The following is a 72,089-nucleotide window of genomic DNA, read 5'->3' as shown; positions in this document are numbered from 1 at the left end:
CAGGAAACACCCTGGATAGGTCGCCTGTTCATCACAGGAATGGTCTTTTACAATCACACTAATTTTTCAGATTCTTCAGACTAACAGTAGAGCTGCAGTACACTCAACACCTAACCTTAATCTCAGCAACCAACAGATAAACTTTGGGCTCTTACTTTTTCACACAAAAGTATAAAAAAAATTTAGACTAAAAAATATAAAAGGAAAATAAAAGTCCCCAATGTTCATGTTTTCCATCATCCTGGGGGCATGCGGTCCCCACAAAGATCTAAACACACACACTCACGGTTCACCAGTGCCTAAATCTTCTGTTCTCTTCCACTTTTCATTGTTTGGCACAGACTAAAACAGAGCACACATGCACATGAAAGCAAGGCAAAGCTAATGCAAAAGCTGCCTCGGGCCTGTTTCTCCAGAGGCTGATCTTGTACAGCATTCTGATGGAGAATGGCTCAGAATGGCCTCCAAAACTGAAGGCCGCTGAAATCCCTCAGCATCATGAAGAGGGCCTCTGAGAGGAAAAAAGAAAAACAGGGTCCAGCTGCATAAAAAATTGGCCAGTCATGTCCTGGGGGCAGCTATGGCAGTTAGGTCAGTCACACACACATACATATAATACATACACTACATTCACACAGTGTAATATGATGCTACAACTTCACACATTTCAAATCATTTGTTGGAAGCAAAACATGTTGATGTTTTTAAAGTTTTATTTTAGATTTGGTAAGAATGATGTACTGAGCTGTCCTATAATCTTTTATTATTTAGAAAGCTGTATAACATTGAGAATAAAGTTCTAAATGAATAAAATTAGCATCCAGAATGGCTTGTATTTGAAAGATGGTGATTCAATCTTAAAACACATAATGTGACCAAATTATTATAAACATGTAATTACAATATATTTATCATTTAATAACATTGTTGTTACCAAAAAGAGAATAAAACCTCTAAAAATACCTTCTGATGAATTATTCCATACATAATTCATGAGTTATTCCCCATACATGATATGTACATATCATGTACACAATTATTCCTTACATAATTCATGAGTTATTCCCTGTACATGATTTGGGCAACGTCAAATAACATATCCTCATTGCCCAAAGGGTAGTTGTGCAAATTGTGATGCAGGTTAGGTTCTAGTGTTTTTGTGTTTTGTTGTAGCCCATTAGGCAATTTAAAACAAGCATTTAAATATTTAACATTTGTACAAACCCAGTTTAAAACAAAAGGTGAAAAACAGAAAGCAGTGATTTGTAAACTGTCTTTTATTTAATTTAAAACAGAACAAAAAATAATGTAATATTCAATTTTGTCAACTTTATTGATTTTTGTAAATATAGGCTAATTCCAAATGTGTTGCCTGCAAATCATTCAAAAAATGATCAAAAACACTTGTATTGAAACTTTCCACAGATAAACAGGTGAATCAGTAACAGGTGATGCTATCATGTTTGGGCATAAAAGGAGCATTCGTAAAGGGCACTGTCACAAATGTTCAAAAAACTGTGTGAGCTAATAGTCCAACAGTTTAAGAACAATCTTTCTTAGCACATGATTGCCAGTAATTTAGGGATTTCACCATCTACGGCCTATAACGTTATGTCTGGAGAAATGTATGTGTGTAAAGAGCAAGGACGAAAAACAATATTGAACTCCTGTGATCTTCAATCCCTCGGAAGGCAATGCACTAAAAACCAACATGCTTCTACAATGATTATAACCACATGGACTCAGAAAACCCTCAGATGTAAACACAGTTTACAAATGCAAGTGGACACTCTACTATGCAAAGTAGAAGCCATACATCAACAACTCTGGGCTAACTTGCAAACCTGTGAAGTCAAATCTGGAGGGTACATAACACATTTTGGAGAAACGTATGTTGCCATCTTGACTATGTCTTTTTCAGTGACATCTCTGCTCATTTAAGCAAGACAATACCAAACAACGTTCTCCATGTGTTACAGCAAGAATGGGGAAAAATCTACTTTCACAATGACAACAATTGGTGTCCTCAGCTTTTCAGCTTTTCTGGACTAAAGCTCATCTTGGATAGAGTGTTGTAAAATAGAAACATGTGATGTCTGACTAGTCCACCTGGTAAATTGGTTTTTGAAATATGGACATCATGTTCTCTGGCCCAAAGAGGAAAAGGACGATCCCAATTGTTACCAATGTAAAGTTCAAAAGCCAGTGTCTGTCATGGCTGGGAGTGTGTGAGTGCATCATTAATGGTGTGTAGGCACCCTTAATGCTGAGAGGTACTTTTTCAGGGACATCCTTGCTTGTTTCAGCAACACAATGACAAGCCACATTCTGCACATGTTACAACAACATGACTTTGTAGTAAGAGAGTGCAGGTGTCAGACTGACCTGTCTGCAGTCCAAACCTGTCTCCCATTGAAAACATGTGGCACATCACGAAGCACAACATATAACAATGGAGATCCTGGAGCACTGAGCAGTTAAGTGTGATATCAAGCAAGAATGACAGTTGATTTCCTCTCTCTCTCTCTCTCTCTGTGTATATATATATATATATATATATACTTAATTAGTATCTTAATACTGCTCTCAACTGAATACAGGATTTGCATATCATTGCTGTCTGTTTTATTTACATGTTTTCTACTGTCCCAACATTTGTGGAATTGGTTTAAAAAAGGTTTTTCAAAGTACAGAATGTTCAAAAGTTATTTATTTTCGGGCTGTGACTCCTGTCTTTGATATCTTTAGCCTACGTCCTATTTTTAAAATTAGCTGATTATATGAAACACCATATGTTAAATAACTCTTTTAGGTAATCAGTTACTTCTAATTTTGAATTTAGTGCAACAATCTATATGTTGGTCATCTGCTGTTGTGGGTTTCCTCTCTTTCAACACACACTTGAATGCTAGTAGCAGCCCTTGGGGGGAATCTGGGGAGAAAATTAATTACCTGTGCATTTCACAGAATAAACATTAACATTCAAAGCTTTTTTGTGTTTTTTTGTTTTTCATAGTTAAAATAACCCATCTCATTCAGTGCCAGCTCTACCTAATAGGTGACCTAAGCTGCCAGGAGACCCCCCCTAACAACTTAGGGTTATGAATGTACTTTATTTTATTGTCTAAAAGTATGTGGAAAAAGCAGCTGGTTAATCATGTCTCAAATTAGAATGAACACATCTTGAGCCAAAAAAGGGAAAAGAACAAGAGAAAATGAGAAGCAAGATAAGATAGAAACATAGCTTAAAGATAAAAGCATGCTTTTGGGGTTTGTTTTTGTGATATTAACATTGTGCCCATTTTGGCTTGTAATTGGACAACAAGACATAGGTGATCTGGGATCTTCCTAACAAAGCAGTTTCAACGTACACAGGCTTTCATAGGTTTCACAACAAACACAGACAGAGTTAACTCATTTTACAACAGTAGTTAACCACATTCTCTGTTAATCCAGGTTTAGATAGTCAGGATGTAATTATTATGTAATTATTATTACATAATAAGGCTTATTATTCAGTAACTACATGGACTTCAGTGGAAACTGGTTAAGTTATTCTTAGGTTATAGAAGTGTGTGATAAAGCTTAGGGCCTGCTGGTGGGCCATGGCCATTTAAGGGGTTAATAAGCACAAGATTAATGTTCATTTTAATGCCTTTCCTAAATTCTGCATCTGAAGACAGCAAGGGACCCCGTTCAGTCATCCAGTGGAAGTTAGTTCCACTACCCAGGTGTAAGAGTAGAGTCTGAATGCTTGTCTTCCATGCGTCTTCAGGGATGGTGAGTCATCCTGAGCCATGCTGGAAGCTTGAAGGGAGCATGGTACTGATTCGGTTCTGACCATTGCTATCAGGTAGGAAGGGGCTGGTTTATTTTCTACACTGAATAAGTTATTATTGAAAAAAATAAGTCTGTAAGTATGACAAGTAATTCCAAATGATGCGAATGATGAGCAAATGGATGGTTTGCAAAACTAAACATTACTTGACATGGCCCACTGCATGCTGAAGGAGCAACAGGAAGCCTCATGCTGTGTGTTAAGTGGGTCAGGGTAGTTTGACAGCATGTGTGTGTGTGTGTACATGGCCTTATTGGTACCCACAGCAGCTCCATGACACTCATGCATAACACATCCCATGTGCTGTGGTCGGTAACGCAACAGGAGCTGTCAATTAAAAATGATAGTTGATGTGTCTTCCATTGTCCATCTGCTGAGAGTCATGACCAAAAGAGGTGGAAAGTAGAGGAGTGTACTTGAAAAAAGGTAGAGGGAGAAGAAAGGGCAGAGAAAATGGAAAAAGGTAACATTTTGTCCAATCTATCTTGCATGAAGGAGCAATTTAGTGCGATCAAACAATTAGTTTCTCCTGATGTTATATTTGGTTGCTTTGGCAAGCTCAAATTTCTCCTGGAATACCTACAATCTTTCTTGCACAAAAATGGCTCTTATTTATCCTCTCTCTCTCTCTCTCTCTCTTCACCCTCACAGAGTGAAGGAGACTGGCAAAGGTGCAGCAATCTAAAATAAGACCCTTCAGACTGCAGACACAATCTGCTATAAAGCACTGTTCCTCTAACCATCACTCGCTCCTCTCCAGCTAACAAATCTCAGGAGTACCACTCAGGATCCTGTAAAGCTACAAATTACAAAGATCTTCCTTGAATTCATTCAACTTTTCAGCCATTTTAGTGCAAGCCAAAGAGTACTTTTACAGTGATCACAGAACAAATAGAAGCAAACAAGCACATTCGTCACATTCTAATGAATCCGATTACATCTGTCAAAGCGCAGAACTTATTAAAATAGCCTTTTACTAAAACTAAAATTTAACAATTAGCTAGGAAAATCTCCATTAGTTATAGCTGTCCTATGTCAGGGCCTAGGTCAGAGTCTCATGCAATTTTGTTTTTATTTCATCGGTTAATTTCAATCATTTTCAATATCGTTCTATAGAAAAGGCCTTGACTGTAAAAGGTGACTTTTAGGGCTAGACCTTCAATTTGAGCTATACCTTTCAAAACTTGGTCAAAACATTGGAAAAAAGCCCATCCTCTATGATAATGCTAACTTCTGCATTCTAGTAGTTTGTTAGCACTAAGCTAATGGCATTTCGCATGAATACTTTTTGGCAATTCCAGTTTAATTTGAAGCCTCAAATATACATTGCATGTTTTACTTAAAGCTTGTGACATACACATTAGCATACATTCTATCTTGAGCTACCGCAGCTGTTCTCCATTTCTAAAAAAGGCTTTGATTAAGCTGCGGCTCCTATTCACAGCCAGTGATGTGTCTAAGACTTCCAAAAGATATAGCGTCATATTTGTTCTCATAAAATTGGTTCTGTTGGAAATCAAAACGTGATTAGTTGATTTCTCTGTCACTTCATACTTATGTTGGCTTTTAGTGTAACATGTCAGATGTGAGTTCAGCTCTTGATATCCTAACCAATAGAGGGGCTCCCTTAGATGTAATAACCAAGATACAATGGAGAAAAAAAACCCTTCCTGACTGGCGAATTTTCCACTGAGTGTTTCAAGAATTAGTAGTTCTGTACTACTTGCAGAGTTTAAATACAAGCATGATTCTATTGAATAAAAATAATCTAAACATTCCAGACATGTACTTTTTTAGTTCCCAGAAATCAATAGGCCGTCCCTGAAGGCCTAGAAGGCCTTAAGGATTCCCCTCCGCCAACAATGATATTTCACTCATACCAATTATGAGCCATTTCTTGCTCAACAGCGCTGTTTGTTCCTCCTAATGGACAAAACTGGAGTACATCAATATCATTTTTTCCGCAGTAATGAGATAAACTCAATCTTACACTGATATTATGTCTTCATCTCTCGAATGGCCGACAGCAGTAGCATGAGAGCGGAGTGAAGATCAAAGGAAACAAACCACAGCTGACCCCTGACCCTGGCACTCAGCATGGAGCCCTGTGGCTGTGTGTTATTAAACCACGGGAGATTGTGTTGCGGCTCCTCGTAGACCCGGACGAGCAGCAAAGCCGCTCCGCACAGCCCCAAACACACAGCCAACACATACAGCACTGGCATGAGAAACGAGTGGGAGGGAAAGATAGACAGAGCGGGAACAGAGAGAGAGAGACTGAGAGAGAAAGAGAAAAGGAGGACGAGGAAAGAGAGAAACACAAGGAAAAAGCAGGAGCTTATGATATATGTTGGAGGCAGATTTAGTGAAAACTGTTTATGTTCTTGACAGCTGTGGGAGAAAAGATGATCAGACCAGGCCTCAGAAAACAAAGACTGTTGACGAGAAGCAATTAGAAACGATAAAGAAGGCGCTGCTGTTTTCTATGCTGAATATGACAGTGATGAGTGTTAATAATGCTGGCAATATAGATACAGCCTCAACAAGACATTCACTCTTTATTCAAATATTCCTACTGTTTTCTCTCTTTCTCTCAACGTCTTGGTTTCCATCCACATTTTTCTACGTTCATTTTGGCACCCTCAATAAAAAGACTCACACAAAAGTTTCTATGCTCACTTCCGATGGATAAAGAAATGAGATAAATTATGATGGAAACACATTTACCCAATAAATACTGCAAGTGCCTCACCGGCTCTGGTACCTACTATGACCAGGCTTACGCAGATCATATACCAAGAGTGCGTTTCTCCCGTAAGGTTTACTGGTGTAATGACCCTAGGCTGACTACTTCCTCAAAGCATTCCACAAGGTTGTCTGTTTACCTTTATCTCCAGGAACAATGACAGAAAACAGTCATAAAACAATGTTTCTGCCCAGAACACCACTTAAAGAAGATCTTCCCCAGAGTGTGTGCCCCCCCCTCTTGGCCTATGATAAGGTTTACGATAGAAGAAGTCAAATGCACACGTGAATTTCACAGAACATTCATAATATCATGTAACATATAATATCTTTTTCGCGTAAAGATAACGTGCCATACAGGTGTGTAATTCACTCTTTTTTCCTGAATTTTACATAAAATATGCAGAACATACCATGTTTCATTTCAAATTAAATGTAAAATCATGCTTGAAACATTGGTGATTTTCAAGGTTCTGTGAGGCATTAGTTGCATGATTTGGACATGATATAAACTTTGTGTCCAGCATCACAGGATCAGCCTAGTGAAAATGCTGGAAACTGATTTATCATTCTGGGCACAGCCTATGCAGAAGGAGGACCCAACAGTAAGGAACATATGTGACAGGTAGTGGGAGACTTCCCATCCCTAAACTCCATAAAAGACACCTTAAATCCCTTTGAGTTGCAAACTGGGGACTTCCTGACTTACCATTACCAACTTCCAAGTTGGTGCTTCTGGATCCAGCTCTCTGACTGATCCCACTCGTCAGAATATGAGACAACGCATGCAAATTTCTGGGTCTTCAAATGGTGCACTGATTTTCGTCTGTGATTCCCAGAGAAAACCGATCAATGACTGATGCTAGTGGCCAAGCCTCTCAATGCCAAATCAAGGACCATCATTTCCTATAGAGATACATATGATGCGTGTGTATCTCGTATAACAGACGTTCTAATAGCTAAGAAAAGAACTCTACCAAGCTTGAGTTTTCAGATTTCTTTCTGTTGAGAAAATTATTACTATTCTTCTTGTTATTAACTGTCTCCATAGGGTTGACTATCAAGTATATCTCTTTCAGAGACTATTTTGTCCTATTGGACTAGTGCCCCAATTATTATTATTATTATTTTTGTATTATTATTATTATTTATTTTTTTTATTATTGTATTTATTTATTTTTTCATTTCTAATATCTTCATTAATGATAATCATTCATGCACATCTCCTCTGCAAAGACATTGTCGAAATACATGAACAACGTTTATCAAAATAAAATGCGGAACTGTCCAACCTTTCTGCAACTTGATTAGCTTTCAGAACTGAATCTTTGAAATTTAACTGGTCCTTCTTCTAATTAGTTAATGAGCTGAAACACATTTATTTTTACTCTGTAATGTTATTAATATTAAAGCAGTGAAGTAAAAGTACTTTATTAGAAAAGTACTATTAGTTAAATCTAAAGTACTGTAACAGGTAATGAAGTTTTTTTGCCATATTCATTAACATGTAGCAAGAATTTGCCACATTGAACATAATTTAAATTGATAACACAACTTGTATACATATATTGCACCTTCAATCAAATTACATTAATAATCACATTTCAAAGCTTAATCCAATGCATACATTTAAATAAGTGTTAAAAATACTAGCTGTGTGGCGTTAGACTTGTGCTAGCGTCAGACTATTTCTGTCTTTTTACATGATATTAATGGACCAGAAGGTACAGAAAGCCTTAAAATAAACCTATGACCTGCTCTCACTGTGCATGAAGCTAAAAGTGAGTGAGGAGACTCTCCAAACAAGGGAATTACCCACAGGTCAACAGCAAAATCTGGGAGGAACAGTGACTATGCCAAGTCTCTACAGGTCCTTCTCATTCTTTCCGGGTAAGAAAAACAGTGTTTGCTGAACTTTTGTTCAGGCTGTGTGATCTTTCAAAAATAAAGCTGGTGTTTACAAGAAGGCCAACTGCTTCCAGAATTAGAACCTCGTTCTCCATACAAGCACTCAGACAGAATCCTGTGTCAGGAGATGTTATCCTTGTTAATTAATGGGCATTTAGCAAAGCCTGTAATTGTGTGGTGAACCTTTAGAAGTCATTATTATCACCAGTGATAACAAAAGCATGGTGAAATTTGATCCTAATTATATCTCAATTGTTGTTTATTGAAATAAGCTGAAACAATTCTGTAGCAAGTGCGAACTGTAAACTTCCAATCAATACTACATTCATGTTCATAAGTAGAAGGAAATATTATATTATGATTTGATTAATATGATTTGAATTTAGTGAAAAGTCATTGTTATATGTCTTGTTTCGAAGGAAGATTTTTTTTTTTACATTTGTGTTATGTGTCATTTACTAACATTGGAACAAAGAAAAAAGGTGGATTAAAGACTTGAATGCAGCCTATAAATTGCAATTTATATAACTAACTACTTACCACCTCTGCATGGCACGTCAGAGCATTCACACAGGCTGCAGGAGCAAAATGGCTGTGTCCTAAACGTATATCAGATACAGCATGGATTTTAGAAAATCACCATTGGGCATATTTAAGCTAAAGCAATGAAAAAAGGAGGCCAAAAAACAACAAATGAAACCATCAAAACAAATTCTAAAAATAAAAGCTGTTATCAACCGAACTACTAGTTAAACATTTCGTGCTGCGTACACATTTTCTGGTAGAAAAGCTTGAAATTTTTACCGTAAGTCAGAAAACTGCTGAGGGTAAACAACTGCAACATGCTGTTTGACCTCCGCCCATGTAACCCATGCAATGAAACACCACATGCACACACACTAGTGAACGTATTGGCCCTGAGCAGTGGGCAGCCCTATCCATGGTGCCCAGGGAGCAGTTAGGGGTTAGTTGCCTTGCTCAAGGGCAATTCAGTCATGTCCTGTCGGCTCTTGGGATCAAACAGTCCAGTCACAAGGCTGGCCCTAACTTCCAGCCCACGATTTGCCCCAAAATTAATTAAATCCAATTCAACCCACTAGTTATGACTCCCCCAATCACAAGATACCATCAGAGCTGGGAGGGCGCTAGCACAGGCTTCCTCCAAGATCTGTAAAGCACCACTGCATCTTTTTGAATTGAATTCAGAACCATTAGCCAGTTGGGGGTTAGGTGCCTTGGTCAAGGGCACTTAAGTCACATACTGTCAGCCAAGGGGATCAAACTGGCAACCTTCTGGTCACAAGGCTGGTTCCCTTACCTCCAGCCCACGACTGCCAAACTGCTGCTGAATGCAATGTCATTGGACAGCTGAACACACTCAAAAGAAGAACAGTAACTGCCAGTTCTGTTATGTCAACTGACACCTACGCTGACTAGCACTGCACTGAGTGATAGGGGGAGACGGAGGGTCATCCTACCCTCCCAGAGAGAGCGAGGACAGCTCCCAGCCACAGATGGCTGCAGCATCACCCGATGACAGGGCCAACGCTTGGACGTTTGCACCAGTCAGGTGGGATACTCCCTTTTCACAGTGTGGACTTTGGAAACTGAAGGTTCTGGAGAGGTTCTGTATGGAGGAATGGTTTCAGATCCTTTGCCATGTGCTCTCCAGTCTCATTAAGCATTTCAGGAGAAGACTCAGAGCTTTTATCTTTTATTAAATTGAGGCTGCACAAAGTATTAAATGAAGAGATTCCAATGATTGTGACACACAGTGACAAATATTTCCTGATAAAATTTTGCTTGTTTTTCAATCATTGTACTTTAAAATAGGTTAGATTTTTGTAAATATTTTCAATGAAACATCAAAAGTATAAGCAATAAAAAATGTTTAAAGCCTGTTTTGCTCATGTTTACTGGAGTGCCAATATTTGTGAAGGGCACTGTATATATACACATATATAGATACACACTCTCTTTGCATTCTGCCATTGTCCTCTAAAGCTAAACGCTTTAGACATGACAAACCATGTTCACAATCACTGACTGCGAGGCAAATAAATAATAAATTAAAAGATGATTCGCAGATCAAAACTGAACATCTAATGAGGCAACGCAAACACTCGAAGGCAACCTCCCACTTTCAGCTTTACATTGTGCAGATATGAAAGAACGTGAGCGTACAGTGAAATCGACAGCAACCTTGAACGAGCAGTGGAGCAGCTCTGAGCTATTCATCAGGCTAATGGCAGCACTCTCAGTGATCTCTCAGCATGCTGGATAGAGTGTTTACTTTAATCATATGTCTTTCTCAGCCTGAATAGATGAACCATAATGAGCAAAATGTGACATTCAATTAAAGGCAAAAAAAAATGTTCTTTTTACTAAAAGATTGCTCTGCGATCATAACCTCCTTTGTAGGCAAAATGTTCATCGTGAAAATGAGCAAGTACACAAAAAAGAAAATGTTAAATTGCCATTTTTGGGCGAAGATAGTTTCAATGCAACATCAATGCAGAAAGAAAGAAATAAACATTCTTGCCTGCTGAAACTTTCTTTCTCTTAAAAATAGATGAAGTGACGGAGTGGAATATGATCTGTTTTCTCAACAGATTTGCAACACTCCCTGTCTTTAAAAAGCTCAGCATCAGTCATTAGGCAAGCAAGCCACAAACAGCTGACCTGACTGACCAGAGCGAGCCCCCCATCTACCCACGCCAGTCTGACAAATCTGATCTAGGGTCAGCTTTCCCAGCCTAGATTACATTTTTTAAACCTTTTTTTTCAGCTTCTATCTACATATGTTAAAAATATATTGTCGCTGTCCAAAGAAAAACAGATATCTGCAAAATAGTAACTTTACAGGAGAGTTCTTTACTTTCAATGTAGGTTAATGGAAAGATATTTTATTCTAAGCAATTTTGGAGCATTTCTATTGGTCCAATCATCATAAAATTTTCACACAATATAAAGCAAAGCTGAGCTCAAATGATGCAGAAAAGTAAAAATCACAAAAAATGGAGATACATGTTTTTCATTGGACAGTGACAAAATATTGGTGTATATTTTTTATATAGAAAGATGGAAACATTTTAAGAGAAACAACTGCTCAGCCACAAAGTGGTAGATGACACAAGCTCACAGAGAGGGGCTGCCAAGTGCTAAAGCGCATAAAAATCGCCATTCTCTGTTGCATCACTCACTACAGAGTTTTACACTGCCTCTGAAAGCAACATCAGCACAAGAACTGTGCGTCAGGAGCTTTATGAAATCTACAGCTAAGCAGCTGCACACAAGCCTAAGATCACTATGCACAATGCCAAGCATCCACTAGAGCAGTGTAAAGCATTCTGCTACCGGAGCCGTGAAAACATAATCTGTGAAGTGAGGAATCACGCCTGGCGAATGCCAGGAGAACAATACCTGCCTGACTGCATTGTGCCAAGTGTAAAGTTTGGTGGAGGAGGGATAATGCTGTGGGGTTGTTTTTCAGGGGTTGGCCTCAGCCATTTAGTTCCAGTGAAGGGAAACCTCAATGCTTCAGCAGACAGACATTTTGGACAATTGTATGCTTCTAACTTTGTCGAAATAGTTTAGGGGAGGCCTATTTCTGTTCCAGCATGACTGTGCCCCAGTGCATAAAGGTCCACAACCCCATCGAACATCTTTGGGATGAACTAGAACAGAGATTGCGAGCCAGGCCCTCTCGTCCAAAGTCAGTGTCTGACCTCACAAATGCTCTTCTGAATGAATGGGCAAAATTTTCCACAGACACACTCCAAAGTCTCGTAGAAAGCTTCCCAGAAGAGTGGAAGCTGTTAGAGCTGCAAAGGGGGGACAAACTCCATATTAATGCATATGGATTTAGAATGGGATGTCATAAAAGCTCCTGTGGGCGTAATGTGTAGGTGTCCCAGTACTTTTGTCCATATAGTGTAGGTATGATGGTCAAGTATCCACATAATTTTGGCCATATAGTGTATATAATAAAAGATAAAAGAAAAGTTTTATACAGGGAGATTCCCTCGAAAGAGGCCCTGAATATTCTGTAATAACTCTCTAGGACGAAGCAATGTGAACGAAACAATGTGCAATGTGCTCCTCAGTATATGGAGCTTCGAACAAGCCAGGATGCCCCTGCGTTGGAGCGATGAGGTAGGTGCTGGACAGCCATCGCAATGCTTAACCTCTGTTTGCAACTTCTGGGTGCATACCCCCGCACCCCTTCATGTGTCTGGCAGAAAACGGAGATCACTTCCAGCATTGCGTGTAAGGCAATCGATTACACATATGTCAAGGTATGTAGTGTATTTTTTTGGTTCAAATTGCTTCATCCTAACAGGAGTTACAACAGAATATTTGGGGCCTCTTTCGAGTGAATCTCCCTGTATATTTATTTATTTATTGTTTGTTTACCTATCTTTTCCCCAAATGAGTAATGTCCAATTCTGCCAAGCAGGTCTCCCCACATCTGATGATGATACCGATCTAGGAAGGTGCAGTCTTTCTAACTGCCACTAACAGAACATCAATGGACAGCTTAATGCACTTGGAGGAAAATCCTAACTGTCAATTCTGTTTCCTCAGTTTGTATGATAGCTCACATCACATTGAGTGGTGGGGTGAGAGTGAGGACCATCCTACCCACCCAAAGAGAGAGATAGAGGCCAATTATGTTCTTTCAGACTCCCGGTCACGGAGGGCTATGGCATCACCAGGGACGGAACTCATTATTCATAGTGTTCATGTAAAGCATTCATGTGGAAATGTACATTTTTCAATAAATTAAATCCAGTGCTTCACTTATTTCAGTGCAGCATTGTGACATATCATAGCACATAATAATATATAATATAATATATATAATTATAATATATATAATTATAATATAGAAAAAACACATTATGGTTACTGTCATACATTGCACTTTACATACATATTGTTTTCCATATGAGCAGCCCTGGAACAGCAGAGGATGGAAGCGATTACTGGAGCCTGCCGCTTTGTTTTCATCTGATAAGGCCGGACAGTGAAAGAGCACCCACTTATTTCTATTTCAGGTTCGGTGGGGGGAAAACAAACAGCGAGCGTGCGGAGGCCTGCTTTCCACTGGCCGGATCATTTACAGCAGAGGAGCTGGAGTTTAGCGGCCAAGGAAATGAGGGGTTACGGGAGCGCATGGACACAGCCAGGCATGACCCACTGTCACGACACCCACAGCCTGCACAAACAGCCCCGAATACAAACACACCACGGCTTCACCTCTTTCCAGGTTTTGCAGTAAAATATCCCTGATTTGTACCTCAAGACGATCAGCTAAAACATGTTTGATGTCCAAAGTTTACTTCTTTAATTTTGCTATCATAATTATTATAGTGTTATCTATAAAATGGACAAAGACATGGAGAGATTTAATATCAAACCACTCTGAATGACTTTTCATGATTTATTTCTTAGCCATTTAATAATGCAACATTTTTAGTGTAACACCTTGACATGGTTGTAGTAAGCATGTGACGATGTAGCCATGCAGCTTACAGGTGGCTGATTGGTTTAAAAAATGAATAAAATTAGTAAACCTAAAAACAGTAGTAGGCCATTCTCATGAAACCAGATCAAATTATACATATATATACCTGAGTGTCATAATCATCACACAGATAAAAAGATTCATATGATTTAGCAGACCAGCTGAAGCTTTATATGGTCCCTACAAATATTTTAATTATTCATTTTTCTATTTTCAAGTTTTTTGGTATTTTCTCCCCCAATTCTAATCAACATATCACATCCACATGCGTGTTTATCATTACCAAATATTTATTCACTGTTCCACTTTTTTAACTAGAAAAAAATGACTTTTGTATTATATTTAACTGCAGAGTCTCTTCACTTTGTGTTCTTTGCAAACTGTAAAGAAATGAATCAAGACAACAAAATGTTATGTGGCACAAGTTGAAAGAAAAACCTCAATGTATTGTGATAATAAGATAAAATTGCAAAATAATATATTTTGTATCAAATTGCTGCTGTCAGAACAAAACCTTGAATCTTCAAAATGAAAAACTTTACAGGAGAAGCAAAAAACATACTTTTCTTTTAATGTAAGTCAATGGAAGCAGACTTTTTTTCCAAGTCATTGTGGGCCATTTCTTTTTGTCCTTTCATCATGAAATTTACAAACAATGTAAAGAGTGGCAGGCACTTGAATTATGTCAAAAACTGAAAAACAACAAAAATATGAGGATTTGTTCTTATAGCAGCAATATATTTCATCATCATATTTAATAATCAGCTTTAAAATACACATAATAAAGAGATTATGAAAGGAAAAGTTGGGGAAAAAAACATTTATAGATTTTTATATTTTACGGTATTTTTTACCGTAAAATATAAATGCAATTGCAATGTTGTGGAGAATTTGGTCACTTAAATTGGAAAATCTTACTAAAGATTAACATAAAAATAATTAAACCATTCAGGTTCATTTTTGATTATTCCACCAGACATCATTGTTGGTATATCCCAAAAATGGGCTCAGTTCCCAGTCATGTTTGCGATCATTTTGAGGCCTGAATTTTTCTCCATACTATTGTTCAGTTTTAGAACAGTATAGTAACAAACGATGTTTTAGCTGATTTTCCACATTTGGGGAAAGTGGTACATGTGTATATTTGAATTTTCACAGAATCACTGCTTTAACGTGATTTCATCATTATGACTGCTGCTTCTTAAGAGATATTAACAATGTAAAGCTACTGCTGCATTAATGTTGCATCAGTAAACAATATACAAATACACATGAGCTAGAAACGTCTCCAAATAAGGCACGTTGTTGTAAGTGAGTAACTCTGGGAAAGCAATAATAATACTCATTATTAAGCACTCTTATAAAAGTGTGCTACAGCTGAGTGTTTCATAACGTACAAAACCAGACACAACACACACACACACACACACACACACACACACAGCCTGACTGGGCCATTAACTTTCTAATTAACATTTCATGTGTATGGTTTTTGAGTGAGAAGTTAATTGCAGTCGGAACTGTGCAGTTTTGAAGTGCTGGATGTTGAAAATCGGTTTTGTGTGCGATCTTATGTGTGTGTGTGTTCTTGGCCTACACATCCAGAGTGACAGGAGTAATCAGGCACCTCTCTTCCCCTCATTTTTTTTCACTCTCTCCCTCTCTCTTTCTCTCTCTTTCTCCAGACCGTTATATAACCTGTTTCTCTTCTCCTCCTGACTGCTTAACCTGCACATAGTGCAGCACTCAGCTTGAAATGGTGTTCAAGAGTGTGTCTGGATGCATGTGTGCTGCTGTGAGTCTTGAGTAGAAAGATCGAGGAAAGAAGTTCCACTGAAAATCCATGTTTCTTACCCAACACCATTAAAGTGCTAAACTTTAGAAAAATAACACTTTACTGTAAGGCAGTGTTCATAAGCCTACATGACACTTTTATAAGCTTATCATGACACCTGTCTTAAACCACAAACATTAATAAAGGCTTATTCCAACAGGTGTTGTGTGTCATTAAGACTGCTTTTGTCAACTTTGATGTCAAGTTGGCATCCTGTCAGATTTTTATTTTTTTTTTGCCACTTTTTAGGTGAAATGACATAGCACAATATAATGTTTATCACAGTGGCATAATGTTGATGTGATATAGTTTAAATCTTATGAAATTCCCTTTAACTCGCAAATTTCCCCGTTGTGGGATTAATAAAGGATTATCTTATCTTATCTAAAGACCACAGAATATGATTTCAGGTTGTGTTATGATATATAACACAGAGGTTATCTCAACTTGACATTGAAGTTGTAAAATGTTCCCTTTAGAACAACCACAAATGCCTCCTGGAATACGTTTATAGATGAATGTAAGTTGTCATGAAGGGCTTATGTAAGTGCCATGTAGCCTTGTGAACACCACCATACAGTAAAGTGTTACCCAATGAGCTACAACATGAACTACTATAGAATTTCTTCTGGGACAACTGGGACAGTTACTTTAATAGGTGTAGTGGTGGGTAATGATGGGCAGTATTGATAGCCTTTAATCACAGTATCCAATGATATTTAAGTCTGTATTAATTCATTTCATGAACTCCTGGCTCCTGATTGCTGGTCCACCATGGCAAATGAATGTCCTTCGTGATATACTCTTTTTGTTCTGTTTTGTTTCTCATACAGTTACACCAAAGATAACCTTATTCAGTACTGGAAACATCAACCAGAACCAGACAGAAAGCACATTTCAGGAAGAGAATCTATTTATTTCATTTTTATGGGTTTCCGTTCCTTCCAAACATGTGAAGTAAGTGAAATGAAGTAAATGGGTTTTTTTTTCCTTTAACTTGAAGCTCATACTGTGTGGGCTAAATGTGATCTGCATAGGCATGAAATTAAAGCCCAAACTCGATCTGTACCAGCAAATTTGAGACCCTGTCTGACACCGCCCAACTTGCACCGCTAAATGTGCAACCCAAATCTGACCTAAACAGATATGGATCATTGAATTTTACAACGTTTTGCTTTGCTTGTTTCTACAATGAACATGTCCCTGACTCAGCTGGAATTTTATTCAGTTTCCTTTTAGCAATGAAAATGAAATGAAATAAATGAAAAATCAATTTCCTATTCAAATAAAATGAATCAAATAAAGTGCTACATTGAGTCATGCATAATTCTGCTTTGATGTTTTGTTACAGGTGTAGCAGCAGCACTCGAATACAGCACGAGTGCGCTTACTTGACTCCTGTTATTTACACAAAACTTCAACACAGATTGACCAAAACTGACTGATTTCTGATTTCGTGTTTAGAACAAAAATCTGCCAATTCTGATTGTGCATCTTTACTAATTAACTGTCAGGTCCTGGATACCATGAGTAAAAAGCACAAAATAGAATATAATGCTAATTGTCAATCAAATCACAAAATATGAATATTACATATCAGTATAGACAATATACCACCCAGCACTACCACATGAGTATACACAGTATACAATAGCTATATTACTGTAAGGCTGTACTACCAGAATGTTACACAGAGGTAAAAGTATATAGTGTATGATATAACATGGATTATTATAGAAGTATTATACAGCACTATGGAAATCATAAAATTGTTTAGAGTTTCACTGCAGCTAAGAGGCCATTCAAACTGGGAAAATCCATAAACGCAGCACCTCCAGGCTCGCTCTGCTGCTTTACAACTGAACAGAATACATGCATTTCCCTAACACACACACACACCACCTGGATACCAGTCAGCAAATGATTTTAGAAACATTATTTTTAATTGCGCATGAAAAAAAGTGAAGGAGAACAGGATTATTACTCAAAAGGAGACAGCCGTGGCTGCGGAGTGATGAGGCCTGGAACAGAGAGAATATTGTGCTGTCCTCAGGCCAAACATGTGTTTCTGAGGCAGCAGAGGAGAATGCAGCAGCACAGAGCGAATAGAACCACAACCCAACACCAACCGTTTTATTTTTCCACAACAACTCAGTGTGCCACGGAAATTACTTTCCATGTGAAGACGACAACACGCAGGGCCATTTCTTTCTATAAGCTGTATATGCTTTAGTTTAGGGCCTCAGTGCCTCCTGGGGGCTCCATGAATATGTAGAATTTTTTGGTTGGTTTGTTTTTTCTTTCTTTGTGTTTTTTTTTTTTAAATCACTTGAAAAGAATGCAAAATGTAATTTGGACAGTAACCAGATTTAGAGATTTAGTGATGAAGAAATGTCAGAAGTTACATAAAGATCATGAAAATATCCAGAAGAAAGTGAAAGACAGAAGAAGAGAAACAGGCCCGAAACAACTTTAAGAAATGAATGCTAACTAATTTGATTTTTGACCATTTTCTTTCTCTAACAATGTTAAGGCTGTAATGGTTCAAACAAAACTGTTAGATTCAATCTCTCTGGCCTTGCTTAGACTTGCAGATTTGTGATGTATTACTGAGAGTGCACAGGGCTGTAGGACCCTCTATCTGACTCTGCCATTCATCTGCTTCACAAAGTGAAGCATGAGGGCTTTTTGTGAACTGCCAGAGAGTCTGCTTGTGAAATGACTCTAAATAAATAGTGAAACTGATGCAACAATTGAAAAAGACGAGTAAATGAAAGTGTTCAGATGTAAGTAATACACAGTTCATGTGCAGATTTTGATGTTGATGTCAAATATGGGCATGAACCATCTAAAGTCCCTTCTCTTTAGTGCTTTTTATATGGTTGCAGTCCTGAAGATCTAAATTAGGCATTAATATTACAGCTCTAATTGGGCCTGAAATTTTGGTCTGAAAACATCCAGTTTTGAGTCTGAACCCAGTCCAAGCAAGAGAAATTTTATCCAGACCCGACCTGAATCAGTTTTTGAGTTTGAAACCGACCCAATTCCAACAAAGTTCTGTCCAAAACTGTCCCAAACCAGCCTATCATTGTCCTCAGTGCAGATCAAAACCTGATAAGATAGGTCTGGTTAAATTATTGCATAGTAACAGTAAAAGCTGCCATAAAAAGCTGTTAACTCATAAAAGTCTATTTCTTTATGTAGAACATACTTGATACAGTCATGTGTAAAAGTCTTGGCACCCCAATCAAATGACATTTTCTTGATTTCTAAGTAAAAATAAGTTAAAACAACCTCTACAGAAAACACACTTCTGCACATTTTAATGCACAATCACGTTTGTTTTATGAATTTAACATATTGAGAAAATGTAACATATTGTTCCCTGTGAGAAACGTTATGGCAGATTTGATATTCAATGTTTTTTTTTGTTTTTTGTTTTTTTTAATATGTTAAACTTAGCAAATAAACATAAATTGTGCACTAAAATTTGAAGAAAAACAATATAATTAAGTTCCCTTTAGAGGATGTGTTCACTTTCACTTGTACAGTATTATTCACTTATTATACCTTTCGTGACTATATAAAATATTAAACATATTTAGAACAAACAAATGAAATATTAATATAATTTTGGCAGGATTAAAACAAAGTTTCATCATCAGTTTTGGTATTCAGATTTGGTACAATGCTCTTTTATTATGAAAGGGCTGTGTCAAAATGCTGAAGTAAATATCCTCTAAATAAATGTATCATGAACATTTTTCCCTCCAGCTGTGGCAGTATGCTTTAGCCTACAGTCCTTAGGTTTAGGTTCTTAATTTTGCTATGTTGTTTTTCATCATATGTCAGCTGACTGATTTTAACTTAGTCATACTGTCTTCCTAGGGTAAACGTGCCTGTGGTGAGCAGATGCATGCTTTATAGTAAAGGGTGCTGCAGTGTTGGTTGTATTTCCTATTGTTTTGGAATGTACTTTGAAATTATATCTACTATGTTGTCCTACTCACTTTTTATCACAGGCTTAACCAATATGTTATTTCTGCTTGCACCACTGTGTTGGGGTGACTGTTGATTTCCAGTGTTTGTTAGCAACATTAGCCTAGCAGCACCAGTTCTAATCAAAAGATCTGAAATTTTGACTCCAAACATGTTTTAGCTGATCGACTGCATTTAGGAAAACAAGAAAATCTTGTAAATTTGATTTATTTGCCAAACTATTCCTTTAAGGCACCCAACACAGAGAAAGAGAAGAAAAGCATTACTCACTGCTGTTTTGTTGAATAGGCCAAAATACAAAGCACGAAATGTCTCTTTAGCTGAATCATTTCTTCTCATATTGATTTTTTCCAAGAAAAGTTTAGGAAAGTTCAGCAATGTTGGGTTTGGTACTGCATTTCTTTAAACTGTGAACTTCAGCGTTATAGACCATCTTTCAGTCTTTCTCTGTTTGTTCAGTTTCTTTTTCTGTTGAAAAAAGGTGTACTTTGTCTTCAACAGCCTACAAGGGGATTCTGCAAAGGCCTTTTTAAGTTATTGCTGTGGGGGCAATTTAATCAGAAGAAGTAACACCCAGAGGAGAAATGTTCTGTAGAAGAATTGCACAAGAAATATTCTCTGCTTTTTTTCTGTCCAGAGACCAGCAACAGAGAGCGACATTTAACAAGGGCAGCTACCAAAAGGCACTTTATAGTCATCAGGCTTGATACTGAGGGCACTATTTGAACATTTTTGGTTCAACTGGCAACCAGGAATCTAATGATTTTGGACCTTTGAAAACTAATCTTGGTGAAAAAAGCACTCAAAAGCATTCTTCTCAAAACTCCACCATCGATCTGAAAAAGTTGCCTGACAAACTTTCTGCACATTCCAGTCTTAATTACATGCTCTATATTTAGCATGCTCTAGCTTACAGTTGATCTAACCTGTATACCCAAGGGTCAAATTCTTGACATGATCAGAGTTGGGCATGCAGTCAGTTAATTAAAAGGACGTTCTGTTGCTCACGCAGAAACCTGGCTAAGTCATTCATTATGTGAAACAGTGCATTTTTGTGCATCAGGGCAGCACGTACTGGCTCTTATGTAATTTAGATACTGGACTGAATAGAATATTCTCAAAGTCAAAAGAAAGAGCTGTAAACTATGCCTCTTTGAGGACACACATCTGAAAAGCCCGCTACAGTGTAGTTGGACACTGTAGCATAGGTGTGCATTGGGGGTTTGATCCTTGAACAGCAGGTTCAGCCATGATGTATTGGGCAGTGACGGTCGTAGCTGACAAATATTGGAAGCTTATACCGAAGCAGTTAGCACTGTGAAAACTGCATCACATTTGATTCAAACTGAGTAGAGTTAACTACGAACTACTTTCCAGCTGCATTAGCAGGGCTGTACAATGCGACAATATTGTCACATATGCTAGAAGAATGGCCGCCAAAAATGCAAGGGCGAGTGGGCATTTGACCCCCCACTTTTTTAAGTACTGGGTCGTTACCCCACCACTTTTTGAAGCTTACACTGAAACTAAAATCTCAGTATGACAACCCAGAGAGAGTGAAAATCAGTGGCAAAACCAATCAAAATCTCCATTTCAGCTAAGCGGTGGAACATTTGCCAAGCAATAAAACTACTAATCCATTATATATTTTATTTTCTGAACTAATGAATTCCATATTTTTTACTGATATCTATATTTCATTTTTTCCACAGATGTTGGTGCAAGTTCTAATAGATTTATGGCAGTTGTAGTCTATCAGGTAGGTACACTAGAAAATGAATCCTGATGTTTGCAAAGCACAAAATGCCCACAAGTTGTTTTATTTGGGGATTTAAGGTCATAAACCATGTAAAACTTGCTAAAGACCTGGATGTGGTTTGAGCGGGTTGAGATGCATTTTGAGGATGTGTTTGTAAATTTCATGATGAATGGACCAAAAGAAACGGCTCAAAATGACTTGGAAAAAAGTCTGATTACATTGACTTACATTAAAAGTAAAGTATGTTTTTTCCTTTTCCTGTAAAGTTATCATTTTGGAGATGCGAGGTTTTCTTCTGACAACAGTGATTTGTTAGCAATGTTAAGACAAATGGCAAAATTTGGGCACTAAACACATCTTGGCTGATGAACTACTTCTGGGGTAAGTGGACATCTGTGTAAATTTGAATTTTTGTTGAACCATTCTTTTTAGGTGTGTTTTTTATACTCTACACAGTTGAGCACAGGGAACTATATTAAATTGAAAAATGTAATGTGTGTCTTTTAAGTGGTTTCGAGGATGGATTTTCGGGAAGCATTGCAGAACTAAAATCATTGCAGGAGGGTAGACAGAGTGGTTCTTGCATACTCAGCATTAAAAGTGTCATATATTTAAGCAGTTCCTATTTGAAGGTATAGATTATGTTAAACCATGGTGCTTCTAAAATTAGAGTCAAACACTGAGGTCAATACATTGATTCAGAGTCAATTAGGTGTTTATGCGGAAAAAAGTGAGTGATGTTCATGAAGTCTTTTGCCTCCTGCAGTGGAAAGTGCTGAATGCACCTGACTGATGGGACCCGTGTGACCCCCCAACCTGAGAATCGAGCGACTGCCCTTTAGCGTATAGACTAACCCTACCAATTCTGTCAATTAAGGCTGTAGTGGTCCCTCTGAAACAGTTCATCAACGTTAAACTAACACACGGTCCTGCAGGCGGAGTGGGGCTGATTGGGTTGTTGCTGTGCCAGGTTGCTGTCAGCATGGATGACACACTCTGGAGCGTCTCACTCATTCATTAAGTTCAAAGCTCCATTAATGAGCTTCAGCTGCAGCCAGCTGCTGTCTCCAACCTGCATGTGCTCCTCAGTCTGAAGAGGTGTTCAGTAGTCATGTGCCTGATGTGATCAATACATTCTAGGTCACAACAACTGCTGTTTGGGGTTCAAAACCTTTAAGTTCCCTTCAACTCTGAATCTTTAGAGAGTATGCAGGTAAACTGATCTTGCAAGAACACAGTAATTCTTTATTTAGGTCCAAAATTTTTAATTCACAACAACAGGGTCCAAATCATGTAAAATGCACTAGATATGGGTGTATATGACTATTAGAGCTTGGGCCTCAAGGTCATACATGTCAAAACTCAGTCAAAAACTCTATGATAATGCTAATTAATGATAGCTCTCAAGGGATTCTAATGGCATGTTAGCCATTCTTTAATAAACACAGATATTTGAAACTTATAAAAGACAATCCATTATTTATTTAAAGCTTGAACAGATATTAACATATATTTTACCTTGTAGCAATTTTACAGTCATTCTCTCAGTAGAATTCTCAAACAGAGCTGTTCCAAATTTCGATTTCTAATATCTTAATGAAGCATTGGTCATTGGACTACCACGTAGTGACCAGTGATCAGTCAGCGAATTCCAGAAGGCCTACAGTGACTTTTTTTCTAAGAAGTTGGTCCCCCTCACTGACACATGATTGGTCAATTCCACTGCCAGTTCCTAATCATGTTAGTGGTGAATCTGACCCTTTAGGCCTTCAGTTTAGCTCCTGAAATCCTAACCAGTAAGAGAGCTTGCTTGGCTGTATCTATTTGAATTGGATAATTCTCTGTTGTTCTTTCCAAACAAAGCAATAAAAAGAGTATTACAACAATTAGTACAATACATGTAGAGTTTAAATGCAGTAATCATGACAATTTTGTTAAATAAAACAGAGCTAAAAATTACAGACGTGTACAGACATTTTTTTTTCACAGAAATCATTAGACTTTCTTTGAAGAGTTCCCTGATAGTTCTCACTGTGGTTATGGATAATGAAGTGACTATGCATGCAACAGGCACACAATATTACATTGCAGAGTTTTTTTTCTGGATAAATAAAGCATCTAGTTCATCCAAATGTGGTGTCATCCAGCATCCAATTATTTAAGACATGGTGCAATGTTTTGTGAGTTGTTTTGCTTTCTTTGTTTTTTAAATTAAGGGTTTGAAAACCCCTAAAAACCAATCTATGTACTAAAGCTTTCAGATGTAAATACAAGGAGAATACATTTGTAACCAAAAATATAGTGAAGTAAGGTTAGGTTTCTCCATACAGGAATCAAAAGAATGACCTCATGCCCCCACACCCTGACAAACATCAACACATGACATTGTATTATTTACCCACTAAATTTCCTAACTGACATGTTAGGACTTCACTTCAGCTCCTGAAGTCCTAACCAATTCGTCATGCAGTCCTGAAGAGCCAGCCTCCAGCAGCTTGCCATTTAACTGCTGAATTGAATCAGGTATGCTTAAGTAAAAAAATCACCAAAAAGTGCTGGACTCTGGCCCTTCAGGACTGGAATTTGCCACGCTTGACCTAAAGATGCCATAGAGAAAAAATGTTGATTGGATCATTTTCAACTGTGAATTTAACACTTTTGTTTCCAACCAAAACTTAACAATGAACTAAGAGTATTAGTGCAATGCTTGCAGAGTTTAAGTACAAGAAGCATGATGATGATTCTATTAAATGAAAATGAACGAAAAACTACAGATATGTGTTTTTTTTTTTTTATTTCACAAAAATCATTAGGCCTTCTCTGAAAGCATGGTTCCCCACTGCCAAATCACATATAGAAACCTTCAGTCCTAAAGAGCTGACTAATCAGCTGCCCTTGTCTAATCAATACAGAATCAGCATGTTGTCAGCTTGATGACTGCATATTTGATTTCCCTCATGTACTCCTACTGTATGGGTCTCACACATTGACACTGGTAACGTGATTATGAACTTGACTTTCATTTACCTTGAACATTTCATGAAATGCTCAATTAAAGAATGGCAGATGATCGCTAAATTGAACCCAGATATGCACCTTTAGCAGTGCAAGGCTAGAGATAGCCACTGCAGTCTTGTCTAAAATGGGTTTGTCTATTTCCCACACTGTACAAATACAAAATATGAAAAGAACACTTAATTGAGCAGAGCAGGCAGGCAGTTAGCAAAAGCATGTTTATTATTCCCCACAGAGATGAGCACCTTTCCTGTGTAACCCTGAAAATGTGTTGTTTAGAACACACAGTGTGAGTAATATTCAGTAAAGATGGGAAGATTTGGCTGGTAGATTATAGTATCAGCATCTGCATCAGCCCTGAACAATCTTGGAAATGTAGCATATTTGTTGAGAACAGAGCTTTATAACTATAAGTTATTTTGTTCATTGAACTGATCATGTTTACAGTTTATGAGTAGAACATCTTTTGTTCACAAACTGTTACTTAGATGCTGTATATTTTAGGCACATTAGATAGACCATTACTAATATATACTCAGCAAACACTTTATTAAGAACATCTGTACACCTATCTCTTCGTGCAGCTATCTAATCAGTCAATCAGGTAGCAGCAGTGCAGTGTATAAAATCATGCAGATACAGGCCAGCAGCTTCAGGAAAAGCTCACATCAACCATCAGAATGGGGAAAAAAATTCATCTCAGTGATTGTAGCATGATTGTTGGTGCTAGACGGGCTGGACTGAGTACTCCTGTAACTGCTAATTTCCTGGTATTTTCATGCACAACAGTCTCTAGAGTTTATGCAGAATGGTGCAATGAAGAAAAAAAACATCCAGTAAGTGGACAGAAACTTATTGATGAGAGAGGTCAATGGAGAATGGCCAGACTGGTTTGAGCTGGCAGAAAGGCTACAGTAACTCAGATAACCATTCTCTACAACTGTGGTGAGCAGAAAAGCATCTCAGAATGCACAACATGTGGAATCTTGAGGTGGATGGGCTACAACAGCAGGAGACCATGTTGAGTTCCAGATCTGTGAGCCAAGAACAGAAGGCTGAGATCTAGAAGGCCCTAGAAGTACTGCAGTATGTTATATAGGATGTACCAAAATTTTGGCCACCAAAACATTTCAGCCAAAATTAGTCACATTAGTGGCACTTTTAGCTCTCATCTGAAAGAGAAAAAAGGCCAAAATTTTTACCAGAATTAAATAGGTCTATGAACGATGTTTCAAAATCTGACACTCAACAGATCATTTGAATGATTTTGAAAATGAGAAATGTGATTAAAAACCCTGTGGACACATTCAAAGAGTTTGAGCAGGAGATCAACAGCGATAAAGATGTTGGCTGAGTGTAAAGTATAACTAAATAACATTCTCTGTTGTCAAAAACACTGGACTTCATAGAAAATACTGTAGCCTACATACTGTAATAACTTTAACAAGTTTCATTTAAGTAAATTGTATTCATATTTTTGTTTTTTAGATACTAAGCACTGTATGGCTCTGGCTTGCATCTCTCTTGCATCTCTTTAGCAGGATAGAAATTTTACACAAGGGGGCACCATGATCAGTCAAATAGCTTCATAAGAGCAGTGCTGTTCATAAACAACCATGTTTGTCCTTGCTGTTCTGAAAATGTGCAAACTAAAGCATGGTGGATGTGTAATGCTGAACTAATTTAACCGCAAACTCAATTTTCATTTGTAACTCATTCCAGGCAATATCTAAACTCGTAAGACATTAAGGGTAGAAACCATAGATGTCAATGATCAATCTAAATTATACTGCTTCTACAGTATACACCGACCAGCCACTTCATAAAGGTTACCTCATTATATCTACACTTTTGTCCATTTTATCAGCTGCACTTACCATACAAGTGAACTTTGTAGTTCTATAAGAACAAACTATAGTCTGTCTGTTTCTCTGTATACTTTGTTGCCCCCTTTCACTCTAGAGATTGTAATTGTAGAACTACTAAGTTACTTAGGGTATAGGGTAAAATGGACAGTGAGTGTAGATGGAAGGAGGCATACTTAATTAAGTAGCTGGTTGGTGTATGTGTTATGAAGCATGCAGAGGCAAACAATATGGGCGTGGAAAGATTTTGGCAAAATTAACAAAATTAATGTGACATATGTAACATAATATTGTAGCATATTATTATTATTTTGGGGAAAATATGGTTACTTTGTCTGAGCTTTCTTACATTTGCTTTCATTCAGGATGGTTAGATGATAACACGTAGGGCTCCTCCATGATTGAGGGATCGACATCAAGTGTAATTTTGGAAATCCATCCATTCAGCGCTGCTTTCATCCCCTTCAAAGAAATGATCAGTAGTCTAGCACATGATCCAGGTTTGAAGTGTGATATGGAATGTGAAAGCCATTCATTCATGACAAAAATAGTGGAACCAATCCTCCAATGCTCCAGAAACCAAATAAAAAAAGACTTACAAATGTTACCCTTTAAAAAGTAATATCAATAAGATTTGACATTTTCAATGCGTTTGTTGAGAGCCTTATATAACAAATGTCATACAAAACCAGCCGTGGAAGTCAGTATTAACTTTAATATGAAGCTCACAGCCTGCGCTGGTGTATGTTTTCATTGATGTTCCATACGGAAATAGCAATGAACAAAGGAATGTTTTTAAAGCAATAATCAGGAACTACTGAAAGACTGGCAAAACTGCCCTCTAACGTGGCCAATAGAAAACAAAACATTGCTGTATCACTGTCTTTTACCCTCTTTCACATGAAGGATTCTAAATGGCTCGTGGCTGGAATGTGTGGCTGTAAAAGCCTTTAACTCAGGCATCACCAATATTATCCACCAAAGGCCGGTCTGGCTGCAGTGTTTCATCCCAGTTGAACAGAAGCACATCTGATTCTACTTGTTTACATCAGTTGGTCTGAGTTTTCAAACAATTAATTAGTTATATAAGTTGACCTCCTGCTTGGTTGTAAAGAAAACCTGCACCCACACTGGCTTTTTGGTGGATAAGATTGGTGACCCCTGTTTTAGCTGATATAGAACCTTTACATTATGTGGAGATTCCTAAAGCATCTTTAAAAGGTTCTTCACCTTCACGTGTCAGTTCATCAACAAACCATCAGCTGAAATTTTTCAAGGAACCAAAAATTGATTTTTCATTATTCTCGGTAGGAATTACCTTTTGTCTTTTGACCAGAGAAAATGTTGACAAAAAATAACAATAACTAAAATAAGATTAAATAGGCCTACAGTGAATTAAAATTACAAATGATTAAGAACACTGTTTCCTTCACTTTCCTTCAACAGTCAGTTCAGACACGTTCAAACAGTTTGAGCAGCAGCAGATCAACAATGAAAGTGTTGGCCATGTGGAACTACTTTACATTTTCTATGAGAAACATCAGACAGCAATTTTTAATCTCTTTTTCTGTTCAGTTTCAAGAGGAGGTGGGACACCAAAGAACTTCTCCACCTCAGGTTTGCTACCATCTGAAAGCAGCATCCTGTTTAATATGCACAATGCAATAAAACATTTCTGTGTTGTTGAGGGCGCTGGATTTCATGGCACATATTGTAGCCTACGTACTGTAATGGTGTTAGCGTTTATTAGTGTATATGTATATTTCGTATATTTTAAGAAAAGGGTTTTAATTATTGTCAGATTTTTTCAATCTAGTCCTTGTCCTGAACTTCAGTTTATGTTTCGACCGAGAATTTTAACATTTCTAGAAATTTTTAGTTGCATCACTATTCTATAGCAGTGCTTCAAAGCAGGGCTTTTAAGAAATCACAGTTTCTGTTGTTCAATCCCAACATGAACATAACACTTCTAAACCATTTAGAACAAATGCAACAATAAGTTAGAGAGTAAAATGATACATTGCGTGAAAAAATGCCATACAAGCTGTTGATCTAAAGATCTTTGGGAGTGTGGAGGCAAGATATGTGAGCTTTGTGGGCTACACAGAAAAAAATAAATAAATAAACAGCAACAGATTACAATTTATGAGTTAAGAAATGTCAGTATTTTCAGTTATTCCAAGCAAAAAAACATGCATTTCTAGTTATCATTTGTGTTCCTCAAACCAGTTTTGAGCCCAGCTCTAAAAAATCTGTTTCATCACCTTATTTTCAAGAGTGCAGTGGCTGTTATTTGATAGTCTCTCTGGTTGGAGTAGCAGAAAGTGGCCCGCCAGCCTGATAGATTCTTATCTGAGCCTGTTGTACACGGTTTTAAACACCAGGCACGTAATCCTCCAGCCAGTTGTTCTTTGAACAGTGCAGGCTGAGCTTATTGATGCACAGTCGTTCCCACACTGCTGCTGCTGCTGAGGCAGCACCATTCTCTCAGCATTAATGATAATAAACACGCTCACACCAGGATAACTCGAGCACATTTAACACATAAATTATACCAAACCCAGCGTTCTTTGGCTACAGCTACAAGCACATATGAAGATACCTGCTTCAGTAAATTTAACCATTTCCTGACTCAGACGCTCCATAAAGGCACTTTAATACTACACATCTAGAAAAAAAAACCCTGCATATAACATATTCTAGTGTTTTAGCACACAAATAAGGTGATGGGATATTTTCAAAGGACTCTCACACTCAGAAAAGAACATGTAGACTGGAAGAATTTGTATTTTAATAGGTGGTTTGCTTTGCCAAAAAACATAGATTGGTTCAATAATGAATATCCATGCCATTCTTCTAGAAATGAAAAAGCTTTTATTATATCAGGGCTTACAGACAAAAGGGCAAAAGTCCTTCCCCAACACATTTCAGCATGGACCTTCATCAAAGCAGAGTTCGAGTCACATATTGACCACAGTGTTATTATAGGGGAACTCTAATTTTTCTAAATTTCCATCTAATTAAATGGTTAATGGTACAATCATTCCTAGTGCCCCATTCTAGAGAAGCTTACTGAGTCACAATTGTTCACAGTGGTGGTCTGAAGGAATTAATATATCTGAAACCCCCTAACACAGAAAGCTGTTACACAAAATGGTTACAAATACATTGCTTGATGTTCGAAACTTTGTTTTATAGTAGTTTTGATATAAGATTCTGATCTAAAACCTTTAGGTATTTAATAATAATTTCATGGAGGTATAAAGCAAAACAGTGCAAAAAAAAAACATTTTTCCTATTTATTATTATTTTACCATTGTCAACATTATATACAAAAATTATATACACTATATTTGTGTTGTAGACAAAGCAACCCCTGGTTCCTCTACCATTAACCATTTCACATCAAACTACCATCTTCATGACTGAATTACAGTATGCAGAGATTAAAAAAAACAATGGAATTCCCATTTTATGTCAACATCTAAGGCAAATCTCACAGGCATGGATTATATGAAGTCCAGACTTCCATTGGTTCTAGGAAACCAGCCTGAAGTAAGTCAAAGTCTAAGCTCAGTAATCACGTTAGTTTCACATAGCAAAATTACATACATTAGAAAAGTTAAACCAAAAAAAGTGTACAAATGTAAATAAAGTCTGAAATGTAACTATTAACAAAGTATCCCATTGAAAATGTACACAAGATGGTGCTAATGTAGTTTAAAAGGACTCATATAACGAAAAGCCTAATTTTTCTGACTTATTTTAGGAGAAGGAGTTTGCTGTAATATGTAAACATTCATAAAGTTTAACATTTAACCTCCTCAGTCTATGTGGTCCATATATGGAGATAACGTTGCATACTGAGCAGTTTAGCTCCTCCCATTCACGTTGTAAGGAAGATTTCAGCTCTGAGTGCTTTTTCAATGAGGCACAATACAGGGCAGCCAATCAGAACAGAGATCATTTACATATACCAATCTAAAAGGCACAGTAATAACAACAGTTTAATAGTCATGTAACAATTGATCATGACTGATTTAGACACATAAAACCACATAAATATTAGGAAAAATAAAATATAAAAAAGCAAAATATGGGCCCTTTAAAATTAAGGTCCAATTCAGAAAGTCTAAAATATGTCAAGGGTCAATTACTGTGGACCCTGAGAAGCAAAAAGAGTGGTCAGTTCAGTTCTACAAGGGCGTGCTATTGCAGCGTTCTAGCCCCTTCAGCTTGAAGACCCGTGGCTGTGGAGGCGACTCGTCCTGATAGGACAGTACAGGGTTGTCGAATGCTAGTTGAACTTTCCCCTGGAATATCACTGACGCTGACTTTACATTGGTGGTATCAGGGCTACCAGGGGCTTCTGGGTCAACAGTGGCCACTGTGGTGGACCGGGCAGAGCTGCAGCACATGGCTGTTGTATTGGTGATGAGCTTGTCCAGGGGTTTGAGGGAATGCATCCAGGGTGGCAGGAACTCCCAGCTGCGCAGTTTTTTGGGCAGATGGGCGGGGCTATGAGACTGCAGCAGGTTTACCAGGACTATAAAGGCCGCGACTCCGGCGAAAGGTGCCCCCACACCCACCATGGCCTGCCAGCCGGCCAGAGAGAGGCCGAAGACGAGCGAGGGCAGCAGCAGAAAGCACAGCAACAGGTAGAGCACGGCGAACCAGCGGTACTTAGCCGTGCGCTCACCCAGCGCAGCTGCCATGCGGATGGGCAATCGGCTGAAGGGCAGGGGATACCACAGCAAGATCCCAAACGCATTGAAGAAGAAGTGGCACAGTGCAATCTGAGGGCAAGAGTGAGGAAATGAATAAGTAAACATCTCTGCAGCGTCTACTGGGTGCTCTTTTTTTCATTTCATTGTTTTGTTTTTTTTGGTCTCTGAAAAATGAGAGAGACATGATAATGTTATTTCGTCCTGCATTTTTGATAAGCCGTCGTAATTTTAGCTCTCTGGATACAAAAGTGCAATTTCCAGCGCGCCGTCTCGAAAGACAGGAAAGAGAAAAGAACTTGCTGACTCATTTAGTGTTCTCTCCTTCTCTCTCTCTCTCTCTCTCTCTCTCTTCCCACGTTCTATCTCCCTCTGTGCTTCTTCTTCTCTCTCCACCCTCCTTTTCTCTCTCCCTCTCTCTTTCTCTCCACGCTTTACTTGCCTCTTCTCTCTCGTTCTTGCTCTATATTACCCTCTATCTCCTCTCAACATCTCTCTTTCTCCCTCTGGCTCTCTTGTCTCTCTCTCTCTAGCTTCACTCTTACTCTCTCTCTTACTTCTCTCTCTCTCTCTCTCTCTCTCTCTCTCTATCTCTATCTCTACTCACAGTAAATATGCTTCAGAGATAATAAGTATACATATTATCCTCCAGTTCTCTGTGTCATGGTCACAAATAACCATGCTTCTCTCACCATATTTAAGGTCTTTTCCACCTCTCTCTCTCTCTCTCTCTCTCTCTCTCTCTCTCTTTATCTGACTCCCTCTTTCTCTCTCTCTCTGTCTCTCCCTCTCTTTCTTTATCTATCTCTGACTTTCTTTCTTTGTCTCTCTCTTTCTCTTTCTCTTTCTGTCTCCCTCATTTTCATTGTCTCATTGTTTCATATTCTCTCTCTTTGTTTCTCTCTATCTGACTCTTATTTTCTTTCTCTTTCTTTTACTCTCTCTCTTACTCTCACTTTCTTTCTTCTCTCTCAATCTGTCTCTCACTTTCTTTTGTCTCTCTCTCTCCTTCTATGACTCTCACTTCACCTTTCTCTCTCTCTCTCTCATTGTCTTTGTCTCTCTCTCTTTCTCTTTTTCTTCCCTTCTCACTCACTTTGCCTCTTTTAATCCCTGTCTCACCCTTTTTCTTTTTATCCCTCTCTCTCACTTTCCTTCTCTTTCCCTCCCACCTTCTCTCCTTCTATTTCTCTCTTTCTCTCTTTCACCCCTCTCACTCTCTCTCCATCTTTCTCGTTCCTTCTCTTCTTCTCTCTCTCGTTCTCTCCATCTTCCTCTTTCCTTCTCTTCCTTTCCCTCTGTTTCCTCCCCTCTCTCAGCCTGTCTCCCTTCACCTTTCCCTCTCAATTTGCCTCCCTTTCTGTGTCTTTCATCCCGCCCTCTCTCTCCTCACCTCTCATTTCATCTCTCCACCCTGTCTCTCCTCTCCTCCTTTCTCTGTGCAGTTAATCCTCCATTTCCTGCCCTGTTAAAGCTGGGACTCTGCCCCTGCTCTCTCTGTAGCCATAAATTATAATACATAAAGGTCTTGTATAATCGGTTTGACCTCAGAATTACCACTTGGGTTTAGGAAGACTTTATAATTCATTCTTCAACACTTCTGTGAAGAGAATTCCACTAGAGACTTTGGCAGAGGGGTAAATTAATGTTTGATGAAGCAGTTATTCGCTGTATCTATTGGACCTCCTCTTCTGCCCAGCACTGTTTTCAGATAATAATCAAGATCTCAGCATGTTTTAACATCATATTCAGACTGAACCAGTAGAAGAGAAACGTGGGAAATGCATGGAGGGGACAGTAGGCTATAGGCTCCTCTATGAAAATGACATTGTTGTATGTTATCAGTATATGCCAAAATATAAGCATACTGTAATACAGTACTGGCAAAAGTCAGAGACCATTTCATTTCATTCAGACCTTTCATTTATGTAATTTTCAGTGAAAACATCCAAGTGTGAAGTTCACAAGTTCCTTCATTTCTTGCAGATATGTATAAGGAAGAGGAAAGTCAAAGGAAAATAAGTGAAAAGACAATATGAATTAAAAGATGATTAACTGAAATATTATTAACAGATACAGAGAAAATGGGACTCCTAAAACTGTGCAAGATCTGGCAGTCCACTAAAGCTGTCATCGTCAGATAAACAGCCCTTAAAGCTTTCATCTTTGAGAGAGAGGAGAAAATTAAACTGCTTCAGATCTGAAAACAACCACAGGAGTTTCTGTCCATCCTTAAACAGTGAGAAGACAACTTTACACTATGGGTCTGAAAGGGTGTGTAGCTGTTACTGAGAAAATGAGTCCAGACTTAAACATCATTGAATCAGGTCTGTCCAATGCAAAATGACAGTAGCATGTGCACATTCAAATATTTTCTTAAGTCCAAATGCTCACAGAAGTTGTAGTCAGTTCTCCATAGTCAGCTATGTGTCAGCTGTTTTTACTTTGTGGTACACTTGAAACATCTGTGCTAAATGCTCAAAAAGTTGGTACAGCCTTGACTGAATGTGTTTGGGTCTCCTTCAATCATGAGAAGCAAAAACCTCAACCAACTTCTAAGACTGAACTTCGGAGATGTGGAAAAATATCCCTGCAAACTTCTTAGAAAAACTGAAAGCGAGTCCCCTGAAAAGAATGGACTCTGTAATAAAGGAAATAAGTGGACACATTGAATACTGACAAAATATATTATATTTTATATAATTTTCTGTTAAATATATGTTTTTCCTGATGCTGAAAAATTAAAAAAAATCTAGTTAATAGCTACTTTGACTGGAATTTAAATTAATGGAAAATGTTGATTTTTCCACAGTACTGTACATTTCCAATATATTACTTTATTGTGCATTACTTTAATGAGACCAACAAAGTCTGTAGATCTGTAGATATTTTGTACAAAATCTTACAGTGATATTACTCCTTTTTTAGTCATTGGTGGGGCACTTCAGAAATAAACCACTGATGATGCTGGCTGTTCTGGAGTGCCTTTAAATGACTCATCCTGCTGGACATGAATCAAGTCTTGTCCTGGAGCAAAAATACCCACAGTGACTGTAATTGAATCCAAGTTAAAGTTGTGTCTGAGAAATAAGGCCAAAGTGTGCAGAATTCCCCAAACCCTAAGTCCCTCCTGCCCCAAACTCCACTCCAGTCTGCTCTTACCTGACAGGCAGCAGGCAGTTTGTCTCCTGGGCTGGCCAGAGCAGCTAAGATGGCCGTGGTGGTTGTGCCGATGTTGGAGCCCAAAGTCAAAGGGTACGCCCTCTCCAGAGTGATCACTCCAAGCCCTGCATCAGCCAGAGGAGTTATAATCAGTGACAGGTAAAAAGGAAATGATGTAGGCTTATAGGCTGAGTTCTCTTTGAATATTCTTGAAACAAGACCTCAATCCTCAGATTCAAGACCAGCTGACATTACAAAATATTGCTTTCCAACACATTTTGCATGTAGTTACACATTTCTACCAGAGAGGTCTCCAAATACCTAAAACATCCTTACTCATGGAAATGCGTAATTGAACACAAGGTGCATAAAAACATTCTGTAATGCCGGACACCTTCCCTGAGCGGATAAATAAGATGATTGCAAGTGTGTATAAAGTCTATTCTTGTCTTCCAACGCTGTAAGAGAATGATCTATTATGGTCTGTGTGTTTGTGACATTAATATCTAAAACATATAAGGTGATCCGAAAAACCTTGAAATCCCATATGACATCTTTGGCCTTTAAAGTACTATTTCAGCCTTTACAGGGTGACTCTCAGCAGAACAAGCAAACCATATTAGTGTGTTTTTTCTCCTGACTCAGTAATGCTAAATATAAATATAAATATATATCTTACATAGTGCAGCTTTAAGTAAATCTGAGTTTAAGCAAAAATGGTTTACTAATGCATCAATAATATTAATCTAACGCTTTAGTGAGAGTTTTACATAGTAGTGTAATGATTCTTGGTGGATGCTTTAGTTGGCTCACTTAAAATGTCAAAAAAGTACGATGTTGATTAACTTTGGTCATTATTTTGTTTTTTCTGCATTTTCAAGTTCAACTGACAGAAAGCACTGGAGACCTTGAAGAAGAACTTTAATTAATCCAGATTCACTCATCGTTCTGCTTCAATCATATTTGCATCTGTTGTACATGTAAATAAATCTGTGCATTTATAAATTAATTTTAGCACTCAGTGCCAGTCTTGTAGTTCACTTAATGAACACAGGCATAGTTTGTTCATATTTAATAAATAATGATCACAGTGCTATTTGAATAAATTTAGATTCAGTCTTATCATTAATATGTTTCAACTACTATGCCTTTTTCATATATATATATATATATATATATATATATATATATATATATATATATGTATATATACATGAAAAAGGCATATTCATTTTAGCACTTAGCATAATTCTGCCTGGCTCAGTGCCAGTCTTGTGGTTCCCTTGTTCCCTTAATGATTCTACATGAAATAGAGGTCCATGGGTTCAAGTCTTTCTGGCAGAGCAGATCGTCTCGTTAACAATTAAAATCTCAGAGTGCAATAACAGTTTGTTCAGATTTAATAAATAATGATCACGGCGGTAACCGTGAGCTGGAAGATGTGGTGGCCAATCTCACCGTCTTCAAAGTTAATCAGAGGCATCATTACACAGCAGTCAGCAAGTCAAGGCAGCGAGTAATGTAATAATTGAATGGCATAATAATAGAGTGAGACATCATTTGGGGTGCTCTGTCTTGCTACACAGATCTTAACTAAGTCAATATTTAACATCCATTAGCATGCCAGCATTTGAGGCCTTCTCCATCACTGTTCCTTGAACTTTGCTCGCTATCCTCGGGAAACACCAGTGCTTAAAGTTTAACTCCACTAGTTGATGGAATGAGTTCATTAATTCAAGCTTTCCAAACACTTTCATCATCAAATATTCACTCTTTACTGTTTGCTTTGGCTGACATTCCAGCTCATTTCTGATCTTTGGACTTGGGACACACTAAACATTCTGAAGCTATTTTTTCATTTTAACTCAAGATGTGCTCTACACAATAATTATATCCTGACTAATGGCCTGCATATGACAGTTATATCCCTTACTCTTTATTCTGTTCATGCTCTTAGAACCAGAAACACCAACAAAGAGTGTCCTGACTTTCATAAGGAGCAATGTTGTTATGTACCCAAGGCTAGTTCCTCTGCTTGTTTTAATTAAAGCCAGTGTTCCTGTAGCTCTGAAAAGGATTCTGTGGACCAGTGAACACTGGTAAGTTCAGAGTCTTTTTATCTGATACTGTGCAGTGCATTGAACAATATATCCTCATAAACTAATATGCCAAACTATGCACATTCACCGCATCCACTTTATTAAAGAAACACTTGGTTTGTGCTTTTACCAATGGGCTACTTTAGTAAAACACCTACTTTGTACACCCACTTACTGGCCACTTTATTAGAAACACCTACTTTTTACTTCCTCTCACTGGCCACTTTATTAGAAATGCCTACCCTCACTTCCACTTACTGGCCATTTTATTAGAAACACCTACTTTGAATGTCCACTCACTGGCCACTCTATTAGAAACACCTACTTTGTACTTCCACTCAGTGGCCACTTTATTAGAAACACCTACTTTGTACTTCCACTCATTGGCCACTTTATTGGAAACACCTACCTTGTACTTCCACTCAGTGGCCACTTTATTAGAAACACCTACTTTGTACTTCCACTCATTGGCCACTTTATTGGAAACACCTACCTTGTACTGCCACTTACTGGCCACTTTATTAGAAAGACCTACTTTGAATGGCCACTCAGGTTGCTAGGTTGAGAGCGATATACCACCCAAAAAACATCCAGCCAAAATCAGCTCTGTGGTCAGATACCGACCATTGATGAAGACCTAGAGGATGACTAACACAAACGGAGCATCAGCAGATGAGCTGCAGTCTCTAAGTGCACACCAACAATGTAGGGGTTTCTAAAGTGGGCAGTGACAGTATATGATGATATGAAGGGCCGCCTATAGATGAAAGCCATCCATATTACACTCAGCACTGAGAGAGATCAGACTTTTAGTGAACTCACCAATGAGAGGTGTCATCGCAGAGGTGAAAACTGAGCTGCTCTGAACTAAGAAAGTCATTCCTGCTCCGACGAACATAGCCACATATCCCGAGAGCCAGCTGAAAGGATAAGGGAAGTCTGCACAGAGGAAAAGCACACACATGAGGAGCAGTGATAGTGTCTGATAGGACAAAATCTTGTGTTTCCTTTTTGTTATATATTAAAATGAAAATTCCAGCTGCCGTTTACACTGTGTCAACATTTCATGATGCATAGACAAATAAAACTGGTCCAAAAGTATTAGGAATAAAAAGTAGTTACATTAAAAATGAATGTTTTTTCCTTCTTGTGTAATGTTACCAATTTGGAGAGTTTTTGTTGTGACAGCGATGATACATAAAGAATAGTTTTATATAGATAGATAGATAGATAGTTAGATAGACAGATAGATAGTTTGTGTAATGTGCAAATGTCCACATGTCTGCATCATTCCAGATCAGATAATGCCCAACAACAGTGTTTAACCCTTAGTCAAAGGCAATACAGTCAAAAATACGAGTGTGGTGTCATTTTAAATTATTATTCTATATTATTATTCTTCACTCATAGTTCACTAAAATTCTGTTTGAAGCACAGATTTGACAGTTTTATCCATACCATTTTTGTGGTTGAAGAAAATTCTGCAACAATTTGAATTTAATGAAGCCTTATTGTTTTAGGCAGAGTCTTGTTTTCATTTTGACAAAAAAAATTGACATAAAAAAAAACATGGGGAAAAAACTAGAAAACTAGAAACGCAGATGCAAACATGTTGATAAAAGAGTGTAAATCGAATCTGAATGTAATTAATTACATAACAATGTATTTACATAACAATGTAGTTATACAACAGTAAGTTTTGACAGCACAGTCTAATCACTGGTTGCTTAGTAATGACTGCTTTGCACTTTTTAGACAGTCTTTTAATGACTAACACATAGGTGATGTGCATTTCCAAATCACCATGATTCGCAAAATTTAATGACTTTTGAAATGTATTTGGTTGTAGTTTGTTCTGTGTCTTTCACAAAAGAGAAAATGTATTATTTTTCAACACTTATTTTCTTGAGAAATTGAGAACACATTTTGCAAAAGCAGTGAAACACTCGAGGTGGTGGTATCACAGCTCGTGCCTGTGACCAAATCACAGACAATAATAGTGTTCTAGTGCTCAATTAAGCAATTATGCAATTACACTTATGTAATGTAAGTTACACTAATTATGTAATGTAAATAAAATGTTCAGCAAAAAAAACATAAATAATACTTAATATTTAGTAAGTAATAAGTGCATAATAGTGTCATTCTCCTGAAACACAATCATTCACTGGTTTCTCCATAGAGACTCCACAGACTCGTACCTGTGTTGATAATGACTTGAATAACTTTGGCCACTTGTCCTTTAAGGACCGAGTTGAGGACTTTGACGATGAGGATGAGACAGGAGCACAGCACCAGCAGAGAGACAGCCAGCAGAATCAAACCCACAGTCAAGTCCGACAGGTTTGTGTTCACAAATAGATGATAGCCTGGGAGAATAGAGTACTGCGTTACTTTCCATCCATGCTGGACATTTATCACACTAAAATAGCAATCTCAACAAACAACAATATGTATATGATGAACATCATCAATACGTCTTCAGCATTTATTCTTTGGTTTATTCTGATAAGGACTCTTATTGTGAAGGTGCGGCTTGTCTGCTGGGGGTTATGTGTGAGAGTAGGAAGAAATGAGAGTCTGTGAGCTGAGTAGTGAGCAAACTGTTAGAGAAAAGCTGAGACTATGTACAGCATAGCTGTGGCCAATAACAGCTGGTTAATAAAGCACCGTGACTTGTGTGAAAGCCGTGCCTCTTTTAATAGCGGTGAGCGGTTATTTCAAATTTATCACTGTGAATTTTCAGCCATTTTAGTTTTTTAGCAAAGTGCTATTCACTAATTGTTACTGACTGTATACACATGAACATATTGTAAAATTATAGGATTTGATTTTTTTCTTTAATATTATTCATTATTATTTGCTGTAATATTAGTTCACTGGCAACAATGGTGCCATGTGATTTATCCAATAAACCTGCAGAAATAGCACTTATTCAAAAACTTTTGTCATAAATAGAAATGTGTTTGATGGACTAACTGTCATTTGTAAACTCTAAGAATGAAATAATATATAACCCTGTTTAATTTTCAACGATGTTGGGGAAATACAGTTTTATATATGAGCTTTGTAAGTAACGTGGAAAAGCAAACATAACGAGATTTAAGCAAATGACAGTTTCTTTACATTTTCACTGGCTGTTATATTACAGGGCAAATACAAATCTTCTGTATTTTCACCTGTATTTTCCTTGATTTGAAAAAACTGAAAAATTTTGTTTGTTTGCTTGTTTGCAGCCATTTTTAATGATCCTGCCATGTTCTCTATAGTCCTTGGCATTTAGTTTTACTAAACCGCTCCTGCTGATTTTACAGCCCAGTTTCTGTTTATTTGCCAAGTTTACAAATTGGAAAAAGAGTTGGGAAAAAGTTTGGGCACATTTTTCACTATATTAAATTCAGTAAATAAACAGCAATTGTGTAATAATATTTGCAGAAATGTGTTCTCTGTAAAACATGCCAAATTGTTCTCACTTAAAAAGTAACAAAACATGTCATTTGACCAAGGCTGGTCTTTCCATAAGACTGCAGGTCTTAAACTAACAACATGCAGGACACCAACATGAAGATTAATAAAGCAAATTGGAGATGTTGTTCAGCCAACAGTCAAAATACTGCAGAAACACCATTAAAGTAAATAGCATCTCTTAGCAAACACATATTTGTCAGGACTAGATTTTGAAAAAAGGTAACCTCTTACACAGCCAAGACCTGCTGGCAGGTCCAGACTTTTTTTTTTTATATTGTTTATTACATTATTTTCCATGTAGTTATTGAATACTATGGCTTGGGATGTAATAGGTCTGGTATTATAAGGGGTTAATGCTAAATACCTCATGTTAGTCTCAAAAACATTCAAGGCTGCCTTTGCACTGTAAATGTTTAGGTGCAGTACCTACTCATTGATAGCCTGTTCTAAAATACATGTAATAAAAACGATGAACATAATTAAAAAATGAGCTGAAGGCAATGACTGAATGAAAGCCATTACAATGTAAATGTACACTAATTGGATTCTTAAAATACAGTTACTGCATACAATACTCATTCAGCTCATAGAGACTGCACATACATCTCTCTGCAGTGCCTTGTGAGGTGAGAGCCGTCTTGCAATCAAACACAGAGGAGCAATTCAGAGAATCATTTGCCGATGGCTGCAGAAAGACAGTTAGTGAGAGAGAGAGAGAAAGAGAGAGAGAGAACATAAATGTAAAACATTATTACTGTTATTAATAATGTTATTATGACTGTCATTTCAATATGCATTTACCTCAAGAAAAATCTCAAATAAACTTCTGAAGTTCATCAAATAGTTATTTGAAAAAAAATGCATTATTATCTCCTCCGGAAAAGTAACCAGTTAAATTAAACTTCATACAGAGTTCCAAGAGTTCCTTTTGGAGAAAAAATGAAGTCTGTAGGACACAATTACCTCTGTGGGAATTTCTATGGGGGAAGTTAACCTGTGTGCATGCATTACTTCCACCTGCTAACACTTCTTGAAATACTTTAAACCAATTTTTCTCCCAAAGTCAGACACAGCCATTTCTCCATCTAAGCCTCCATTGTTGCATTGTAGCTATCAACCTGTGAACGTGAGGTCTAACATCAGAACCTACTGTGTTATGGTATAGCACTGTTCATCATAGTCCACAGGGCTCGATTTGAGGGGGGCTGAGAGAGGACAGCACCCCCCCCCGTTAATATTATGTAAAATAATCACCCTGCACTTTCCACCTCTTTTGAATTAATGTGATGTCATGTAAGTTCTTTACTATTGATATTTTAACACCATCCATATGTGAGATTTTCACACTATTGAAGTTCTCCATGTAAAATACGTCCAGGCCAGTGCACACACACCTACAGAAGAGGTGGTTATGTAAAATCATTGGTTATGCTGTGGAGTGTTTGGTACAGCAAACGTACCCAATGTCAGTTGCCAGGTTTGTGAATTTCCCACCAAATCGGGCTAGTTTGAAAATGCAGTCACAGGAGAACTGAATAAAGCTCAAGATCCCGGTAGACGCTTTGTATGCAAACTTTGTGTTGGAGATTTTTGCAACCCTACGTGTCATACAGAACACTACAGCAAGACCTGTGGTCTATCTTTAAAAAAGAAAAACAGGTACAATAACCAGCACTAACTAGGAAATGGTTGAGGTTAGTGAAACTGAAATACTTCTTGACTGCTTCTTGACCCCCCCCCCATCCACCTCTGGACCGCTAATCACGTTTGTAGAAGAGCACTAGTTTAGGAAACAAATTCAGTGTGCATTTATTGACTAAGATACTTGGGAGCTTTAAAATGCTCATTAAAAGATTAGAAATGGGAAAGATAATCTCATTCATTGAAGATGTTATAATACTGTCACCTACAACTTTGCTATAAATCCCAACCCTGTACCTCCACCTTTCTGGAGTACAGTTAGAGAGTGTAGCCCCTCTGTTGATATACAGTTTGTCCATCCTCTAGCCCTTCACCAGTGGTCAGTTTCTGTTGTGCCTGATGTACTTGTACCAACACCACTACCTTTATTATGTCAGTGTCACTGTCACAGTGTCACAGAACTGACCAATTGGTAACAAGTTGCTCATGACAACAGGCTACATACAGTCTGTAACTGTACATCTATAGTGGACCTATAAGGTAGCTGGAGCTCATAAAGAGGACAGAATGTGGAAATACAAGCTAGGTGTTTCTAATAAAGTGGCCACTGAGTGTGGATACAGTATATTTATCATATTAGTTTTGTAGTGATTGTAGATGACAAGCATAATTATGATTGGCACAGCATCACTTTGGGAGAGTTTTTTGTTCTCTATTGTCCCTCGCTCTCAGAATTACTGCTGAGAAAACATTTGAGAACAAGGAGTATCATTTAAATAACAAAGCTGCTCCAAACAGATTCTGAAGTATCCTCCCTCTTACATAACCTCAGACTGGGGACCGCATGTACTGGACATTGTTGTAGATTCCGTTCTCAGTCTCACATGACTCAGCTAATAATAGGCTTGATGATTACCTGAAGCTTTGAATCAGAGGTATTAGAGTGGGAAAAGTACAAACGTGCAGTATACTGGGAATGGAGGACTGGAGCTGAGACCTACTGCTTTGATTATGTTAAGGTAAAAGTCTTCTCATTCACTGAAAAATGTACTATTAGAGCTAAATTAGTTTTTCCAGAGAGTTTATAATGTAATTTACAGGGGATTTGATTAATTGAGTAGTACACAATAAAGTATCTGTGTAATTTGCACTGAAAAGGCATAGCAGATGTTCATGTAGGCACTGCATGATAGGCACCAAACTCAATAACAATACAATAACAGCACACTGCACTGCCATGTCTATTAACAGGTATAGTTATTCCATTAGTGTGGGGTCAGTTTGACAAGCTACTATTACTCACAGAAGGCCAATTACTCTGGTTTATCACTCTTAGACTTCTAAACACTGAGGTCATTATCGATTCATACTGGATTAAAATCCATAATCACATAAATTCATAAGTATTTTGAAGGTTGATTCCTTAAAAATGCTTTTTAAAAATGAAATGTAACTCCTGTTGCTTTTATGGGCTCTGTGACTGGTCTACACTCAATTTTCTTCATGACTAGAATATGTTCTGCCTGCATGTTCCATAACTGGAATATATAATGCCCACATAGACCAAGACTAATACAGAGGCAGACTAACTTCAAGACAGGCTGAAGTATTCACTGTGTATTCACTGTGAAAGTATAGTAATCAAATTAAACAATATGTTACCCAATGGCTGTTTCATGTTTTTTCAAATGTCCTTTAAGCCATAAATCCGAATAAATTCCATAAAATGTGAATATTTACCACTGTTAGCTTGGCGCTAACATAACATAGGAAAATCCATTGCATCGCTAGTGAAAATTACAAACTGAATTTCAATGTTTCTGCATTAAACATTGTTATTTAATGACATGCATGGCTGGCACATGTTCATGATAACTGATTCATGATTAATGTGTCTGATTCTCAGCGTAACCAAAATTAAAGAAAAAAAAAAACACTGATTTGTTGCTGAGCAGCTGGCAAAAAAGACATTTTAGCATGTAGCCCATCTTTTCTCAAACATTAATTAAAACTATGCATATTTTTAGGAAAAAACAGGCAGTTTGGTGGGCTCAATATAAAAGAGATAAAACCAGATTAATCCACTATCTGTAACCTACAGGCAGGATTAAGATTAAGACAAAAACTTAACCTTAACCCTTACACTGGTTCTAATCTTAATCCTAATCATAACCATTATTACTGTCTAAAACCTATGTGGAACTGTCAAAATAAAACGGCACAGATAATCTCAGATCAGACTTTGAGGACAACCATGCCACATAAAACAGAGGTCTTGCATAAGTGAGGAAAAAGTGGAATAAATAAGTAATTGAGCAGTAGAAGAAGAGAATAGAGAATCAATACCGTGTGAACGCTGCTCCCACACCACACTTTCACCAGACTGCGATTCCTCATGTGCTCAGCTCCCAAAGCGATGCCCGTTATCACAGATTTATCCAGCTAGACAGGACAGATGTCAGCAAGAGTTTACATCACATTCAGAACAGACACTGAATACCTCAAATGATGCAATGAGTGCTAATGTGGGTGAACACACAAGGGTTTTGCATGTCACACTGAACTATTTAAGTAGTGTGATAATGACAGTGTGATGCTGATAATGAGCCAGTGCTGACCAAGAACCTGAATCACCAGCACTGTAATCAAACCGTAATCAGACAACCATGCGCACACACACACACACACACACACACGCACACACACACACACACACACACACACACGCACACACGCACACACGCACACACACGCACACATACACACACAGACACAAGGTACACTGCTTGTAACCATATTTAACTATTTTTAAGCTTGGTCTAAAAAGACATGCACACACACACACATAATTGTTTGTTCATATACAGGATGTGAAGCCATACATCTGTCACATATGTATTTCGCTGCTGTTGGAACAAAACCTTGTATCTCCATTTTTTGTCGTTTTTCAGTTTTTGACATAATTTGAAAGTATCCATTGTCCTTTATATTGTATGTAAATTTTATAATAAATAGACCAACAGAAATGACCCAAAATTACTTGGAAAAAGTCTGATTCCATTGACTTACATTAAAAGTAGAGTATGTTTTTTTTCCTTTTCCTGTAAAGTTATCACTTTGGAGATACAAAGTTTTTGTTTCAACAACAGTGATATATATGTAAGTAGCTATATGTAATAACATGCCCTATGTGTATTGTATACAGCACTATGCAAAAGTCAGAGACGACCCTTTAATTTAATTTCCAGTCAAAACAAACATTAAGTTATTCTTTTTTCAGCAAAAAGGCAGAAAAGTAGAATAGATATAACAGAAAATTACGCAGAAGCATTAACACTTAAATATAATATTGATTTTTCAATATTTAGTGTGTCCACTCTTTGCCTTTATTGCAGCTTCTATTCTTTTCAGGAGATTTACTGTAAACCCAGAAATCTGCTGGGATATTTTTTCCAAATCTCCAAAGTTCAGTCATAGAAGTTGGTTGTAATTTCTGCTTCTTACATTCCGAATAACCCCAAAAACATTTAAAGATGTTGTGGTCTGGACTCTGGGGTGGTCAGACCATGATTCTGAGAACACCAGCAGCTTCTTTGTTTGATTATCTGATGTCTAATATCTGCAGAAATATCCACTGAAAAGTGAATAACTTATTTATGGTTTATGGTTATTTATGGTTTATGGTTCTTCAGTCTAGAAATTAAATAAATAAAGGTATATGACTTTTGTGTAGTACTATATATGTAAGAACCTATGTTATATAACCTATGATATGCCCCATATGTAGTACACATAGATAACGACCTATATATGTACCTGTATGTAACACACATACACACACATTTACACACTTGTTTGCTTCCACATACACCCTCTGCGCACCTGTATGATGAGTTTAGTGACAGGGTCAGTGATGACCTTCAGCAGCTCCGGGGCTTCCTCTCCGCTCTGCAGTTGGAAGCTGCTGACCACAGCCCGGGCCAGAAAGCTGAGCAGTCCAGTGGCCACCTCCAGAGGCAGCAGCACCAGCACTGACAGCCAGTTAAAGCAGTCGTGGATGGTAGCTCCCGCAAACGCCCTGCACACAGACACAGCAAGAGACGAGTAAATGAACAGAGAGCATACTGAACAGTCTGGAGCAAAGTGACAGAGAGAGTGTGGGGCTTAAATTTGATCCTTTTCCTCTTACCCCAAACACAGGCAATCAGCCAAGACATGTCTGATGTCTGAATGTGTTTCTTTAGTTTTCTTTGAGCACAGTGTAACACAGGGGGGAAGTAGAATGTGGTTATCACTGTCAAGCTGAACGTGGTTCTGATCATCCTCTCATATAGCAATGCTGGCTGTGAATTTTGAAAGCAAATAAAAAAGACAATTCTCAAGATTCACCTTGAAGAATGTTTTTGTTGCATAAAAGTAACGTTTTTTATGATATGTGTTTCTGACTACTGTATTGTATGTGTAATTCACACCTATATCATTGTAATTACCTTCTTATTGGCTATTTTATCATGCTCATATTGGCTACTTTGCAGTATTAAATAAACTAGCCATGTTTGACAAAGTTTCACAATTCATATTTTTTAATCTGGATTTTTTAAATGTATTTAGGTTGGAAGGCCTGTCTGGTTCAAACAACATAGAACTATATTGCATAAATTGTGTTTCCATCCATTTGCCAGACTTTTAATGAGTGGATGTAACAACCTGTTCAAATGAACAATGAATGGTAGGTACTGGAGACAAAGTTTATGTTTTGATTTATAGCAGAGATGTGTGGTTTGCTTATATACCAAAATAATCTTGCTTAAAAAATAAAAATGCGTTAGGTTGTACGTTGCTCTTCCTTTACTACACTTACGCTGCACCAATTAGCATCATGCAAACAGCACACTTAAATCATCAAACTAGCCTTTTTAAGTAATCCCAAGTAGACTTGCTTATGTGGTTTCTGACACTATGAAATATAGTTATCTGTAAAAATGGCCAAAAACATGGACAAAATTCAGACTTGGCTGTGACTACTGTTTGTTGCTATGCAATGTGTTTTGTCTGAATAAGCAAACTAATAAGATGCTCTTATGAACTAACGGGCTCCCTCCAATCTAATGTCCTACCATTTTCTGTGACAAAGTTTTGACACCCACTACCCCATATCCTCCTCCATATTTCTCAGTCCTGCTCCTGTTCATCAAGTTGGGTCTAGTTTAAATGTGAAGAAGGCCAGAAATATCATATGCAAGTTCTCAGAGTTCTCTCTTCCAGTACAGTCATACTATCTCTTCCCAAACTACAAGCATATGCTGAAGGTCCAATCTCATTATACGAGTCTTGGCTGATTTGAGGTAAGAGAGGAACTAGTGTAAATGAGATTTCTTGCTGAACTATTCTTTCAATCTGCATCCAAATGGAAAAAAAAAATAGTGTTAATACATCTATAGCCACTGAAGATGAAGTCTTTTAGTGATAAGGGACACAGTCAGGGATGGATCACGGCTGAGTCATATTCAGAATTACACACTTTTGATTAGGCTTTCTTCTTCTTCTCTATTATAATCAACTGTGGGTGATTATGGTGACGTTGGTGGTGGTGATGGCGGTGATGACGTTGGTGAGATGAAGAACTGATGCCTGATGACGTTGTATTGAGATAGAGCCGCCTGTATCTCCTTACCGCTTAAATTCGCTCCTCTCTCCAGCCTGCATCAGAGCTACAATGGTGTTGGTGACGGATGTGCCAATGTTTGAGCCCATGATTATGGGAACAGCAGACTTCACTTCCAACACTGAAACACACACACACGCACATACACACACATACACACACAGACACACACAGACACACACACACGCATACATGCTCATAAATGAATGTATTCATGAGCTGACTGCATTTACCCAATTGAAAAATGAATGTAAATCAGTGGTCCATAATACACAGAGTGATAATAGCCTCTGGACTGAATAATAACATAAAATCTCCAGAATCATTTCAAAGCCTAGCAATTCAGGGACTCATGCATTTTCAGCCTAAATCTCATTCCTGCCATTCCTGGCAGAGGTGATAGTGAATTGGGGGCTGATGATTTTCATTCTATGCCAATGACCCACAAGACTAAATGGAAGCAGTAATACGTCAAAGACTATACCTGCCCTAAACACACCTACTTTTAGTATCAGTAAATTGCTGGTAATTACTCTCTGCTGTGTGCTGAAATCACTGAACAAGACACAACGTCTGCATTTCAAGCCAGTGCAGTGGTCCACCATGTGAAAACACTGTGTGCTCAACTGTGACACCCATTAGCTTCTGTTCACAGCCTCAGTGAACCAGAGGAAAGAGAGAAAAAATACAGAATAAACCTGATCAAACTCGCTTGGCATTTCAGGTTCAAATACTGCACGCAGAAGGACTTATATTATGGAAAAACGAATTGTTGAAATAAAAGAGTTTGATGTAGAATGTAAATACTGTTAAAGTTTCAAAATGTATCATTCACTGTTCAGTCCATATTATTGGAAAATAGGCCGAAAACACACCTCGTTTTGTGTTTTGTGATGTCCAGCACATTTATATCCATGCTTCCAGTCTACAGCAATTTAGCTCTGCCCATTCTTGTCATATACAAAATGTGTAGAATGACAGCTATATAGCTTTTTGAACAAAGCACCATGCAGGGCATTCAGAACAAATGTCATTTACATGTATCAGTCTTAAAGGCACAGTATCAAAACAGTCAGATTGATTATAAAGAATAAAGAGGTCCACAAAGCGGACTGAACAGGAAAAAAAGTAAAATATACGAAAAGTCTATTGGCCTTTTAAAGCATTTTGACACCCTGTGGAGCTAACGTGATGCTGCTTCCCTGCTAAAACTACCTAAAACACATATTTGCAAACATCACTTTGACACTTTTGGGCAGATGCTCTACTCACACATTCAGGTGACAACCAGTGCATTAAAATGTAACTTTCCATCAAGCATGACAAGCATTTCTTTAATTTCAAAAGCTACTTGTAATGGACTTGAATCCCCTGTTGTACTCCAACCTCTTTGTGGAATTTTGGGCCTGAACACCATCTGCTCTGAGGAATGAGCTAATTGGAGAAGCATGATTGTAAATAGAGTAACAAAGCACAGATTTTAAACAAGACCTCTTAATCAAACATGATGATGATTTGTGCTGTTTAAAAAACAAAATCCAGGAGAAGAAATTTATTTGACTAAATGTTGTACCTACAAAAGAAAATGAGGATTTATAAAGTTAGATTAGATTAAAGGGCCCATGTTAAACCAAATTTTCCTCTCTTTTTTTAAATTAGCAAGCTTGATTTGTTGTAATTTGTATCTTCTAACCCTAACCTTAGTTCATAGAGAAATTAAGCTGCAAAAATACCCCATTCTGAATGAAAACTAATGCAGCCTAACTAAACAGCCTGTTTAAAAAGGATAAAGAACAGTTGGGAGAAATGGTCACGTACAAATGAGCTATGATATGTTTTTGTTACATAAATATGCCTTGTAAGTTGACCACAGGGAAAATTATGAAATACAAGAAAAATGTAGGAAATGGGCCCCTTAAGTCTTTTGGTAGTTTTAATTTTTGTTGATTTGTCAGAAAGCAGGATACGAATGATAAGCACTTATCTTTCAGAATAAGGATTTACTGAGAGAGAGTTAAAGGAACTGGTGTAAGTGTGGTCTCTGTAATACTCACGTCCAGAGGAGACGAGGCTGACGATGATGGATGTGGATGTGCTGGAACTCTGAACCAGCACAGTGACCAGAATTCCAACCACCAGCCCAGCCACTGGATTCGACAGAATGGCGTTGTCCTGGAAGATATCTCCTGCCACCTTACCTGCACATATATGAGGGGGTTTTCTTATGGTCCTGCACATAGTTGGGCAATTAATGAAGAATTGAAAATGCTTCAGTTTGCTAATAGGCTAAAATCAGTGTCTGGAATACCAGCCATGAGTGATCAGTGTTATACCCCAGGACTACTTTGTTAAGGTATGGGTCTTAAAAGGAAGACCTGAGTGATAGTTTCAGTGTGTTTTCCTGTACTTAGAAAAGAATACAGAACGTGTTGTATTAGAATAGACTTCTAATACAAGCCAGTGGACAAGCACCTGCCCACTGACCTCTATTACAAGCATGTTTTGTAGGTCTGGCATAGGTGTGCAAATTTTGAGGGGAATAATGTCAGGAGGCTATAGCTTACGTACAGCAATCCACATGTAAAAATGGCTAAACTACCATTACATGTACCATATTGATACCTCCGGCTTTAATATTAACACAAAAAAACAAATAATAGTAATATCAAACATATTCAGCATAGAGATACAATTTTGTAACCTGTTATGGTGGCTCTTTTTCTTTCCACTGTGTCACTAAAATTCTTAATTTGATTTGCATGTTGTCATAAATATTTATGCAAAAAAACAATAATAATAAACATGATAATTAATAAGAAAAAGAAAGAACTGCTAATAACTGTTATGGCATAAGCCAGTAAACAATCATAGTACCGTAAAGAAGTGTTCAAAAAGTGATTCCAGGGCAGATTAAGGCTGACTGCTCTTATGAAACTCGAATATGTACATTTATCAACAATCAATCTGCAACCCAAAAATGTATCTCTCATAATTACAAAATTTGGAAGGGACATGTCCACGTCCAACCACCCTCTGAATGTGCACTAGTGGGCTTGTGGGCCAGAGTAGCATTTTACAGCCATCGAGTACTCGGTATTTCAAAAAGAGTGCCTGAACACTCATTCTCAACTGTAATTTGGAGTACGTTCATTACTACAGTTTAAAATATATCCAGTAGGGGCAACAATGTATTAATAGCATATACCTGTTATACTGTAAATTAACTGAAATAAGCATGTATCCAAGCGATATTTTTCTTAGCGTCTGATAATTTAAAGTGCGTCCACATGTGTGATTTCTGAAGCATCTCTGCTCTTCTGGCTTCAGTGGCAAGCGGTGTAGTTTGCCATGCTTGAGGTAAAGTGACATGGATCAATGTATGATGTGTTCAACAAAAACAGCTGTTGTATTATTTGTTTTTACTATTTTCATATTTTTTTTTATTTTTACTGTTATATAATGACAATAATTATTCTATGTAAAGGCTTTTGCTGATTAAATGTATTGTAGTTTAGCCTACAATATTTGAGTATTCAGGCCAGTCCTGTTGTGTGTAGAGTCAACAGCTTTTCTGTTCTTTTCTAAGCACAAAGAAATGCATTAGAATTGTTGTCTATGTTAATAGACCATATGCTACAGATGTGTTGGATAGAGATTAGGCCTCTAAACGTGTACTAGATGAAAGCTGCTCTGCTACAGATGAGCGCATCCACAGAAGCTGAGTAACTGCCCTCATGAGGGATGGTTAAAGGGTCATATTTACCGCCAGCCAGCTGAAAGGCAGAGCTCAAGGTGTCCAGGGAGCAGACGAAGCAGTAGAGGAGGAAAAAGAGGAGTGGAATTTTCATCACGCTGATGAAGAGTGACTTCATTCTTGTCTTTTCTCTATGAGGAGCCTCAGGCAGCACTGAAGAGAGAGAAAAATCACACAATGATGAAGGAGACAAGGCAAAAGTCATATTAAGAGCACTCATTGGTTCCACAGTGCAGAGGGAAGTGCAGCCTTTGACCAAATGATTACAAATGTTTTACAGTTTCCCAGAATACATTCAAATTACTGTGAGAGGCAAAGATATTTTGAGCACTCTGTGATAGATAGGGTGGTTAGTCACATTTCAGAAATTAGAAAACATTAACAAATAACATATTAAAAAAGTAAAAAATCTTTAATATGATGTAGTTAATTCTTATAAGTCTACTAATTGATTTTATATTAATACTATTTTTTTTACTTTTTGCATAATTTGGAAACTCAAGTTACCAACAGAATGGCACAGAATTATGTGGGGAAACAATAGTCATTTTATACATATATATATATATATATATATATATATATATATATATATATATATATATATATATATATATAACAACTATTGTTTCCCTAAAAACATGGAGGGTTAAGGGTTCTTATGCAGATATTCTTTAAACTACATTATTAATTCTTTAAGCTACATTATTAATGCCACAGATTTTTTAATGCTGTTATCACATTTTCATAGTCTGACCCTTCAAACCACCCTTAGTTCCAGGCTAAAACCCAGCTGCTTGTGTGCTGTTGCTTTGGCTCTGACATTGTAGGCCTCTCATTCCAATGTAGCTGTTAAATGGCAAGTTTCATTGATGGCATGAAGTTATTTCCAGCTACTGCCATACTGAAGCTGTTTAGCACTGAAGGACCTTGAGTCTTAAGTAAGTAACTCACCACTGATGCCAGCACTATCAGTAACATCAGTAATGCTAGCACCAGAGGACGCCTTAAGCAGACTACACTGGACAATGGATAACTCAACAAGCAACTAAATAAGAAAAATGCAACAGCAAAGTGGAAAGCTCCAGTTCCCCTCGAAACAAGATGTAATGTAGTGGTGAAAGAGAGAGAGGATCACTAGAGCCACTTGACTGTAAATGTGATATATGTGATACACATTTGCGTGCAAACGTTTGGCCATGTCGAACTGATTTTCTAAGTGAAATTAAATTAACACATCCTCTACAGAGAGCACACTTCTGCACATTTGAATGCACAATTACTGTTTATTTGCTGAATTTAATATATCAGAAAAAAAGTAAAACTGCCCTGTGCAAAATGCATAAGATATGACATCATATTTTTTATTCATGTTTTAGTTTTTTGTTTGTTGAACGAAGCAAATAAACAGAAACTGAGCACTTAAATCTGCAGAAAATGTCATGTTAAAGTTTCTAATAGAGGATGTGATTTGACTCAGAAAATCAACAAATCAAGTCAGTAATTTGACGAGGGGTGTTCAAACCTTTGCACATGACTGTATATAACTATTGCAATGGTAAATATCATGACTACAGTCAACACACACAGAAAGCACACCTTGGATTTTTGGAAGTCTTCCGCTGTCCCAGGCTTCGTGGGATGGAGATCCAGGACCACTGGAGTGTAAGTGGGAACAGCTGCTGATGAGGTCCACGGTAGAGCCCATGTCGCACTCCGCACACTCTGACGCTCTGGAGCTGTGCAGGTTGATCCCTAAAACACCATGTGCGTAGGAGGAAAAGGAAGACAGACAAATCAAAAAGTAACAAATTAACAATGATTTCATTCACAGATACCTAACAGAGAGGTCACTACGCACTGCAGTTCCGCATTTTCTCTCAAATCACTTCACCTCTTTGTGAAAGTTTTACTTTATTATGTGGTGAGCAGGGCATAGGCCTGCGTGGTCAATGGAAACTAGTAGTGGTAATGAATTTAAAGGCGGGGGCAGTCGTGGCATCCTTCCGATGAAACCACGTCATCTCGGTCATAGAAATGTTTAATGACATTTGAGGTAAGTTAAGGCATCTGTGGTCCTGCTGTAAAAATAATAAAGTAAAAAACCAATTACATTTCAGATCTTAGAGATTTACACTGAATATGTTATGTATGCATGAACTGAAAAATTGCTAAGCTTTCAAATTTTTGAAAAAAAGATTTTTTGACTTAGATTTATCATGAGTTTAATTTTTAAATAAAAAAGAAAAAACTTCAAGAAATCAAAAAAATGTTGTTCCACATTGTTCCACAGAGAGTTTTAGTTGGTAGGTGGAGCCTTATTTTAGCCACACCCCTGCATTTTACAGCAGGAAGTGATACTTCATCCCTGTCTCTCAGGGCCACATGATGAGCAGTTAGATCCCATTGTTTTGAAGTGTCCCAAAGTCTGGAAATCAGTGTGTAACATTAAGAATTGTCATTACTGAAACACATTTTTTTCCCACAATTAAGTAACCTTTTTCATATTTCTTTAAAAAATATTATGATTTTATGTAGCAGAACTGTTCAAAACTTTTTGCTGGTCATGCTACTCATGCCAGTATTTTTGAGTTATGATGTTTTTTTAATGACAAAATGGAATGTTCAACATTTTATTATGTTTTAATAAAATAAACATAACTAAGATATAGGGACATTCAAAGTGAAAAGATTTTAGTCTGAGTGAGTTAAAAGTCTGAAATGTGTTTTAAACTCTGACTTTGAACCTCTTTGGTACAATGATCCATATAGTAAACATTGAAGGACATAATATTGATCCTTGCGGGACACCTTTAGCAACCAAAATGGGGACAGAGAGAGATCATTTTCTGTCATTGCAGCTTTATCCACTGTGATCTTAGAGAGAGAATGGGCTGTAAACCCTTTGCTGCCCAGTCTATTTATTAAAATGGAATGATTGATATCATCAAAGGCCTTGACCAGGTCAGTGGTTTTGCAGCAAAATGTTATGCATTACAGCAGTGTTATCTACTAGGCTACACCAACCACTATATTAGCATTGCCCATTATAGTAGTATTACAATGGTAAATATCATGACAACAAATAACACATGATACATTGTACACACATACAAATCAACAACAATGATTTTATTTCCAGACACCTAACAGACAGGTTACTACACACTGTAATTCTACATTGTTTTTCCCTAAATCACTTCACCTCTTTGTGAAAGTTTTACCTTATTATAGAGTCAGCAGTGCGTAGGCCTGCATGGTCAATGGAAACTACTAATCTGTGAAAGTTTCCATCCTTTGATGCCAAGTGCTCTTTGATTTCCCGACAATACAATGGATTTCATTACATAATTTCTTACAAGCAAGTACAATTAGTTTTGTTTCAAATGCATAAAATAACCCTACTAACAATATGACACAATATGATGCTTACTACAGTTGTATTCAAATGTTTGGGCATTTTGACTCATGTCAGAAAACATGTTTTGTGGATTAGTTACACATCCTCTACAGAGAACACACTTCTGCATATTTTAAGGCACAATTACTGTGTTTTTGCTGACTTTAACATACTGGGGAAAAATACATTAAATGTGGTTAAACGGATCAAATTTAAATTAAATAAACATTATGATTAAAGAGATAGTAACACAAATATTCTTGTAAATGTCTAAGATCTAAAACAATATATATATATATATATATATATATATATATATATATATATGTACATACAGTATATACAGGAAAAAATTGTAATATATAAATATATATAATATATATATATATATATATATATATATATATATATATATATATATATATATTACAATTTTTTACTGTGGGAGCACAGTTTATACTGAATATGTGGAATGATCCACATACAGTCAATGTCATATTATAACCTTGTAACTCTGTATTTATTCTTTTACCAGATTTATAATGTATGAACATTTCATCAAGAATATATAAATATATGTACGGAAATATCATATATATTATGTCCATATATATATATATATAAACACTAAGGAGCCTCGTGGCCCTGGAACCAAACATAAATGGTCCAATATTGAAATAAAACAACATTTTCTCCTGTAAAGTTTCCGTTTCAGAAATTTTCAGAAAACAAGGTTTTGTTATGACAGTCATAATGCATAAATACAATTTTTCAATGCAATATGAATGCATTCTAAATGGAATAAAGAAAAGAAAAAATATAACATTCTATATTATTTGGTGAATAAATTTCTATACTCTGCTTACCATTGAAGCTGCCCATTTGTCCAGTTCCAGTTGAAATGATTCTGATTGGCCGGGAGGACATGATGTCTGGATAAATACCTGCAGGGGGGGGTGAGTATGAACACAGGTGGTCAGAGTGTCAGCTGCTGTCACATGACCTTGTTTGACTTGAGAATGCTAAGATATACATTGCGCTACGCTGAGTGGATCAGCAGTGTTTGCTGAAGCTGTAGCTTTCTGTCGTTCACAAGGGATCAATTGTCCAACACTTAATTTGTCTCTTTCTTCAGCGCTTGTTCATGACCTTTCGAATAAATGACAGCTTGTCTAAGATGTTGTAAGCGACAAAGAAGGCATTTGCAATCCCCAGATGGCCATCGGAGATGCAAAGTCCTCCTGGTTAATTGCGTGAGCTACCTTCAGCTGCCATTATGTTCATTTCAAATGCTTCTTATCTTAAGATAAATCCATTTCTCACATCAGGGCTGTGGAAAACCTCTCTTGTAGGAGCAATGGCAAATGGGTTTTTGAAAGCAATGGCTCCGATTGACGAAATTAATGACGACTGACAGTCACTCAAACCTCTCAAACCTGTTGGCATCTTGTGGGCTCTACACAGTCCAAAGTGCTGTTCACTCTATAATCAATCTGTAAGAGCAGTTATTGGGGGTGCACAGCTGAGCTGGACTGTAAAGACAGTGGCCGACTTTTACAAGGAAAGAGGTTTGAAAATTTTACCAACGTCTTCTTACTTTAGCTTTACAGAAGTGCGTTTATGTGTATGGACAAAGTGAATTAGAGGACTTCCATGGCTTTTTCAAAATATTGTATATATGACATTGCTTAATACAATTCTATGAACATTCTGTATCTCAAGACAAATAGAGAAACGTATTGGTTTCCCATTAAAAAATACATATTTAAAAATACAAAATTATATTTGAAAAAAATCATTTCAAGTAGTAAACATACGGAAACTGACAGCAAATAAACAGGGAGAAAACTGGGAGGGCTTACTACTATTATGAGTTCTACTACTACACCTTCTAATACTTCTACTATCTTCACTATTATCACTACAGAATGCAATTGATTTGCAAATCTCATAGCCCCATATTTTATTCACAATAGAACATAGAACATATATCAGATGTTGAATGTGGGACATTTTACCATTTCATGAAAAACCTTACCTCATTTAGAACTTCATGGCAGCAACGCATCTCAAAAAAGTTGGGACAGGGCCATGTTCTTCTTTCACCAACAGTCTGTAAACGTCTGGGAAGTGAGGAGACCAATTGCTGAAGTTCTGGGATAATAATGTTGTCCCATTCTTGTCTGATGTAGGATTATAGCTACTCAACAGTCCTGGGTCTTCTTTGCCAGATTTTTCATTTCATGATGTGCCAAATGTTTTCTATTAGTGAAAGGTCTGGACTGCAGGAGGGCCAGTTCAGCACCCGGACTCTTCTTCTGCAAAGCTATGCTGTTGTGATGGATGCAGTATTGTTTTAGCATTGTTTTGCTGAAATATGCAAGGCCTTCCCTGAAGGAGATGTTGTCTGGATGGGAGCACATGTTGTTCTAAAACCTCTATATACTGTTCAGCATTGATAGTGCCTTTCCAGATGTGTAAGCTGGGCCCGCCATAGGCACTAATGCAACCCCATACCATCAGAGATGCAGGCTTTTGAACTGTGCGCTGATAACAAGCTGGAAGGCCCCTCTCCTCTTGAATTCGCAGGACACAGCGTCCGTGGTTTCCAAAAAGAATTTCAAATTTTGGTTCATCTGACCACAGAACAGTTTTCCATTTTGCCTCAGTCCAGTTTAAAAGAGCTTTGGCCCAGAGAAGACAGCGGCGTTTCTGGATCGTTTTGACATATGGCTTCTTCTTTGCATGATACAGCTTTACCTTGTATTTGTGGATTGCACGGCGAGCTGTGTTCATAGACAATGATTTCTGGAAGTGTTCTTGAGCCCATGCAGTCATTTCCAGTACAGAATCATGCCTGTTTTCAGCCTGAGGGCCCGAAGATCATGAGCATCCAATATTGACCGTCAGTCTTGGCCCTTGTGTACAGGGATTTCTCCAGATTCTCTGAATCTTTTGATGATATAATGTATTGTAGATGGTGGGATATCCCAGGTCTTCGCAAATTTATGTTGAGAAACATTTTTCTGAAATTGTTCCACAATTTTTAGGCACAATTGGTGAACCTCTGCCCATCTTTGCTTCTGAGAGACTCTGCCTCTCTAAAATGCACGTTTTATACCCAGTCATGTGAGTTAGTTACGATAACTCACTGCAATTGCCATCAAATTCTAAACGAGTTAATGTTTTTCATGAAATGGTTAAATGTCTCACTTTCAACATCTGGTATGTGTTCTATGTTTGATTGTGAATAAAATATGGGTCTATGAGATTTGCAAATGATTGCGTTCTGTTTTTATTTACATTTATTTACAATTTACACAGCGTCACACAACCTTCTTGGAATAGGGGTTGTATTACTTCTATTGCTACTTCTGCTTCTACTTCTATTATTTTTCTACCACTACTACTACTACTACTACTTCTATCACCATGTTTACTACTATTATTACTTACTAATACCACTACTACTTCTACTACTATTACTACTACTACTACTACCAAAACTAATATTATTATTATTATTATTATTATTATTATTAATAATAATACTAATACTAATACTAATAATAATAATACTAATACTAATAATAATAATAATAATAATAATAATAATAACAACAATAATAAAACTGCTAGCCATGAAAAAAACATTCATGTAAGTAAGTGTACAGTATCTTTGGCATTCAGAACACATGTGAAGCTCAAAACTGAATGTTCAATAACGCTTGTTTACATTCAATATGCTGCACAGTGTGTGGTCAAGGTGACCAGCCACATAATGGAACTGCATACTGCAACAACTCTAACTATTTTTTTAAAAAACACTGTCCGAGACGGCAAAAACAGCATGACAAAAATGTCAAGAAGGCCAGTGGGTGATGCCACTCGTCCTCCATGTGGAATCTACGCTGAGCTCTGCTTTAAGATTCTGTGGGACACTCAGTGCACCATGCGTTCATATCTGCATGTCTACTGCATTACCACTCGCAATGTATTCAGCAGAACATGGCATGGGAGAATAGAGCCCCCGAGAGAAATCACACACATCTGAAGAAATTCACATATAAATATTTAACAACCTTGTTAAACCAGACTTACTCTAGCCAAGCATAACACACAGAAGAATGTCAACAAGTATCAAATGATGTCACCAAAGCAATATAAAAATTAGCCTGTTGTCCTCCTCATTTGATGAGTCATTTCTTTCACTTAAGTAATCCATTCTCTCCACTGTAATGATTTAAAGACAGGTATTACAGTTATACAGATACAATAAGATGCTTACTTCTGCATGCAGCATCTAAAACACATAATAATAATAATAATAATAATAATAATAATAATAATAATAATAATAATAATATAAAAACACAAAATTCACTCCAAAGCAGTCATAGTTTTTCAGAAAGCTCCTTCCAGCCTTGAGACAATAAGATAATTTGGTTTTCCTAGTGTTTAATCTGGCAAAACTCACTTTAAAGACTACTGCGACACTAATGTAAGATGCTAATAGGCATGTTTACAACAGATGCAGCAATGGTTAAGTTTTTTTATTTTGGCAGGACTGCCCCTTTAAGCACACTCCATTATGCCAAACCATTTAAAATAAATATTTAAAATAAAATCAAATATAATGTTTGATCCAAATGTAACCACTTTTGCTTGCCTCTAAAACGTATTGTGATTTCTGTTTATATCACTGTTCAAACAGCAGGTGGGGGAAAAATAACATTAACCAATAAAAACATGTTTTGATCCCCCTTTCCACCATTCCCACCAATCATCATATGAAACAACCAGCTAGCACAGAGACCCTCCCCTATGCCAAGCCACAATATGGAAGTAAGTGCAGTGTGATTTAATACTGTAGTACTTAATGTAGATACTTTGAGAAAAACTAAATGGAACATTACAATTTATTATCAGGTTGAATAGGATTTTAATGCTAATGTTCTGTAAAGCTTGTTCAACCTCAGAACGGTTTCTGTGAAAGAATGTATTTATGGATAGGTCAATTGTTAAGCATCTTACCTGATTAAAAGGTCGAGGTTTAATTCTCCTCTCCAGGTGAGAAGTGTTCAGGGATGGCAGTCCTGACTGCCAAGGGAATTCCACGTTTATATAGGAACCACTATCCATGTGAACTGTGTATAATATCATTCTCTCACTCATTAACCGAGATGCCCTTTCAGTGCCCACTCAGCAACTAAATAACTGATGGCCCAAATAGTGCAGCAATGAGGTATGAAAATGAAAGCGTGGAATTGTTTCACACAATAACACACTTGGATTCCTTTTCTGTAAAAATGACTGAAAATCATTCTACAGAATTCATTCAAAGTCAGAGTTGAAAACACTGACCTGGACTAAAATCCTGTTGCTTTAAATGACCCTGTACCTTAATTATGATTGTTTTAATAAAATAAATACATGAATATTCCATTTTGTCACTACCAATAGAGTAATCATGCATCCAAAACATTATCAAATGCTTCAGTATACACTTAAAAAAATGGTTCTTCAAGGGTTCTTTAGTAAAGAAAATGGCTCTATATAACACTTTGCATAATTAAAAGGTTCTTTGCATGGGAAAGTGTTCTTCAGATTGATGGAGAATGTGCTGTAGATGGTTCTTTATAGAAGCTTTTTGAAAAGAGCTCTTTATAGCACCAAAAAGGGTTCTTCTATTGTTACCAACTTGACATTGTAACAATAGACGAACCCTTTTTGGTGCTATATAGAACCCTTTTCAAAGTGGTTCCACGTAGAACCATCTATAGCACATTCTCCACCAATTTAAAGAAAAGCCATTTACTGATGTAAAGAACCCGTTAATCATGCAAAGGGTTCTTTGTTCATGGTTCTATACAGAAGCATTTTCTTTACTAAAGAACCCTTGAAGAGTGTAGTGACTGTTTCAGTATTGATAGTTTAGTTCATTTTGAGCATAACTGAAAAAGTGCCAGCCAGTACAGGATGAGCAAACACAGCTTAGAACATCTCTACACAGATAAAATCATATTTTTAGTAAAACATGAAAAAGTTCACTTAATATCAGAAAATATCTGTTTCATTAGTGATGAGTCTTAAAGTTACACACTGATTACAGATGTTGGGACACATTTACTTTTAAACAGTTGGATCTAACTGCCAATGAGGGACAGGCATGCAATCTTACTTCCTGCTCTAAAATGCAGGGGTGTGACTAAAATAAGGCTCTGCCTATCAAATAAAACTTGTGTTTTGGTAGTGATGTGAAAAGGTGAGACAGCGTTTTTGAAATAAGGTTTTTATTTAAGGATTAAACTCATGAAAAATAAAAAGTTTTCAACTTTATTTTGAAAGAATTGGGGGGGGTGGTTCTGGGACTGCAGTTTAGACTAATTTGGTAGAACAGTCCAGTAAAATTTAGTTGATGTTCCAAGTGGATTCATCCTTGTGGTGTGACATTGTGAAAAGCTGACACCTTGTGGTGAAATGATGTAGAATTGCTGTTATCACCTGAACTCGTTCAACAGTTGAATGTGTTTGATTACACCACTATATCAGCCTCATCCTCTGTCCTTCCTCAGGTATGTAATAGAATAGTTATAACGTGCCATTCCATATGGTAAAGATATATGGTACTACTATAGGAGTTTCTGTAGGATTCCTACAATCTTCCTACAGTACATTCAGACAAGCACTAGATTACTATAAAACAATCGAACAGAAAAATATTTTTTAAAAAACCTATAGATTAACATACAAGTATAAGGGAAAATCATCTTAAAACCTTTCGGTTTTTGCTAAATCACTTTAAAATATTTGAGCAGAATTTATAATATTTTTGAACAAACAAGCTACACATCTCAGCTACAAATGAAAACATACACTTTGTTCTGAGAACAATCCAGATGAAAATGGTATGAGAGCAAATGTTAAAACTTACCCTATAGACAGGGTTAATTGTAACAGACTGAGGGACTATTAACATTTCCTAAGAAGTCTGTAAATCAATGCAAACACATTCAATTCAATAAAGTTCTGTTGTTCAGTGTCAGAGTGTGTAATTGGGAGAGTCTTGAGTTTGATGGGCCAGTAGTTTTGGGCTGGTTACTGTGAGCTAATGTATTAACCAGCACATATAAGCACACAAATGCACAGATAAACTATAAATGTTACATCACAGTGTATATTTATGGTAATGTTGTGGTTAAACCAGAGCCCCTGTACAGTGGATAGAGATTAGATGAAGCTGAAGTTAGCTTCTCATTCTCATTTCACATTCCACCTTAAATGATTCAGCAGTTATATTCAGACGCCTCGCTAGGCGCTAGCATGCAACTGCTGCACAGAAATCCGAGTAAGAAACTAACATCAGTCTCAAGAGATTAGCGAATCAAATTTAACTGTGTGAATCTCACAATATCATCCAGTCTGGTATTGGCTGACACAACAGGCAGTGCTCTGCATAGTTTATTACACTGGTTTCAAGCCACCAGTTTTCAAGCCGCCAGTTTTTCAATATGGAGCTCCAGTTGTGCTAAAAGCTGAAACTAATGATGTTTAAAAACATATCTGTCCCCTAAACTGACATTTTCTACACATCCAAAGCGGAAAACAAAAGTACAACAAAGTAATTGTTGACGGTTTTCAGTTAATTTAGCTACATGCAATGCTTTTTTACTGCAAAAGCTGGCATGGGCTTGGTGAAAGTGTCCAAGTAAACATCCAAAGCAACAGGTAAGATATAAATCAACCATAAACGTTTCATGTCCGCAGTAGCAATATGCTTGTACCTATGATAATAGGTTTAGGGTTTTTTTTAGGTAACATAGTTTGCTATGTTGTTTTTCCTCATCTTTGTGCATCTCAACTGTCTGATTTTGAATTAGGGTGCTTTCATACTTACCTTGTTTGGACTGGAACCTTCAGATATTTCAGTTTGGTCTGATCTAAAACAGCAGGCATGAAAGGCACCTCAGACCACAGTCCGGACCAAAGGACCAAAATTTGGTTCAATCAAAAGAGGTGGTCTCGGTCTGAATCTAACTGAATCATGATTCGGTTATTTTGTGAAAACACTTTTTTTGGGGTGGCTACCTTCACCCATTAAACAATAGAAGAAGAAAAACAACTGTAACACATGGGGAGAGGAGGAGACAAAATATTGAATTATAATTTGGTTCGATGAAAAAGTCAAAAGTCAAAACTTATACCTCATTTTCTGAGATGATCAGAAAGACTATGGCTGTGACAGGACGGGAGAGCAATGCCATCTGAAGATAGAGAAACTACGGCAGCAGTGTATAAATGTGCACAATGTCAGAAAAAGTGGTGCTTTGGCAAATGTAAAGGACAGCTTTCCTTTTTATGACTGACTATCTGGACAGCAAGTATAGGGAGACACAGCCCATGTGGGTGATAACCATGAAACGTGGGTGTGTCATGCGAAGTTCTTTAGTGCGCTCGCTAAACCGCAATGTGACACCAAAACTAACCGAATCAAATGTACACAATGCAATAAAAATATGTACCATGTGCACTAAAATTTGAGAAAAATTGCCATGTTTTGGTGTATTATTTTGCAGAAAACACACAATTTTTTGATTTTCACAAGAAAATCAACAAAACATGTAATCTAAATAGGGGTGTTTAAACTTTTGCATATGACTGTGTACACTCACACTAACTAAACTCAGTAACTAAAAACCCCTTCATGAAAAAAGTTATTTTTATGATCCAAAAATGGTGCAGAGAATTGAAATATATATGTCCAGTTGCTGTGTAAATTTGCATATGATGTTGCTACGGAAATATAAGATGATGACCAAAAGCACATCCTACTTGAGTCTGTTTAACTACATAAAATGTCTATGTTACCTTTTAGGCAGCAGAAGTTTGTGCCCTGCTCTCCCCAACCCTATAGAAATGTTATGGTTTCTTAAAGTATTACTGTAAATATGTTTTGCAGTGGATGTTGTGATAAACCTGTCTGTATGATCTCTCAGCTGAGCTCAGGAGGACATACTGAAGATCCCGCCGTTAGAGTCTGGATCCACAGCAAACAGAGAATTCTGACCTCCTGAAAAAGTCATGCAGTGTTAGTTTTCGGCGCCTTCTTGTTCTTTTGGCTGCAGCTTGACCTCCCAAACCAGCAGTCCCGAGGGTGAACTTTGGTTTCTGCCAGCTGGCATATGACACAGTGTCCCAAGCAAGCAAAACAAGGGATTTTCCTCAAGTAAGATAGATGGGAAAATTCATCTGGAACAAATATGCTTCGATTTCATGACTTTGAATGCTGTGTTATGCATATTTGTTCTCAAAATAGCTAGGCTGGAAGAAAAGCTTGCTTAATACCCGTTAAATAACCATTATTTGCTTCAGCTTGGTTCAGAGCTGAGTTCCAGGGGTTAATATGTAAGTTGGGAAGATTTTCAAGGCTTCATTAAAGTATAACTTGTACATTCTGGACTCTAACCAAAATGAGTAATTTTATTAAAGTCATCAGGAGCATCAGTTCATCAGGACTCAGAGGGGCTCAAATGTAATGAATACAGAGTCGGGCATTGGTTAATGACTGCTGATGGACGTGCAGAGTCAGCACCAACATGGACCACGGTGGACCTGTTAACCTCTGACAAACTATAACCTGACATAGCAAAACACACAGGCATAAGACCACTGTTTGGATCTAGACCCCACATACTTACCAGTGGGCTTTTGTGAAAGGTGTTATGGAATATAGAAAATCATACAGCAGCAGTTTACCCAGAATTGCTGTTTATGAAGAACTGGATATCTGCTTACTGTGCCTTTTTGTTTATGTGCCGGACAAATAAAAAAGGTGTAAACCTGAGTTCATTAAATACTAATAGAACAACTGGGCCAGTAGCATCAGCTGACCCACTTGAATGTTTAATTTGCTGCAAGTGTTAGTGTGTAAAGTGTTTGCAGTGAATCCTTAAGAACAGTCTTTCTACCAGCTTTTCAAACAATTAGTAGTTCAAAGACCTCCAGCAGAGCAATGTTTACAGAATGACAAGCAATTAAAATCTATTGATTTGAAAGATTTACATTAAAATTCCATTAAACTGATCCTAAATAGAATTAAATTGAATTTAAACTGAATCTGAACAGAACTAAAACTGAACTGTGTGAAGTGATTTGAATTGAACTGATTTTAACCAAATTTAATTGAACTGGTTTTAACTGAATTGAACTGAACTGAACCAAACTGAACTGAACCATGTTGAACTAATTTTAATAAAACTGAATTGTACTGAATTGCATTGACCTGTACTGACCAGATTGCAATTGATTTGAAAGCATTGCATTGAGTTGAACTGAAGTGAATTGTTGAACTCATTTTAATGGAAGTGAATTAAAATTGAACTAAACTGAATTGAGCAGGTTTTTACTGAATCAAGAGTATGAAGTTGAATTAAATTGAACTGAATTACATTGAGTGAAACTGAAGTGAACAGTGTTGAACTCATTTAAGTGGAGCAAAATTATACAAAATTACACAGAACTCAATGGATGGACGGATGGATGAATGGATGGATGGATGGATGGTCTGATTGATTGATTGATTGGTTGATTGATTAATTGATTGATTGATTGATTGATTGATTCAAATTATTTAAGAGCAGTGAATTGAGCTGAACTGAATTAAACTGCACACTAAAAAATTGTTGTATGAATTATTCAATTATGCCACACATTTCCATTCAATCAAACAGAGCAGAGTCAGTATACACAGACATTGTTATCTCAACAGAGAGTTAAATTGTTGAAAATTGAAATATTTCAGAGCAGTTTATTTAGATTTCATTAGAATGGAATTATCTTTGGATCAAATTAAACCGTTTTCATTCATTGAAATGTGCTTTCATAAAGTTTTGTCCGTTTTATGTAAACCAGTTACTTAAAGAAAACATTAAAAAAAACTGAATTTAACTAAATTGAATTAAATTAAATCAAATAGAAACTGAATCATGTAAATCTGTGATCCTGTGTGCAGATATAAATACTCAGTTCAAAATAGCTCATTTGACATCGAGTGCACTTTATCAGCTTATATCTTTTACAACCCTCTGTGTGTCTAACGGAAAGCTGCTTTTGCTGACTGAAGCACTTGTAAGATGAACGAGTGTGTACACTGAGGGATATCTGGCAAACACACTCTGTTCTTCCGCATAAATAAGCGCTCCCATCACAGGGTCCGAGTGGGATGGTAGCAAATTGAAGGAGTCAAGTGTTTACGGACTGCATGAAGAGTTCTGAAAGAGCTTCTGCAGGATTTGTGAGACACTTCTGACAGTGCGGTGCACTCATCATGAGAGGTTCTGAGGCAAAACACAGAGTGTTTTCACACTTAGGTGCTAAGGGGTTTTAACACAAGCTCAAATGCTGAGTCCTCTGAGGAAGCTGCTCCTTAAGATTGCATTTACAAACACTCTTGTTTAAAACAGGGCTTCAAGTAATTATTTTTTCCACTCAGTATCATTAAAAAGTGCTTCACATTTTCATAGTATGCATCCCCTGAAAAAGGCATGCATTGAATTAATTTGAATATAATGTATAAGGGAGAGCAGGAAACAACCTACACATTTTTTAGTAAATAATTTTTATAATATCTGAGCACGATTAATAATTGCTTTACATAAGCAGCATACACATGCTACAAATGAAAAGGTTTGTTTTGAACACTTACTGTTTATGAACAATTCAGCCAAAAAATGGCATGAGTGGAGACCATGCCAACAGTTTAAAAATTACTCTGCTCAGTGGGGGATTGCAAGAAGTTTAGGTATTTCATCCTCTACTATGCATAACATCAAAAGATTCAAAGAATCTTGAGAAATCTCTGTTTGTAAATGCAAAGTGTAAAACCACAACTGCATGCCCTTGGCCTTCAACCCCTAAGATGGCACTGCTTTAAAAACAGGCATGTCTTTGTGATGCATATCACCATATGGGCTTGGGAATACTTTGACAAACTGTTGTCAATAAAAGTCAATTGCTATACCCACAAATGAGAGTTAAGACGGCACTATGCACAGCTGAAGCCATAGGACAACAGTGTCCAGAAACGGCGTCCACTGAGCTTGAGCTTATCTGAAATGGACTGATGCACAGTAGAAACGTGTGTTGTGGTGTGACGAGTCAGCATTTTAGATTGTTTATAAAAGGAATGGATGTTGTACCTGTGTAGAGTTCAATAGCTACCGTATGTTATATGAGGGGTATTATTGGGTAACTTGCACATCTGCGACAGCACCAATAATGCTCAACCTATTTTGTAGGAACCTATTCTGCCATCTGGATGATGTCTTTTTCAGGGACATGTTAGCTTATTTCAACATAAAACCAAGAAACATTTTGAACATCTTACAACAGCATGGCTGGATACTCAGAAAGTGTGCCAGACTGGCCTGCCTGCAGTCCAGAACTGTCTCTCATAGAGAACGTGTGCCTTAACAAGCTGAAAATATAACAATGTAGGCCCTGTATGGTTGCACAGCTGAAGATTGTGATGTAATACGATGAAAAAACTTGCTTCATGGCTCTTCTGGAACATAACGTAGGTACCCAATTTGTAATGAGTGTATATTTACAAAAAAACAGTGATAAGGTATCATAAGGTAAAATGTCAAATATTGTGCTGTTGTACTGTTTTCATTTTAATGCATGTCTAACAGAATTTAATTAATTTAATAATCACTGCTTTCTGTTTTTATTAGCATTTCACAAACTGTCCCAACTTCTTTAGAATTGAGTTTGTATTATAAGAGTTTTTAATAAGAGTTTTTTATAAGAGTTTTTATAAGAGTGTTTTTTTTTCCTAAATGCAGGGAAATATAAACACTGTGAGTGGTAATGCACCATATGCTACAGATGCAGATAAAGATTAGGTAGAAAAACACTGGAGTATTTGTTTAAAGTCAGATGTCAGTGCTTTGAGTGCAGTCGTATGCAAAAGTTTGAGCACCCCGAAATTACATGTTCTGTTGTGAAAACTCGCCCTCTACAAACTTTAATATAAACCTAACTATAAAAACATACAATTTTCTATTTTCTATTATTTTCTACACATAACACATTGAAAAAAATAAAATCTACATATAAAAAAGTGTGCCATAACTTTTGCACAGGTCACATTTTGATTTATTCTTTCCAGTATGTTAAATTCAGCAAATAAACTGTAACTGTGCATTCAAATGAGCAGAAGTGTGTTCTCTGTGGAGGACGTGTTCACTCATTTTCACTTACTACAACACATTTAATTTGACCAGGGGTGCGCAAACTTTTGTGTACAACTGTATTATATTCTATACTATATTCTGTCCAAGGCCTTGAAAATGTGTTCCAGTGTCACATTAGAGAACTGCATTTCCACATGCTTTAAACATGTATTGCAAGCCTTAAATATGCTGCTCTGAATTTCTTTGGCACAGCGTGGAGCATCTTTTGAAAGTAACACCGCCTCTTCAAACCCGTGTATAGCAGCATATATAAAAATTATAAGGGTTATGATGGTATGGCGCTTATGTTGGCTAAAAATATATGTGACAAATAAAACCCATAAGGCAGTCAGAGAAGCTGCTAATGTGGCCATAGATGCTACTGGAAAAAGACCAGAATCTTTTTAAAGTCATTTTTAAAGCTCTTAATCGACTCCAGCTGTATGCTGGTATCTTCTCCACTTCTAAAGCTGCACAGAATGATAATAATCACTGCGACATTTGTGTGTACATGCATGTTTTAAATACCTTGTAGGCTCTCATTATCCACAACAACATTTGTCTGCACGTACATGTAAATAAAACCTCTCAAATGAGTCTTGAGCCAAATTATTGGTGTGTTCTACAGTCACCTATTAAGCGTCTGTTATGTGGACAGGCAAATTTAGGGTTCAGTTACATTGCCAATAGGGATTATCCACTGGAAATCCTTTTACGTCAGTTCAAAGATTAAACTGTGTCTGGGAAACTGACTTTTTAGAACATAAGCCAATAAGTATTCTCAAAAAGTAGATTTAGATTCAATTTTATAGTACTTTTCATTTTGGTAACAAAGCATCAAAGTGCTTTACACAGAAACACAAGCAAAACACTGAAGAGATAAAATACCAGTGTCCAGTCCTGGTCCTTCGAGATCTACCACGCTGGAGACTTTAGATCCAACATACCCGGGTCTAATGTTCAGATGCCCCTGAAGGCCTTCAGTACCTGGATGAGGTGGTAGATTAAGGATACCGTCCTAGATCTGCAGGATGGTAGATCTCTAGGACCAGGACTGAGGATCACGGGCCTAAAAGAAATGACGGCACAATTATAAACAATAGGGAAAAAAATGAGCCGCAGTACTGTAGGCATATGCCAGCCTAAACAAATATCACTCAAATCTGGTTATAAAACATTTTTGAGCTTACATTCGCAATATATTCAGAGTTTAGGAGCCATATAAGAAAATGATCTTCCTCTAACTGAGCTGCATGTGATCCTAGGCGTTTGCAGTAAGCCTGTCTAAGCTGAGTGAATTGGTCTGGACAGGCTATGACACTTCAAAAGATCAGTAAGAGTGCCGTCATTGAGAGTTTTACATGTCATAAGCAAGACATTGTAGTCAGAGTAGTCAATTTAAATCACCTTTTGGTGTTTATGCTGTAATTTTTCAATCTACAATATTGAAGTTATTAATTATTAGAAGAAAATAACAATTATTAATATGTCAAGTGATAAGCACCTAACCAAACTGTTTAACATAATTTATCTGGGCAATATCCATGTTTTTTTTTGTTTTTTTTTTGTGCAAATATATATTAACATTAGATAAATGCAGACAAGCATTAGTGCAGTAAAAATCAACAAGTCAAAGTAACAAAGTAGTTGATATCTTTTAAGCTGTTTAGAAGAACACAGGTTCTGGATTTCTCTCCCACTCTGTTAAACAACTTATTAAATATAATTTTCTCAGGTGACTAAGACTTTTGCACAGGATTGTACATACTATACACTGTACATACTGTATACACACTGTACACACTGTATATTTTATATACTGTATATACATAGTACATATTGAATACTGTATATACTCAAAACTGTATATACTGTACATACACTGTATACACTGTATACTTTATATACTGTATATCGCTGTTGTTGAAACAAAACCTCACCAATTTTGTCATTTGTGTTTTAGTTTTTGACGTAATTTGAAAATGCCTGCTGCCCTTTACATAGTGTGTAAATTTCATGATGAACGGGTCAAAAGAAATGGCCCAAAATGACTTGGAGAAAAGTCTGGTTCCATTGACTTACATTAAAAGTAAAGTATGTTTTTCCTTCTCCTGTAAAGTTACCATTTTGGAGATACAAGGTTTTGTTCCGACAGCAGCGATATACTGTATAAACTGTAAGTCTAAGGCATCTAAGCACATTATGTAAAGCCATTTATCTTGTCATTGTGTGCTTTTGCTTGTAAAATCATAATATTATATTAGAATAAATGTAAATAAATATAAATACAGTAAAAAGTAACAAGAGTAGTCAATATCTTGTGAGATAGTCTGAAGAACAAAGTTTGGTTCCAGATTTCTTATCAGCATCCCTCAGTAATCACATAGATTTGTTAATTGCTTGATTTGATAAAATGAAGGCTAGATTAGCCAAACCAGCTACTGATTCATAAAATCAGCACATTTTGTATGAATATTTTTTGTATTTATTGAAATAGGAGTTTTTTTCAGAGCAAATAAATGCTTAACATCCAGATAAGTCACTGTGTGATTCTATAAAGTATGTATTTGAAATATATTGAAGACAACATATATCATTTTTGCAAGGACACACTCACCAAACTGCTTTATTGTGCAAACACATTCAGTTGATATGTACAGCAGTCACACTCTTCAACAGCACAGCATGGAAACATGTTTATATGAACTGCCTCTTTAGTACACGGCCATGTGTTAAAATGGTGAAGTAACAGCTGGTTATTGGGGGGGGGGTATCCTGATGAGGGAAGGAGCACATGGGTCATATGTGGTAATTTCAGGAAGTGACATGAGTGAAGATAATGTAGTGCCCAATCTAAACCTACGGCCCCATGCTCTCCGGTCTCACGGACTTCGGATCTACGTTTTGTGATGTTCACTACAGTGCTTGACGTCATCATGTTTAATCTGAGGTCATACGGCTGGAAGTGCATAAAAAAGTACTACTTAGAGTGGACATCAGATCGACTCACTTCTGTGGGAGACTTTGAAACCAAAATATGCACATATGGACACAAACTGTTTTTTACTTACGTATAAATTCATTGTTCGCTTGTTATCTAAATGTAAAATTTTTATTTATTCTTTTTGGAACTCCTCCTGTTGTGCTATCACATGCATTCTGCTATGAACTATGACATGAAGTTTTGGCCACCAATAATTTCGTCCAAGAGACTCAGAAAGTGGCACTTACAGGTTTAGGTCGGTATACAACAAAGTGCCAGAGTCTAACATGTAAAGAAAAATCACTTAACAGAAACAGTAGCATGATTTTATATGTTTTTTTCCAAACTTGCTCTCACCCACTTTCACACCAATGTGTTACACAAGTGGCCACTAAGGGAAGAAGTGAAGGGACAATGAGGAGCGGATTACTCAAAAAGAATGAACTAGGAGTAGGTTAGCTTCAGTGGGCTAATTGGCTAGCCATGCAAACTTTGAAATGCAAAATCTTTTCTGAGAAGTTTGGGCATAACATATATAACATGGGCGAGTAATCACTTTGGCTGGCTGTTAACTTGGTGTTGCAGTGTGTAGTGCCTTTCTTTTTGTTGTCATTAGCCATGTAGTCTTTAGCATGATAGCGAGCCAGCTAGCAAAGCAAAGCGATGAAGTCATATCAGCAGTCATGTGTAATAGATGGAGTGACCTGAAGCCCAGCAAATCAAATGTTATGGTTTTGAAATGTTAAGCATTTTGAACAAGTTCACTGCTATAGCCTCTAAACGACTTCTTCTGCCATTATTTTGGGCTTTGAAAAGGGACGTGTCACATCACAATGATTTCTGGACAAGTTCTGCTGCGGACCTCAACACTGGTGTTCACCTGATGCCTTGTCCCCTAGAAAGCTCACCTAACACCCCTCACTTGAGCTAATAAATCAATGGAACAGCCCCTAACATGTCACCTCAGGGGGAATGGAGAGGCCAGGTGGACAAGGCATGTTTAAACCGGTATTTAAATGTATAAATATGGGGGTAGTGATTAGAAACGCTGTGTTTGTTTCATTTGACACTCAGCACAAACACGTTCAGTTTGAGCACTAAACATGCAGAATACAGCAGAACAACAGATGCAGAAAGAAAAATCTAGCCATCATTCTGTAGCCCGTATGTGATATTACCAGACTGTGGCCACAGAGAACCACCCCAATTTCATTTCTCTTTTATTTTACTTTATTAATTTACAGATCCATGTAGTTTTTCAGTCCATTCGTTGAAAGCAGTTCCACTATTCAGGTACTAGGGGGTGAGCTAAGGCCCTTCCCCCCACCCCTTTTTGACATTCTCGTAGCTCGGTTAGTGCAGTGCCAATAACATGTTGGATAGCTGTGTGGCTAATTATGTTTCTCTTGGTTTACAGGTGATCATGTCATAAAAGTAGCCTTTAAAATGTAGAGCTAAAAGTGCC

The 72,089-nt window shown here is 37.2% G+C and overlaps 1 protein-coding gene and 1 long non-coding RNA gene across 3 annotated transcripts in view; both read right to left on the bottom strand.

Moving 5' to 3' along the window:
* Nucleotides 1–30,377: 30,377 nt before the first annotated feature.
* On the bottom strand, nt 30,378–59,611 carry slc34a1a (solute carrier family 34 member 1a). The gene is made up of 13 exons (XM_036575599.1): nt 59,441–59,611; nt 55,273–55,350; nt 52,606–52,761; nt 51,016–51,159; nt 49,307–49,450; nt 47,262–47,373; nt 45,470–45,665; nt 43,934–44,029; nt 40,550–40,631; nt 38,680–38,847; nt 37,301–37,417; nt 34,380–34,504; nt 30,378–31,289 (listed from the first exon to the last, which is right to left on the bottom strand). The coding sequence occupies exons 2-13, from the start codon at nt 55,331–55,333 to the stop codon at nt 30,690–30,692; spliced, it is 2,001 nt and encodes a 666-aa protein (XP_036431492.1). The 5' UTR covers nt 55,334–55,350; nt 59,441–59,611; the 3' UTR covers nt 30,378–30,689.
* Nucleotides 59,612–70,220: 10,609 nt separating this feature from the next.
* Nucleotides 70,221–72,089, bottom strand: part of LOC118811413 — a 12,435-nt gene continuing 10,566 nt past the window's right edge. For both annotated transcript variants that reach the window (XR_005007479.1, XR_005007478.1), the window contains exon 5: nt 70,221–72,089. This exon is cut by the window's right edge and continues 714 nt beyond it. This is a non-coding gene — a long non-coding RNA (uncharacterized LOC118811413).

Source organism: Colossoma macropomum, unplaced genomic scaffold (genome assembly GCF_904425465.1).
Source record: "Colossoma macropomum unplaced genomic scaffold, Colossoma_macropomum, whole genome shotgun sequence".
In the NCBI taxonomy this organism is placed as follows: Eukaryota; Metazoa; Chordata; class Actinopteri; order Characiformes; family Serrasalmidae; genus Colossoma; species Colossoma macropomum.
The sequence above is the reverse complement of the archived record's forward strand: the minus strand, read 5'-3'. Positions and strand labels throughout refer to the sequence as shown.

Excerpts from the sequence above, each read along its gene's own strand:
- slc34a1a (XM_036575599.1), bottom strand. The coding sequence starts at position 55,333 with ATGTCCTCCCGGCCAATCAGAATCATTTCAACTGGAACTGGACAAATG. Across the intron at positions 45,666-47,261 it reads GAGAGGAGCGAATTTAAGCG|GGCGTTTGCGGGAGCTACCA; the intron begins GTAAGGAGATAC and ends GTCTGTGTGCAG. Across the intron at positions 37,418-38,679 it reads TCAAGTCATTATCAACACAG|ACTTCCCTTATCCTTTCAGC; the intron begins GTACGAGTCTGT and ends TCCTCTGTGCAG.